The sequence below is a fragment of the Lithobates pipiens genome, unplaced genomic scaffold, assembly GCF_037356315.1.
Source record: "Lithobates pipiens isolate NorthernLeopardFrog02 unplaced genomic scaffold, aLitPip1_a1.2 Scaffold_16, whole genome shotgun sequence".
In the NCBI taxonomy this organism is placed as follows: domain Eukaryota; kingdom Metazoa; phylum Chordata; class Amphibia; order Anura; family Ranidae; genus Lithobates; species Lithobates pipiens.
The window spans coordinates 377,286,088-377,358,176 of record NW_027507748.1 but is presented as its reverse complement, the minus strand read 5'-3'; the positions used below and the strand labels follow the sequence as shown (position 1 = coordinate 377,358,176).

At 41.9% G+C, this 72,089-nt stretch overlaps 1 protein-coding gene across 1 annotated transcript; it reads right to left on the bottom strand.

The window, feature by feature from the left end:
• Positions 1 to 13,660: 13,660 nt before the first annotated feature.
• LOC143982993 (N-acyl-aromatic-L-amino acid amidohydrolase (carboxylate-forming)-like) lies at positions 13,661 to 50,568 on the bottom strand. Its single transcript, XM_077482191.1, has 7 exons — positions 50,361 to 50,568; positions 41,439 to 41,678; positions 36,824 to 37,013; positions 34,669 to 34,768; positions 33,425 to 33,532; positions 24,091 to 24,200; positions 13,661 to 16,666 (listed from the first exon to the last, which is right to left on the bottom strand). The coding sequence occupies exons 2-7, from the start codon at positions 41,669 to 41,671 to the stop codon at positions 16,472 to 16,474; spliced, it is 936 nt and encodes a 311-aa protein (XP_077338317.1). The 5' UTR covers positions 41,672 to 41,678; positions 50,361 to 50,568; the 3' UTR covers positions 13,661 to 16,471.
• Between the last annotated feature and the right edge of the window lie 21,521 nt (positions 50,569 to 72,089).

Here is a 72,089-nt window from a genome sequence, read left to right as displayed (position 1 = left end):
GACTGCATGGTAACTTGAAAATACAGATAGAATGGTAAAAGACCATGTAATCAGTTTTGAATGGAGGATAACCGTCAATAAAGCTATTACAATAACCGGAATGCTATGGGTTAGTTACCACACTTGACTACCAGGTGGCAGTACAGTGTATCAGATGGCTAGAAAAATTCACTTCCAAAATAAATGGTGTAACACAATCAAGTACAAATGCATTTACATTGTATTTGCGGTCTCCTGAGAAGGAGCGGGGTATAATACCTCTCCCACTAGGAGGCAGGCTGGGGCTGATAGCTTAGGTAGCTGACCACAGTGTTCTTCAGGCAGGCTCCACAAGGGTTTCGTTGGAGGAGCTTTTGGTCTGGAGTTTCATGTGGCTGAAGGTAATGCCACCCCAATGGAAGGGCAGTACTCTGCAGGCTGTCGTCATAGTTCCCACCCCAATGACTGAGGTTCAGGCAGAAGCTGCTTGCACTTATGCTCTCTGCTGCCGAACTGCATGCCAGGCACAGCAATGGAAGGCCCAGCACCTGGTGACAGCTCATGTGCCCAATCATTGCTGTCCCATCAGGAAGGCTTTATATGAGCTTCAAAAGGTGTGAGAAGCTGGAATTTATATACCTTGGGCATGTCCCGAAGTTCAGTGTTTGATGGGAGTCCAGGGAATTGTGGGAAGTAAATTTAAAGGAGTTTATACCGACCACTGAGGAAGGATTTAGGAGGCACTCTGCTACAATAGTGTTCTTTTCAGAGATTATTAAAAAATAAGTATGGCTAAAGCTTTTTTTGGACATACTTCTCTTGTGGGTCATAGTTGTGCACTTGATTTTGCCCTGCTGTGACCGAGTCAGCTGAATGTGGGCTATTGCTCACTGAGTCACAGAGCTGCTCCATACTCCAGAAGGAAACCTGATCATATTGTTGGGAACCAGCCTGCTGCCTGATTGACAGCTTGCTCTGCATCTCAGTGTGTAGCTGGGAGCCAAAGTCAGCTGTGCCTTCTCCTTCTCCTGCCCGGCGCTCCAGTGAGCACTGTAGGGCAGACTGGAGAGCGGTGACTGACAGTCACTGCTCTAAGCTCTAAGAATACTAAAAGTTGAGTGATCAGCAGTCATATGATCACTCAGTTCTCAGATTTAGACCCGGTGGGGAACAGCTGCAGCATTAGACCGATACTGCAGCATAGAGGTGAGTTTGAGAGTGTGTTTTTTTTTTTCATGTACCCCAAACCTTTCCTTTAATTCTTCACAAAACACAATTTACTGTTATTTGTTGTTTTTTAGAAATTGTCCAGTAAAGACTCCAGAAATCTTTATTGCAATCATCTAACACAATAAATGTGTATCAGCCAGCAAACCCATTAAATTAAGAATCTCTTATTAATACACAAATGTAAATACCCAAGCTAAATCACACAGCATTTTGTTACGGAACACAGAGTCTGCTTCAGAATAATACTGTGAAGGACAAAATCTAATGGGCCCACAGCAAATGCAATTTACAATATCTGCACTGAGTTTAAATCATTTTTTCATGTGGTGCACGCTAATAATTACATTGGTGGTAATATTTCAATTGAGCTATGGAGTGCTAATGCTTTTAAATTAAGGTTTGTAGTTGTTTTTTTTATAGGCAGCTTATATCATACTGCGTTATGTTATGGAGTCCAGAGCCTGCTTTAGATTTAAATTGCAATGGACAAAGTGTACATCCTTTAGTGTTTTTTTTTTTTTTTTTAAAGCGAATGTTTATGATATCCAGAGTGAGTTCCATCAGTTGTTTAGTGTGATGCATGCTGGTAAATTATATTTTGATGATAATAACTTCGCTGAGCTATATACCGTTTAATGCTTTTAAATAAAAGCTTGCAGTTTTTGTAATAGACCAAGTATAAATACGGAATTCATTTTTGATAAACTGTGGCAAATTAAAATGAATATTGAATATATTATTATATTAATTTTAATAGCCACATGTGAGCAGTCTGTAAAGGTCTCTTGAGACATTACAAGAAAGGGTAAAACAGAGTGCACAAGGTAGTGCAGGTATAACACCATTTAATTAATAAAAGGATAAAAATGCACTTAAATTAAAGTGACTTGATCAGGACATATTCTCATGTTCAGCTAAGTGGACCTCAGATGTACACAGAGCTTGCAGGCATGGGCAGCCTTGCCTAGCTGCCACTGAACAGTAGTGCATTTGGGGACTTTATCTTGTGACATGTCTGCAGGCTCCAACAGTCTATTATAACAGACTTGGGAATATTAGAGCATTTCCTAGCAGTGTGTGAAACGTCAAGGTCAAATATCCCATTACTAGAAAACAAGGGGAAAATAAACTATGGGGATTACAAAATGCACAGTCTGTATTTATCATACTCAATGAAAATAAGCCACACCATTATTATATGCCTATTTAACAAAGACCAATTCTGATAAGCCACACCCACTTTTTACTGCACTTTTATCTTTTTTGGTCAACTGAACATGGATTCTTACCTTTATTTTTTCTAGTGGGCCCCAGGTACTGCCACAAACACAGCATGAATCTCTAAACGAGCGATCTGCTACATGTGTAGGATTTTAGAGAACCTACAAATGAAGCAGCTTTGCAGTCATCATGCAACTAAAAATAGTTTGTGGGTTCTTTCATGAGCTGCAATTTTTAATGCTATACATATAGTTGTCACTTACAGTATCAGAGTGCATAGTTGCAAACATTATCCAAAAATTTCTAGGGACACTTTTTTGTCTGTAGGTGGAGACTTATTATAATTAGGGGGTGGGGCATTAGTTGTAGGCGTGACATAGTGGGGTAGGAAAAATGGGCGTAGTTTAAACGATATATTGGACATGGCTTAAAGGGGTGTGGTTAGAGTCTGAAATGAAAGAGGAATGGAGGGAGAAAGAGAGGGAGGGAGAAAGAAAGATGCAGCTTGCTACTTGTCACCAGAGATTTAGCACTCACTTGCCACCAGAGATTCAGCACACACTTGTCACCAGAGATGCAGCGCTCACTTGTCACCAGAGATTCAGCACTCACTTGTCACCAGAGATGCAGCGCTCACTTGCCAGCAGATGCAGCTTGCTACTTGTCCCCAGAGATGCAGCTTACTTGTCTCCAGATATGCAGCTTACTTGTCATCAGAGATGCAGCTTACCTACCACCAGACATGCAGCTTACTTGTCACCAAGATGCAGCTTACCACTAGATTCTGAGACCTCCATGCTGCTGTATTGCCAGAGCCACCGCTATAGGTCCGGGGTCAGCACTGGTGATATTGTCTCCACTGGCATTTTTGCAAAGAGCAGCTCTCGTGGAGCCCGGGTGGCAATAAAAGCAGCTGCTAATAGAAATTGAACTGCCACAAACCCTCCGTTCCACGGCCTGGCCCACAACTTAGGCTCCGCCTCTTGTTTCTACCACACCTCCGGCCTCAAAGAGAACTGCTCTTCACAAAAATGGTGGCGACCCCGTATCTCTAGCGGCAGTGACAAGTTATTCATCATGGACACCAGGACAAAGGCAATTTCCCATGAATTTTCCCGGGACATGGTAAGACCGGGATTTAGGTCTGAATACCGTGAATGTCCTGGGAAAATTGGGACTGTTGGCAAGTGTTCCCAACTTAATGTATCTTTAAGCGGAGCTTCCGTTATTTCTTTAAAAAAGATACAAAAACTGTAGCTGCTAACTTTTAACAAACAGACACTCACCTGTCCAGGGATCCAACGATGTCCTTACCCGAACCAGGTTTCGCTACCGGTCTTTGGGTCCAAGCACCGGTATGTTAACTGTGGGAAGTCACAGCTGGCTGCCCCATGCACATGAGTGAGCCGCGCTGCACTTTGTAAATGGTCCTGCAGCCTTCTGGGACCTGTGACTTCCAAATTTTCATAAGGAATATCCAAAAAAGAAAGATCAGTGAAAAGTATATAAAGTATGAGTATTAGAAATTTTGAATGAGGATATTACAGTGAATAAAGGCAATCTTTATCATTTGGTTGTAGCCTCTATTTACGGAATTCGTTTAGCCTGGCCTGTGTGGCAGTGTACATAAAATAGGTTTTTCATATACAGACATCCCAAATCTCCCAGACACACGCAAGTCCAGGGTGATATCCCAGCTGCAGGGCCGATCCTGGGCGGCAGTGGCGTATCATTCATGTGTGCAGGGTGTTCACTGAGATCCACAATGCACATATGGCTGGTCCCCATTCACAGCTGAGAATGATCGCTGCTGCGGGAAGGACAGCTGTGGGCGCTGATCTCCCTGTATAGCTTTTCAGCTAACAGATGTATCACCTCCTCTCTCTCACATGGCTGTCGGCTAAAAAGCTATACTGGGAGGTCGGTGCTCACAGCTGTCCCTCCCACTGCACTGATCATTCCAGGCTGTTTCCTGTGGGAGGAAACAGCTACTCCAGCCCCGTGTGCTCCTCCGGCCCCCTTTCCTCCTTCTTCAGCCCCCTGTGTGCTCCTCCAGCCACCCTCCGTGTCCTCCTCCTCTGCCCCCCCTCGTCCCCTTCAGCTGGCTTCCCTCCTCTCCCGCTGGCTGCTGGGGGGTTGTGTCAGGATGGAGAGCGGAGGAAGGGACTGGTAAAAATTTCATTTACCAGACCCTTCCTTTTCTAAATTGGACAAGTAAGCTAATGCTCGCTCCTTTGTCCTGTGAAAACTGAGCAGAGTAAACTAGGTTTACTCTGCTTCAGTTTATTATTGGACAGGAGCCTCTGTCTCCTGTCCATTCATCTTCAATGGCAATCAATGTCCTCAGTCCCTTTCTCTGTCTCAAGGGCATATATCAGGGGCATGGGTGTCTGCAGAATTTTTTTTTTGGGGGGGGGGGGTTGCATCATTTTAAGGTCACCCATGCTCTACCCCTTTTTGACAATGTCATGAAGGGGAGGGATTAGTCATCATATAAAGCACAGTGTAAGTCATCTCAAACTCTATTAAACCACACCCATTATGTAGCTCAATTTAGGCCACATCCATATTTCACAGCTAGGGGAGCCACCCTCCTGAAATTAGTTTTTGCATGTTGGGATGTCTGCATATACCCTACTTTAATCGATCATGCTACTGGCCTAGAGGTCATTTTCTTTATTCATTAGAACAGTGATGATTGAAGCTGCCTATATATATATATATATATATATATATATATATATATATATATATATATATATACACCGTATATTAATGCTGAATATAGACAAAATGTAAAACAAAATTGTGAGTTTTTTTTGGTAAGAGGCTTTCCTTTACTCAGATGTTTTAGGCAGGACTATCTGAAGAAACCCATAGACATGTAATTTACCCCCAGTGTGGCTGAAATACAGAAATTATCTATTTATGGATACAGTAATTTCTGGCTGTGATGTGAGAATAAGGTTTGTTGTTCTGTGTCAAATGTTGCTTAATGCAAAAGAGAACCCTTCTAAAACCCAGTCTGTAGGTACAGTATGTCAACTTGCTTGATTTGACAAGCTTCATAGACAGTCAACTCACAGTAAGAACAAATGTAGTTTTTCTAGGCTAGTAGATTACAGATGTGGGTTTATTTAGATAGCACTCAAAATTTATACAGCAGTGTACATATTGTACATTCACATAAATCCCTGCCCTCAAGCAGCTTAAAATAAGGTCCCTACTTCTCATGCATACATACTAGGGCTTTCTTTTTTTTTTTTTTTACACAGAAGCCACTTAACCTACCAGCATGTCTTTTGAGTGTAGAAGAAAACGGGAGTACCCGGAGGAAACCCACGCAAGCACAGGGAGATTATAGAAACTCCATGAGGGTAATGTTTTGGTGGGGATTCCTAGTCCTGCAAGGCAGGAGTGTTACCCGCTAAGTCTCTTTACTGTCCTCTCTTGTCTTTCTAGAGGTGATAAAGTATTTCAGGATAAAGGTTTCTGACTCTCTAAAGCAAGCCCCCAACTTTTTTGGCACCAGGGAAAACTTTGGTGTGTGGTGGCCCGCATACGAGCAGGACACAGACCGGTACTGGTCCATGGCCCAGGGGTTTGCACTAAAGATCCTCATAACCAGAGAAAAAACAAAACAAAATATAAGCATTAAAAGACTGGGAGTGTCTAACTAGGAAGTGTACTAACAGCAAACAAAAGGAGCCTACCATGTAAAATAGACAGCAAATAATGAAAAAGACTGCTGTGGCAGCACACTTGTCTTGGCTTTATTATTTAGAAATTCATTGGCTTGAAACAAATGTGTATATCAGAAGTGACGGGACACCTTCAGACACAGGAGAGTAGTTGCAGCTCCTGATGTGTTATTTTTAAAGGTAAAAAGTAAAACAGTAGAAAATCAAGTATTTTAAATTCTTACTTGCATAATTTTTTTTTCAACTTGTAATGTGCTTCTCAACTCACTAACAAATTTGAATATTGCAGTAAGACTCAATTCTCTAGCATAATCCCTTCCTTCTTCCACATCATAGCCCTGTCTTTATCTGTGTCTCTAATAAGAGCCCTTTCACACTGGGGCATGGGGTTGTCAGCAGTTTACTGTAATTTTAGCAGCGGTTTTCGGTTGCTAGTGCGGAGCTTTTAACCCCGCTAGTGGGCAAAAAAGGGTTAAGAGTGCCCCTGTAGTGTTTTGCCAGCACTACCCATTGCTTTCAATGGGCAGGGGCACTTTAGGATTGGTGTACACACTGCTCCTAAAGTGCCTCAAAGATGCGGCTTGCGGGACTTTTTTTGACGTCCAGTGTAAAAGTCCTCAGGCTTTCACATTGGAGGAGCTATAGCACCTGTAAAGTGCCTCAGTGTGAAAGGGATCTAAATGTGTTGGCCAAATATTTTTGTATTATGTATTATATGTACCAGCCCAGGCTGAAGTAACAGTAAATTCTATAGATGGTCACTTGAGTGACAGCTCTGAATCTGCTGCGGATACTGACCTCACATTGAAGATGGTGGCGCCGACCAGTAATCGCAAGACTTTTGGCAAGTATGTTATGGCAAGAGCCCAACATGCACGCAGCAGTATACCTGCACAATAGAATGATTTCAGATTAAATATTCAGACTGCAGGCCGTAGATGGTGCAGAGATTTGCAAGATTCCCCCATCAACGCAGACAATACTGACAGGGCAATCCCTCCTACTGAGCAATGGTCTGCTGCTGATGGGGGGAGGGGTTGGGGGAAGTCGTCCCCGCTGGGAGAAGACAGCAATTATTGCTAGCAGCTATAGGAGCTGTTAATGATAATCGCAAGTGAATCTAGCAGGCTGGTTGTACCCAAGTTGCTCATTCGATCAACTTGGTACATTCCGCCTGCCCGCACACAGTTCGAATCTCAGCCGGTTTCTGCTGAACCATCTATGGCTGGCCTAACTTTACCTAAGGGTAAAGCAAGAGTGACAACTAGGTGACTAGCATTTTCCAAAAATGCAAGCTTTCTCATTTCTCTAATGGTAGGTTTACTTCCAATTTTATATAAACCCAAAATATATATTTTAGTTTGTTCATCATTATACATCACTGTGCACATATTCATTTTTTATAAATCTGTTGAAAAGTTTATTTCCCGGAGACCCTGCTAATAACAGCACTCCCTTTTTCAGGTTGATAATATCACTGCCTCTCAATTAGCAGCAGTGTTGTCAGCCTGCCATGTAAGATCTTTCAGTTGGCAGTTGGGCTTCCTAACTGACGCTGCTGCAGGGAATGATGAAATTCATATGTGAGCATTGACACAGTTTTGGGTTGGCTGCAGTCCAGTGAGAGTCTCCTGTGAGTTGCTCTGTTTCATTCTCAGACATTTCTCCTTTTCTATGTTGATTATTTTGTTCTAATGTACCAATTTCTTCCTGTAGGTGAATACTGGACTTGCTGGGACTCCAGCTGGACCCGAGGCTTTTGGAAATCAAAGGAGTTAATTTGAGTCAACCCTAAATAAGGATGGACCCCAAAATTGGTATGTTGGGCTGATGTGAACAAAATTTCAGGATAATATAATGGCTTACATTTTTCAAAAATACCTGCAATAATAAATATCCATATTTACCCCACAGCAGCCAGATTTACACAGTTAAAGAAGAATTCCAGGCATTGTATATTTGTATACAATTACATTGGTCCAGCTTGGACCAATGTAACTACTGTAGGTATATACCATACCTGGCCATTGTCCCTGGCAGCTGGAAGTCACTGAAGTAGACAACGCTGCATCAGTGATCTCCACTTGTTTCTGGTCCCATGCTGAGTGGCTTCTCTTCTGCTTACTGAATACAGGTCAGCCACTCTACGTGGGTGCCATTGACAGAATGCTTTGCATCTTCTGAAAGAATGCAAAGCATTCTCTGATTGGACAAGGTGGAGAAGCAGGGCAGTGACATCAGATAATTGAGTCATGTAGTGGTCCACATTTCTCCTATTTTGATGCCATTGTGCAGACTCATGAGTTGGGAGACAGTCTATATTATCTGGCAGTTGACAGCACTTCAACGGTCATGTTTAAGGGGATCCCAGATTCCTAAAGTATGAAGTTTAAATACCTAAGGGCTTGTGTAGACAAATGCTGTTTTATTGCATCTCCTGTGAATCCGAATCACACATCAAATGCAGGCCATAACTTTCTATTCATTTTAATGATGTAGTGTGGAGGACAATTCTCAGGCTATATTGATCGTGCTTCTTTGTTTAGACACATGAGGTCCTATTGAGGTGTATTTGCTTTGCAGGCAAAGCAGGTCAAATACAGCTTTTTGCTGGGTTTCATGTTTGCGTGCATGCTTTTCAGTAGTGCTGTTTGAATGCATAGGCAGCATTTGAAAATACCTGTCTACACAAGCCCTAAAGCAAGTAAATTTATATAAAGAGGGAAAATTAATCAGTAGTTCTAAGGCTATACAATTATTATAGTTTAAAATTGAATATTCAGATTCCAGCATTAGGAAAATTATTACTATACAATCAAAGGCAGACCTGATTTTTTTGAAATTTTGGATAGAGTAAAGAGGGATTGGAACACCTTTCTGTTTTTATTGCAGTCTGTGCCCCCGTTAGGGAAATTCACCCTCTCTATTTGTCCTGTTTACCATTATTATTGAAAGTAAAAGTAAAATAAAATCCCACATTCTGGGTTGTCCCCAAAAAAGTAATGGAGGGGGAATCTTCCAATAGGGACACTAGCTCTGCTGAGCTGGGGGTCCCCAAGGGATACCCTTATTTTCAGGGATGTCCTTTCACTTTCTGTTGGCTAGGTTTTCCTATAGATTTACATTAAATTGCAGCTCCACCCAGGGGAAGTTCCACTTTAAGGCCTCCTCACCTGCTCCTGTTTGTTAAATTGAGCTTTTGAGGAGGAAGGGGGAACGGGAACCTGATTTTGACAGGTACCCGCTCCCACTTCTGCACTGACTGCCTAGGTGATCGGAATTGGAAGTTCTCCCTCCCCCTCTCTCCCAAAGTTTTCTGGGACATGACAGGTTCCAGAAGACTGTGGGACCATTCACAATGCGCAGTTCCACACAGGCAAGAAAGGTGGGCACCTGGCTGTGAGGCCGCAAGCTGTCACAGCTAGGTGCCCATAGAAAAGATGCCAGGGAGAGAGGACACAGAGAGAAAACAGCTGGTGGTTAGCACATCGTGGGACAAGTGAGTGGTTGTTTATTAAAAGTCAGCCGTTGCAGTTTCTGTAGCTTCTGACTTAGAATTTTTACTTAAAAGACTGGAGCTACTCTTTAAGCCCTTGTAGCTGGCCATGCGAAAATATCCAGCTTCTCAGTGTCTGATCCTTACATTGAGGGGCTGCATATTTGCGTGAATTGCTACCAGTACACCTGTGCCGAGAGTGCATGTGCTCCTGGCACAGTTACCGTCGCCTAACCGAAAGCTCCCAATCACTGCTTGCGATCGGGAATTTTTGGATCAAGTGGTCGCCGTGACAGCCAATCATGGCAGTTACGTAATATTAAGCCCTGCCCTGCCATCCGGTGTCATAAACCTCTTAAAGGGCTGGGAGGTTACGGCGCTAAGAGGTTAAGTAAACTTGTTGGCACATATATAAATAGCTATATTGGCAAATATTTAAAAAAATGTAATGCAGGATCTTCAGTTCACTTCACTTCAAACAGTTTTGCAACTCTGGGCATAATATGCAAGTCTCAGACATTTAGAGCTAACTGACCCTGCCCAACTTCTGCAATTCCATATCGGCCATTGGGGCTGCCTCTTTCTAACCAGAAGCAGGAAGCCCCAGGTAGTGACCAGTCAGATGTAAGCTTTCTTAGGAGGCAGAAAAGCTATGTGAGAATATGTGAAGCTAACTGTGGAACCTACATTTCACTTATAATGCCAATTAGCTATCTTATGTACCACATTCACGTACTGAATGATTTACATTTTACTAATGTATTGTTAATCATATTGTCTTAAGTTAATTGAAGAGCATACTTTAGAAACCAAAAAGTATTCATATTCATTTTTTTTTAATCCTGACATTATTATACATAGTAATTACTGCTTTTCTGAAACAGCATGTTGCATTCTTAGGAATTATTTTAAAGTGTTGGCTATAAGACAAGAAATAGTAATACCGCAGGGGGTCAATTCAATAAAGTGAAATGCATGCAGTGTTTTCATTACCATGTTTATTTACTAATTTTCACTATTAAAATCATTATATTTTCAATAAATTAAAAATGTTATCTTCAGTGAAAGTTTAATCTACCAGATGAATTTCTTTTTTTATCATTATTTCATAGATTTTTTTCAAATAAATGTTTTATTTCATAGATGAGCAGAGGAATAAACAACTGTGTTGTGAACATATTTCTCTATATTATTGATTTTTATATGTAAGCCAATTCACTGCTAAAAATACTATTTCCCTCTGGCTGGCATTACCTGAAGTTATGTACAATGTACTAATGAGAAAAGCATAAAATCGAGACATTTAAGTTAGAAATAAAATCCTAACCCATTAGAAGAAAAAGGCCTTTAATGTTTAAATAGCTGTTATTTCATGTGGAATTGATAATTCCACACCATGCAATAATTATAATTTTAACAGAGAGAATTATATTAACACAACATGAAGAAAACAGTTAAAATAACTCATGCTGCTTATTGAATCGACCCTAATGCAGGAAGTTTAACAATTTGTTTTGTATTTATTTTATACTATTAATAGAATGCCTTTAATTTAATCTTTTACATTGCCTTATATTTAGTTTTTTTCACAAGCAGATCAGTTATTGTTCCTTTAATTTTGTTCCATAACAGGGGATCCTTTAGGGATCAGTTACTTCAGCATCTACGAATATCCTTACTATGCATCTCCCTACTGCCTAGATAAAAACTCTGTATGTAGAAATGGGCACGTTCACATAACATATTGGACAACTCAACAGAATTTATGCCAGTGTTATTATATGCCACTGCAAGTTTCTCCTTGCCCGTACGAAACATCACAAGGTCAAGTGAACCCCAATGAGCTTTGCCATTTCACTAGTGTGCAACAAACACAAGCAACAATGTCACCATGCAACACCAAGCAATCTTCTGTTTTTCAAGATTCCCATGCTGTCATTGATACAAAAAGCTTTTTTAATTGGGTTATCAGTGGTGAGAAAAGCAGTTCTTATGGAATTAATTCTGAAGATATCATCAGGACGCAATGTTCTACTTTCAATGGTAACTTACTGGAGCACCTGGTGGATCCCAAAAGACTTGAGTCTTCAGAAAATGCATTAACACAACAGAAAGTGGCACAGTACAAAAGTATTTGTGACTTTTCCCCTGGTAAAACTGAAGAAAATTTGGCAAAGTGTCATGAACAGGACTTAAGTTTTTCACTACAGTCTCTTCCATCAGATCTAATCTCATGTGACTATGAGAGCGCCGAAGTGGCTTCATTGGTTTCTAGCATGGACCATTTCTATAATACAAGCACATATGGAGAACACACCCAAAAGATTCCATCCACTCAGGAAACTGACAAATCTTCCCCTGTCATGATAGCAAGCACAGATGGACACATACATTTCTAAACCATAATCCATACATCAAACATTTTTGTGCATAAAGAGTCAATTTTTAATTATTTTTAAATAAATTACTTATACATTTTTCCGTATCTTGTTTTAGCTATCAAAACATGTTTCTAATTTGTTTAATGTGACACTATACTTAATATATTTTTAACCTCCAGACATATAAAAACATTGATTACAGTTATATGATCTTTAAAAGTTTATTTTTATATGCAGCTAATGAAAGTACCAACATTTGTCTTGACATTAGCTTCTATTTATGTATGTCTTTTTCTGTACAGAAAGACTGTACAAAAGACTGGAAGGGGTAGGCACCTTTAAGAGCCAATCACGCTTGCTGCATGCACATGTGTTGGCAGGAGGGGAGATCAAAGCGGATGAGCGCATTAGTCTGCTGCCGCTCCTCCACTGTTCAAACACAAGCTGTGGGTAAGGAAGGGACCAGGCTATCCTGCATAACTGCAGCAGAGAAAAGACAGCTATTAGAATATGTATTTTAATGGTATATTTTAACGGTATGTATTTGCCTGATGCTCATCTTTAAATAACTATGAAAAGACAAAGAGTAGAAAAACTGCTGGAAATTCATTACCAACTTAGTGGCATAATTCTTCCCACCAGAACCTCTTGTCATCTGCATAACCACTTGCTGACTAAAATACGTTGTATTTTGCAAGTGGTTTAATGGGGTAATGGCTGATGCTATTGGCCATAACTCCGGTATTTTTCAGCCGGCTACTGGTTTTCTCATGAAAGCAGTGTGAGTGGCTCATTGGTTGCTGGATGGCTTTCAGAAGCAACGGGAGGAGACGTTCCTCCCCTCTCCATTACCATTTTTACCAGCGCGCCCGAGAAATTATCTAACGGCGCAGACGGCTGGTCACAGAGGCGAACAGAGAGCTAGATCATCTCCAATCGCCTCTATGGCCTTGTAGGTCCAGAGTGACATTGTGACATTACTTCTGGTCTAGGGCTGAAGTACATTTTTTTTATCTTTTGCTTTTAACAGATAAAGGAGGGATATGGGGCCTTTTTGAGCCCAGATCTCTCCACAAAGAGGACCTGTGATCCTTATTTTAATACAATGGATGTTTACATTCCTTGAAAATAGAAATAAAAGTGATGATAAAAACTTTTTTTTTTTAATTAAAGGACCAGTGTAAAACATTTTTTTTTTAAATGTAAAGCTCCCCCATCTATCCGTGATGGTGTGCAGAAGCAAACACATACGTAAGTCAGACATGCATATGTAAACATACCACACATGTGAGGTATCGCCACAAACATCAGAGTGAGGGCAATAATTCTAGTGCTAGACTTGCTCTATTACTCTAAACAAGTAATCTGTAAAAAAAATTGAAAGCATCGCCTTTGGAGATTTTTAAGTACCGTAGTTTGTCGCCATTCCATCACTGTGTGCAATTTTAAAGTGTGACACGTTAGGTATCTATTTACTTGGCATAACATCATTTATAAACATATTATGTTATTATGTTTTTTTTTTTTTAATTCATTAAAAAAAGTTTTTATTGCGGTTAAAGAACCGCTGCGCAAATACTGAGTGACAAAAAATTGCAATGATTGCCATTTTATTCCATAGGTATATATATTTATATAGTGAGTGAGCCCCCTCACATTTTTGTAAATCTTTTATTATATATTTTCATGTGACAACACTGAAGAAATGACACTTTGATACAATGTAAAGTGTACAGCTTGTATAACAATTTAAATTTGATGTCCCCTCAAAATAACTCAACACACAGCCATTAAGGTCTAAACCACTGGCAACAAATGTGAGTACATCCCTAAGTGAAAATGTCCAAATTGGGCCCAATTACCCATTTTCCCCCTCTGGTGCCACGTGACTCATTATTGTTACAAGGTTTCAGGTGTGACTGGGGAGTAGACATGTTAAATTTGGGGTTATCACTCTCACTCTCTCATACTGGTCACTGGAAGTTCAACGTGGCACCTCATGGCAAAGAACTCTCTGAGGATCTGAAAAAAAGAATTGTTGCTCTACATAAAGATGGCCTAGGCTATAAGAAGATTGGTTGCAAAGACCCTGAAACTGAGCTGCAGCATGGTAGCCAAGACCATACAACGGTTTAACAGGACAGGTTACACTCAGAACAGGACTCGCCATAATCGACCAAAGAAGTTGAGTGCACGTGCTCAGTGTCATATCCAGAGGTTATCTTTGTGAAATAGACACATGGGTGCTGTTAGAATTGCTGCAGAGGTTTAAGGGGTCAGCCTGTCAATGCTCAGACCATACGCCGCACACTGCATCAAATTAGTCTTCATGGCTGTCGTCACAGAAAGAAGTCTCTTCTAAAGGTGATGCACAAGAAATCCTGCAAACATTTTGCTGAAGACAAGCAGACTAAGGACATGGATTACTGGAACCATGTCCTGTGGTCTAATGAGACCAAGATAAACTTATTTGGTTCAGATGGTGTCAAGCGTGTGTGGCAGCAACCAGGTTAGAAGTACAAAGAGTGTCTTGTCTACAGTCAAGCATGGGGGTGGGAGTGTCATGGTCTGGGGCTGCATGAGTGCTGCCGGTACTGGAAAGCTACAGTTCATTGAGGGAACCATGAATGCCAACATGTACTGTGACATACTGAAGCAGAGCATGATCCCCTACTTTTGGAGACTGGGCCACAGGGCAGTATTCCAACCTGATAAGGACCTCAAACACACCTCCAAGACGAACACTGCCTTGCTAAAGAAGCTGAGGGTAAAGGTGATGGACTGGCCAAGCATGTATCCAGACCTTAACCCTATTGAGCATCTGTGGGGCATCCTTAAATGGAAGGTGGAGGAGCGCAAGGTCCTCTAACATCCACCAGCTCCGTGATATCATTATGGAGGAGTGGAAGAGGACTCTAGTGGTAAAGCTCTGGTGAACTCCATGCCCAAGAGGGTTAAGGCAGTGCTGGAGAATAACTGTGGCCATATAAAATATTGACATTTTGGGCCCAATTTGGACATTTTCACTAAGGCCGCGTACACACGGGCGGACTGTTCGCCCAACTTTGTCCGCTGAACAGTGTTTCAGCGGACAGTCCGCTCGTGTGTGGGCTTCAGCGGACAGTTTCAGCGGACAGTCTGACGAACAAAGTTTTTCGGAAATCCCGTAAAACTGTCCGCTGAAACTTGGTTTGAGCGGACAGTCCGCTCGTGTGTAGGCTTGTTCATCAAACTAAGTCTCGCGCATGCTCAGAAAGAATTTACACGCCGAAGGTTGCATTGCAGTGTATAGGACGTCGTTTTTCTAGTCCCGTCGTACGTGCCGTTCACGTCATCGCGCACGGTTTCAGCGGACTGTTCGTTCATCGTGTGTAGTCAAGTCCGTTCATGCTAATTTTGAGCGGACTGTTTGTCAAACTGTTTGACGAACAAGGTTGGGCGAACAGTCCGCGCGTGTGTACGCAGCCTTAGGGGTGTACTCACTTTTGTTGCCAGCGGTTTAGACATTAATTGCTGTGTGTTGAGTAATTTTGAGGGGACAGAAAATTTACACTGTGGTGCAATTACACTTTGTAAAGAGTACCCAATCATGTGCATGGAAATTTAAAAAAAAAAAGTATCTTGCTTGTACCTCTTTGGATAATGGCCATTAGCAGGTCCTCACTAAGCTCTGGAGATAATTGCCTTGCAATAGTAACTTTCCTAGTGAATAGTCCATTTGCTTTTAGTAAATCAACCCCCCACAGTGCCTAGAAGAGAGAAATCTTCCAGCACCAATTACTGTAGTGGTTCTAAGATGTCATGTTACTAAGTGCACCAATTACTGTAGTGGTTCTAAGATGTCATGTTACTAAGTACCAAGGACTGCAAAGAAAGATGATGTTGGATGATGTGAATCTGTAACCATTATGCAAAGGCTATTTGTCCACTTGTTTGTATTTGCCCTCCAGTACCAAAGGCTCCCAGTGTTCCCTTGGCTAGAGTATACTACCCAGTTTTTGATCACAATAAAATGTATCCCAGTAGCTAGAAATAGCTGTACTGTGCTGCATTAAAAATTCCATCAAAAATAGGATGGGCAACAGGGTTTGAAAATTGACTGCCATCTGAATCAAATTATTCTCTGGATAGATTAAGTAAGGTTCTGTATACTACCTGGCTCTTAATAGTCTCCAGGAAATGGCTATGAAATCTGCCCAAAAAACAGCAAAACTATGACATATCCTACTGTAATTAGTGTTACCAAAAGGGAATCCATTGTCTTATATGGAATCCATTACAGTAATACAAATATTTGTTTACTCTGAGAACTGTACCCTGGTTGATGCACATATTTTCTTACAGTTTTAGATCTTTTCTTTTAAGAAAAAAAATTTAATTAGATTTATTTAAACAACTTTGGCGCAGAAGCTCAGGCACAAAAGGAATACTGGCAGTTGACATCGAGTCCAAAGACATGCAGGTTACTGTTCTACTTTCAAAGCAGGGACTTTCCAGTTAACTTTTTCAGCTAATATGAAGGCCACTTTTTTCTCATAATATGCTGCCTCGTTGATAAATGTAGGGTACAAGATTTTCTCATCCTCATAATACACATCTCTTCCACTCAAAGTCTTAAAGATCGGATCTCCAGACTTCAAAGGAACATAGTCTTTGTCCTAAAAAACAAATAGCATCAAGTTACTAACAAACACATTGGATTATATTAATAAACTTCAGACAGTCCAAGACATATTTAGCATCATTAGTTGGCCCTTTGCCTGCATCTACACTGAAGAGTCATGCTAGTTCCAGTAAGAAACTGATAGATGGAGAGACCGAGCGCCAAATATTGTAAATACAGGTTTTAGACTGAAATCTTAATTTGAAGGATGTCGAATAAACAATGAATGTTTATAGCTGTAAACAATCATGGCAAGTTCTCTGCATTAGTTAAATGCTAATCATCTAAAAGATCAATTATTTGCTACCTTCAAATGACAAATGTGGCTGTTACAGTCATCAAATTATCAATACAAAAAAGAATAGCTAAACTCCACTGAATGCAACTCAACTATGCTGTCTAACTACAGTTATCATTAACTGTCATTAATGTCCCTAGATTCTAACTTAAATTAGAATTTACCTTTAAAAATAAAGGTTTGTGAGCTGATAGTTTATTTTACATTGCAGAAGATACACATTAAGCCTCTTTTTATAACATTTGTACCTGCTTGTTTGAAAGCTTCTGTGTAATGTACACTGGGCATGTGCAACTCAACGTACAATCTAAGCGTGCCTTGGTGGCAGTATTAGCAGAACTTCACTCTCTCAATTAACATTGACTATTTTTAATCCTTATGCTGCTAGCATTAGTAAATAGATAGAAAAGTACCGTATATACTCGAGTATAGGCCGACCCGAATATAAGCCGAGGCCCCCAATTTACCCCCAAAAAAACTGGCAAACTTATTGACTCGTGTATAAGCCGAGGGTGAGACATGCCTGTCCATCCCTGTGTGTGTGTCCGTCCATCCCTGTGTGTCCGTCCATCCCTGTGTGTCCGTCCATCCCTGTGTGTCCGTCCATCCCTGTGTGTCCGTCCATCCATCCCTGTGTGTGTGTGTGTCCATCCATCCATCCATCCCTGTGTGTGTGTGTCTCCATCCATCCATCCCTGTGTGTGTGTGTCTCCATCCATCCATCCATCCATCCATCCCTGTGTGTGTGTGTCTCCATCCATCCATCCATCCATCCCTGTGTGTGTCTCCATCCGTGTGTGTGTGTGTGTGTGTGTGTGTGTGTGTGTGTGTGTGTGTGTGTGTGTGTGTCCAGCCTACCTTTGTCCCGAGCCTCCGTCCCGTGCCTTGCCTCCTTGCCTCCGTCCCGTGCCGGGCCTTGCCTCCTTGCATCCGTCCCGTGTCGTGCCTTGCCTTGCCCCCGTCCCGTCCCGTCCCGTGCCGTGCCGTCCCGTGCCCTCTTCGTCGGCGGCCATTGTAAGTTCAAAAGCTGCGCCGCCGCCTTCGCCTGTGATAGGCGGAACACTGAATTTCCCAGCAGCCTGTGTTCCGCCTATCACAGACGTCGTATCATCCTCGTCCGTAGTACGAGGATGATACGACGTCCGTGATAGGCGGAACACAGGCTGCTGGGAAATTCAGTGTTCCGCCTATCACAGGCGAAGGCGGAGCCGGAGGCGCGGCTTTTGAATAGAATGGCCGCTGTCTGTCTGCTCGACACGCTGATCGAGCGGGCAGACAGCGATGACTCGAGTATAAGCCGAGGGGGGCACTTTCAGCCTCAAAAAAGAGGCTGAAAATCTCGGCTTATACTCGAGTATATACGGTATTATTATATTATTATTATATTTACTTGTTTAAAACTTTTTAAAAAATTTTTTTGTTACTTCCTGGTTTCCAATAGACAAATTATGTCATACATACCAGGAGTCTTCAGAAGGGGAAGAGGGGTTTTCTTAGCTAAGCACGCCTGGGTTTCCAGATGTAAATAAAGCCGTGATCGCGGCTGTCGGCATGAGATCGGTGCTTTCCAGCCTGGAGGAGAGATGTGGGGTCTTATTGACCCTACATCTATCCATAAAGAGGACCCGTCACAGATTCCTATTACAAGGGATGTTTACATTCCTTGTAATAGCAACAAAAGTGATCAAAGACATAAACAGGTAAAAAAAAAGTTTAAAGATATAAAAAATTAAGTAAAATAAAATAATAATTAAAAAAAAATTCTAAAACCCCCGTCCCCGGTAGCTCGCGCTCAGAAACAAACACACACGCAAGTCCTGCCCACATATGTAAACGCCGTTCATGTACCATGTGTGGTATTGCTGCATGCATTGGAGCATGTGCAACAATTCTAGCACTAGACCGCCTCTGTAACTCTAAACTGGTAACCTGTAACAATTTTCAAAGCGTCGAATGAGATTTTTTTTTTCAAACAACGAATTTATTGACAATTTAAACATCAGAACATACAGTCTCATTGTACAATATAGAGAATAATGTACAATCACTAAGCATACATGTTCCTGTTCTGAGTCTCTAAAAGAAAAAGAGAAAAAAAAAAAAAGAGAGGCAAGATGAAAAACAAAAAAAACTAAAATTGGGACTGCACATGGCCATATTTGTTATCTGCTGTGTTGTACTCCAGCCCATATACCATCTCTCGTCTACATGAGCTTCTTTAACAATCTGTCTATATACATTATCAAGGGACACTGGCGTGTCCTTCCAAATACCACCAGACTCCATATTTACTTGCACTTGTATGTGTCTAGGCCGTACAGGTGTCAAGAGTATTGAGCCACCTATCCCAGACCTTGTTGTATTTGTTAGGACACTCCCTGTGCTTATATACAACTTTCTTAAAGGGCAGCATTAAGTTTACTTCCCCTATCCAAGCCTGAACCATAAGGGGGGGGCACTACGCATCCAGTGTATGGCTATCAACTTCCTAGCACTGAACAGAGTCTCGTGCAGGAATATGGTCATAAATTTGTCAGTTGCGATGTCTCCGGGAAAAGGCCCAGTAAACAGGTTTTGGGGTCCAGTTGTAAGGGTGAGCCCATGTGGTCATGTAGAAATTGTATGACTTGTGACCAGTACACTTGGATGTCTGGGCAAGTCCATATTAGGTTGTAAAATGTACAGGGGTGATCTGCACACCTCGGCAGTATGGATTTTGTTTGGCTTGGTATTTAGCAATTCTTGCTGGTGTAAGGTAGGATTTATGAATGATGTACAGTTGGGTCAACTGTTCTGACAGTCTAGGAGAAACTTTTTTGGTGTTTTTGAGGATCTCCTCCCAGTCCGCTTCCTCCAATGGGCCCACATCCTCCTCCCACCTATTCTTAGCTATGTCTGTGATCTGAGTTGTTGAGCGAGTTCTACGTATGTTGTACAAGGTAGAAATCAGTTTGGAAGGGTCTTCTCCCATTATGACATCTACCAGGGACAGTGTTTGTGGATTGGGGAATCCATCTGCGAATTGAGCCTGCAGGGCGTGAGACATCTGTGCATACCTAAATGCCATGTGTGGAGGTATCCCAAATTCGTCCTGCAGTGTTTGAAAACGACGCACTCCAAGTGGGGTGATCACTTGATGCAAATACACTATTCCCTTAGATGCCCAGAGGCTGGTACCCAGTATTGACTTCAGCTCCCTTAGTTGAGGATTGTATGCGAGTGCACAAAGTCGGCACCAGTCATTTTCAGTGCAATCTCCCATATACGTTTGTGGTGTATAAGTAGAAGATTTCGACCCTCCGCTCCCACCCTACCCCCCCCCACCTCTAAACAGTACTTGTACGGGAGAGTGTACGCGGCTGTTCAGTCTCATGTCAGGGCTTGGTACCTAGGTCCATCCATCTTATGTAAGTGGTAAAAATGGAACAGTTGGGCAGCTATGTAGTAAGAGTGTAAGTCTGTAAGAGCCGCTCCCCCCCAGATCGGTCAGATTTTTTTAGTGTTCCATGCCAGCTTATGCCTACTGGAGCGCCATATAAAGGTATTAAGGATATTATCCAGTGTTTTGAAGACTTTTAAGGGGATAAGTATTGGTGAGTGCCAAAATTTAAAGAGGAATTTTGGCAACAGGATCAAAACAGCGCCTCTATGTTGTTGGAGATATACTCTAGGGGCTCTCTGGTGATCTGTATACCTAAATACTGTATGGATGAAACCCTATGCAGTCGGAGAGACACGGTGGCCCGTGTAGGCGGGAACACATCCAGAGGCAGGATCTGCGACTGCCCAATTTATGCATAGTCCTGAGTATTTTCCAAAGTCTTCAATGGTCTAGAGGGCAGCCTGTAAGGATGGGCCCGTGCCCTCCAAGTTCAAGAGCATGTCATCCGCATACATGCTCATCGTCTCCACCAGGGAACCAATCCGAAGACCATAAATATTTGCATTCTTCCTAAGGGATATGGCAAGAGGTTCTGCAGCTAGGGTGTATAGTATCGGGGACAATGGGCAGCCCTGTCGAGTCCCCCACCCCAGTGGAAGGGAATCAACACTGACAACTGCCCATTCAGCGCTACTCGGGCCTCTGGGAAAAAGTATAACAGCCTACTCCATTTAATGAAATTTGAGCCAAAGCCGTATCCCCTGAGGCATTCCCACAGATACTCCCATTCCACAGAATCAAATGCCTTAGTGGCATCTAATGTTATCACTGCCCTATTACCCACTGTCTCATGGCACGCTAGAATATTCTTGTGAAACCTGCGGGTATTCATAGCTGTATTCTTTCCAGGGAATAAACCCTGTTTGATCCGGGTGAATTAGGGATAATATAATTGGATTAAGACGGGTAACTAATATTTTGGCCAATATTTTAATGTCCACCTGTAGTAGAGAAATTGGACGATATGAGTTGGGTTGGTGGGGATTCTTGCCTGTTTTTGGGAGTACAATGATTGTTGCTCGTCAGAGTGTCAGGGAGGGTCTAAGACTCAAATATGTAGTTGTAGAGATTCAGAAGCTCAGGAACTAACACCTCTGAATAGGTTGCATAGAAGTCTAGCGGTAGACCGTCCTGGCCAGGAGCTTTAGCCGCTGCCAAGGATGATATTGACAAAGCAACCTCGTCACTGGTGATGGGTGCCTCTAACTCTACCATCTGGGTTTCAGACAGTTGGGGAAATGATATATGTTGCAGGAAAGACCGAGTCTCCTGTGCTGTGACCTCCATTTGGGAGGTGTAAAGGTCCACGTAATAGGAACGAAACATCTCAGCAACTGATGTCGGATCTGAAATGAGGGTGTTCTGTGAGTCGGCCTAGCGTAGTGGTGAGCCAGGTAGGCAAGAAGCCTGCCCGCCCGCTCACCCTGTTCAAACACGTGCTGTTTTGAAAAATTGTAATTGGTCAATTGTAATTGTAAATGTAATTGGTCAACTATACGTGTTTGAAGCTTGAGTGACAAGACATTAGCTGGTGTAGGGTTTGATATAAATTAATTTGTTGCGGATTCTAGTTTCTCTGATGCCTGTTGGAGCAGCAATCTAGAGCACTCTTTCAACCTGTTAATTCACCTAGACAGAGCAGATCGAGCATGTATTTTGAATGCCTCCCATATCATACCCATGGATGCCGTACCTCTATTTGTGTTAAAATAGTACCGCCATCGCCCAGCTATATCGTCCTGCTCCCCCACTGCTGTCAATCAAAAGTGATGAAGGCGCCACATGCGTGGCCCCGCCTGAGGAGTAAGGCGAATAGTGGCCCAGCACGGAGCATGATCCAACAGTGACCTAGCATGGTAGCCTGCATCTTCCAACAGGGGGAGGAGCACATCCGAGACAATAATATAATCTATTCGGGACATAGTGGAGTGTGTTACTGAGAAACATGAGAAGGTCCGGTTGTCAGGGTGTTTATAGCGCCATGTGTCAGTCAGGGAGAATTCAGCGAGGGTGCGGCCCAGTCAAGAGGTATTGGGGAGTGATGTAGTCAGATTTGGGTGCAGTCTGTCCTTGGTTGGGTTCAGAACCATATTAAAATCCCCAAGCCAAATGGCTGGGGTAGTAGGATGCTGTGCCATTTATGACAAACCCTCGGTCACCAAGCTAACAGTATATGGTGGTGTTTATGGAGATTTTTAAGTACCGAAGTTTGGCGCCATTCCATGAGGGTGCGCAATTTTGAAGTGTGACATGTTAGGCACTCGGCGTAACATCTTTCACATTATAGAAAAAAATTGGGCTAACTTTACAGTTTTGTTATTTTTTAATTCATGAAACCGTTTTTTTTCCCAAAAAAAAGGTGTTTGAAAAATAATTGCGCAAATACCGTGCGAGATAAAAAGTTGCAATGACCACCATTTTATTCCCCAGGGTGTCTGCTAAAAAAAATATATATATATAATGTTTGGGGATTCTGAGTAATTTTTTAGCAAAAAAAATAATGATTTTTACATGCAGGAGAGAAGTGCCAGAATAGGCCCGGTATGGAAGTGGTTAAGACAGGGTGCTACATAAAGAAGACACATAATGTGAAACCTGTTCTCCAAAAAAGACAAGTGAACTTCTCAGGAGGAATTAGGCCAAAGGCTTGGCTTTCATATGTGTATTATTGTGAATAAACTCTGACGGTTTTTCCGAAGGAGTTCCGCTGAAACGGACCTGCCTACACATGATCACACCAAAGTCCAATCGTTTAGAACGCGGTGACGTACGACGGGACTAGAAAAAGGAAGTTGAATAGACAGTAGCCCTTGCGTTGTTTTTGGTCCTTCGGAACAGCATACAGACGAACGGTTTTCCCGATAGGAATTGATTCCGTCGAAAAGATTTAAAACATGTTCTATTTCTAGGTCTGTCAGAAAAAAGTCAGCTGAAGCCCACACACGATCGGAATATCCGATTAAATTATTTCGTCTGACTTTTTCTGCTGGAAAGTCTGACCATGTGTACACGGCATTACTCTTGTACCACCTTGTACCACCTTGTACCACCCTCACCCAAACTATATCCAGAATTTTTTTTTTTTTTTAAACTGAGCAGGGGGACTTTTGCAAACCAACACATAACGTAATCAAAGAAAGAGCTTCCCAACCCAATTCCCAACCCAGCGGAAGCTCAAGAGAAGGAATTTCTATAGACTCAACAGAAGGATCACATACCGTTTATTAGGTACAATATTTGGCTACATTGGGGTTTATTTACTAAAGGCAAATCCACTGTGCACTATAAGTGCCCTGCAAGTGCACTTGGAAGTGCAGTCGCTGCAGATCTGAGGGGGACATGCAAAGAAAATAAAAAACAGCATTTTTGCTTGCACATGATTAGATGATAGAAATTGGAAGAGCTTCCTCTCATTTCAGATCTTCCCCTCAGATCTACAGCGGTGCAATTGTAGTGTACAATAGATTTTCCTTTAGTAAATCAACCCCATTGGTTCCATCATCAGACACATACACTAAACAGGGAAAGATTATCTTCAAAACTTTTTCAGCTGTTATTTTTTGAAATTTGATGATTATTATGAATATTGCTATTCTAGGAAAATATGGTGGTTCAACCATTGGAGGAAAGATGAATATGGAAGAAAAATCTACTAAACTACTAAAATGTGTAAATTTACCTGCAGCTCAGGATGGACGACAGCTGTGATTTCTCCTGTAGAGTCTCGAGGAAAATCCACCCTGGATACAAACTTGTATATATCAGTTTCAAAACTTGCAAACTCCTTCCCTGCAAAAGAGACAGATACAGGATTATGATTTGCAAGAAAACACTGGGTAATTTTTGCTATAGTGTTAGACACAAAAATATTTTATAATGCAAAAAGACACAAATCAGACATCTCAAGTCTCCCGCGAGGAGTGGGAGTTTCCTGCATTTCTGCAGCAGCTCCCGCACACCTGCAAGTGCCTCCCGATCTCTCGGGAATGAGCAGTGCAGTGGGAAATAGCTGCGATCACCGATCTCCTTTGTATCGACTTTTAGCTGACAGCCGTTTCTCCTTCTCCCTCTCCCGCGGCTGTCAGCTAAAAAGCTATACAGGGAGATCGGTGATCACAGCTGTACTTCCAGCTGCACCAATCATCCCCAGCAGCTCTATGTGCTCCTCCCGGGCCCCCTCCATGTCCTTCTCCACCCCTGTTCTCCTCCGGCCCCCTCCATGTCCTTCTCCTCCCCCTTCTCCTCCAGTCCCCTCCATGTCCTTCTCCACCCCTGCTCTCCTCCGGTCCCCTCCATGTCCTTCTCTACCCCCGCTCTCCTCCGGTCCCCTCATTGTCCTTCTCCACCCCCGTTCTCCTCCGGCCCCCTCCATGTCCTTCTCTGACCCCCCTTCTCCTACAGCCTCCTTCATCCCCCGCAGCTGGCTCCCTTCCTCTCCCGCTGGCTACAGGGGGAACTAGTTAATGGATACAGTGAGTGAGATTGCTCTTGTGTCCTGTGATAAATGAGCAGAGTAAACTGTGTTTACTTTGCTTAGTTTAGGAATGGACAGGAGCCTCTGTCTCCTGTTCATTCATCTTTAGTGCCGAGAAAGGGACTGGGGAATGTATGTCCTCAGTCCCTTTGTCTGTCTCAAAGGGGAGACCCCTGACATCTCACTAAAGCCCTACAAAAAATATTTAAAAATAATTGTAAAAAAAATGCTAAAAAAATTTCTAAAAAAATTCTAAAAAAATAAAATAAAATAAAACTACTGACACCACTCCACCCTGGCCTACCAACACTGTCTACTGCCCCAACCCCCTCCCCCCAAAAAGCATTATGAGAAAAAAAAAATTCAATACAAATTAAATTGTAAAAAAAAAAAAAATCAATTATATATAAAAAAAAAAAAAAACTGCTGACACCATCCACATACCACCAACCCCTGCCCCCGAAGCACTGGGAAAAAATATTGAAAAAGTGATTTAAATAATATTTTGCCGTGGGGGTGTGGGGCATTTGTGGGGTGGTTGCGAGTGTGAACCGCCACCTTCCTGAAATGAGTTTGCCACCTCCCTGAAATGAGTTTCTCCAGGTTGGGATGTCTGACATACTTGTTTCTCTATATTGCAGTGGTTAGATGAAGCTAAATTGTGGCTTTTTATTAGTTATAATTTTGTGGGTACTCTTACCTATGCCAGTTCAGTACACATTGAAAAGCTATGTGGATATTTAACATCCCTATCCTTCACCAATCTTTACTTCAAAAGGCAGGTAGTTGTAAACCTCACTGCAAATACATTTATTATAGAAATTATTTAAAAAAAACACTCGTACTAGGCCTCCATAGAGCTGGGGGCTGCTGCACCAAATTGTACCTAAATACAGGACCTCAAAAAAATGATGGTGCGTATGCCACTTTAAGTAAAGAACCAAGTGATTTAATACAAATAATAATAGAAAATATAAAAATAAAAACAATTTTTTTATCCAGTGATTTTTCCAGCGTTTTTGTAACTAAAAAAAAAGAAAAACCCTAGTGTGCATGGAGCCTAAAAAATACAGCTAATATGACATTTGTTTACGTGACCCTTTTTATCCATGTGACCCAATGCTATCCACATAGCAGCCATGATATCTTAAACTAAATCAATACTCATGATAGTGCATATACATATAAAATAAAAAAGATTTCATACACAAAAAATAAATACATAAAATAAGCAAAAATACTGGTGGATGCATATGGAACTTTTTGTACTGTAAGCATCATATGAACCATGGACTGGTATACATTTGTGTCACTATCAATTATTTTTTTATTCACAATCATGAGTATTGATTTAGAAGCTGTTGAGTTGCATGTTTCATGTGATGACATAAGATGTACCAAAGATGGTCACTCCAAATGCTACAGAATACTTTTTCAAAGTTAAAGCGGAAATAAAGTCTGTTTTAGTTTTAAAAAGTGCTGATAGTTTAAGTCTCTCCTGTATAGATGCTCCTACCTGCCTGTCGGGACTCTCTACAGTCTTGGGATGAAGTTATTCTTGTGCACAGGTGTTGTAGATATGTGTATGCCAAGAGTGATGATCAGGTCGGACATTAGAAGTGCACCCACCCACAGCGATTTTTCTGGCTTGATTAATTTGTGCACATGCTGAGTGCATTCCCTCCTCTTTAGCAGCAGTGGCTGAGGCACTGATGCTAGAAGGAGAGACAACACACTGTGCATGCACACAGTCTAAATGACCTGGAGCAGCCGCTGGAGGCGCACTGCAAACATTTGTCCTGTTCTGACGTTTAGGCCGGATGGAGGGGATTGCAGACAATCCATACACGGCCTACACAAATGGATGACAATCCACCATTTTTACCAGCTGGGTAGAGGTATGCAATGTGCTGAAGATCCTGAATGCAATCAATAATAATAATACTATCAGTAATCAAACTACCACCTTATAAGCTCTTAAAGGAATGTTACAGAACTTGCAACTGCAAAGAGAGATGAAGGAGAGGTCTTTACAACCTAAAGCCCTACACTCTATGGGAACCACCTCTCATTTTTCTTAGATGAGAGGAATTATGTTTCATCTCTATTAAAATACAAAATTTTAGGAGCTTGGGAAATGAAAATTCTTATAGTGTGCATTAGGAGGTACAAAAAGATGTAAAACCCAACCATCAGAAGCAACTGCTCCATATAAATGACGGCCACTTCAGGAGGCAAGAACTCACAGCAGGTGAGATAACACTTCAAGAGATGACTGGCCAAGGCCTTGAGTACATCCATATACATCAATACCTATATTTATTGAGTAGCATGAAAAATTAACAAGGTATTTGTTTGTGTATTAAAAATATGACATAAACAGCATTTACGAAATTTCCAGCATTCTCCCACCAACAGGATAAACCAATACTACCTGAACTGGGAAACTCCAAAATATGTAGGAAATGCCTGGCTACTTTACAACCCAGAGAGCGCATCAGTTTGTATGTTCAGCTACCTAGATTTGGGTGAGTGGCCCTCTGGTGGTGGCCATTGGTATTGCAGGCTGTAATTGTTTCACAACCTTGGTACCTCCCCAAAGGATGCTCTCTCCTCATTTCTCCTCCACCAAACAAGGATCTTGCTTTGGTCAGTAAGTCACTATGGGCGACTTCCCTGACACCGGGACTTTCAGTTTTACATAGCAAGAATGGCATTCAGCTTGACTAAAAACATGGTTGTAAGAAACTGTTATTTTACTAATAAAATGTGATGTGTAAATTTGCACAAAAAAAATAAGTTCGGAAATTAAGTTATGTGTAAAAAAATGGAATGACACAGGGAGAAAGTATTGAACACATGAAGAAATTGAGGTGCAAAAAGGCATAGAAAGTCAAGACACCAGTTGAAATCTATCAGTAATTAGAAAGCAGTCCTGAGTGAAAAGAATTATCAGAAGAGTTGTCCAAGAGCCAAGGACCACTTTGCTTTAGAAAGACCTAGAATTAGAAGGTATAATTGTTTCAAAGAAAACAATAGGTAGTGCACTCAACTGCCAAGGCCTGTCTGCACGCTCACCACGCAAGACATTGCTGAAAAAAAAGCATGTTAAAGTTTGCTGGCTGTTTTTCAGCATACAGTACTAGAAAACTTCCTATCGTTGAAGGAAGGATGAATGGAAAAATGTACCAAGACATTGTTGATAAAAATCTGCTGCCATCTACCAGGATGAGGAAGATGAGGAAACAAGGGTGGACATTTCAGCAAGACAGCGATCCCAAACACAAAGCCAAGGAAACTCTCAATTTGTGTCAAAGAAAGAAAATAAGGCTGCTAGAATGGCCCAGCCAATCACCTGACTTGAATCCAATAGAAAATCTATGGAAAGAACTAAAGATCAGAGTTCATAGAAGAGGACCAACGGAACGTTGTACGGAGTATTAAATAGATTTCAGCTAGCGTGTTCAATACTTTTTCAATACTTTTTCCCTGTGTCATTCCATTTTATTACACATAAATTCATTTCTGAACTTATTTGTTTTGGTTTCTTTGTATGTATGGATTTCATGGGTTGTTACTGACATGTGGTGAAAAATTCATGTCAATAGCACTATATTTACCTAGAAAAATGGGCACGTGCTCAATACTTATTTTACCTGCTGTATATACTGTGTATATAACAAATCAAAGGATGTGTTGTTCATAAATCCATCAAAATGCTTGTTTACTTGTAAATCTAAGTGCAAATTTACAAATCACATTTTATTTATTACGGTTTCTTACAATCAGGTTTTTTGTCAAGCGGAATGTCATTCTTGCCATATGAAAATGAAAGGCCCTGTGTCAGGGAAGCCACCCATGGTGAGCTGCTGACCAAAGCAAGATCCTTGTTTGTTGGAGGAGAAATGAGGAGAGAGCATCCTTTGGGGAGGTAAAAAGGTTGTGAAACAGTTATTACAGCCTGCAATACCAATGGCTACCACTGGAGGTCGACTCACCCAAATCTAGATAGCTGAACATACAAACTGGTACACTCTAGGGCAGGGATATGCAATTAGCAGACCTCCAGCTGTTGCAGAACTACAAGTCTCATGAGGCATAGCAAGACTCTAACAGCCACAAGCATGACACCCAGAGGCAGAGGCATGATGGGACTTGTAGTTTTGCAACAGCTGGAGGTCCGCTAATTGCATATCCCTGGTCTAGGGGCTGTGAAGTAGCTAGGCAATTCGATACTTTGGAGTTTCCCTGTTCAGTCAGTATTGGTTTATCCTGTTGGTGGGAGAATGCTGGAAATTTTGTAAATGCTGTTTATGCCGTACTTTTAATACACAAATACCCTGTTTATATATACATATATGCACATATACACAATATAGCCAAAAGTAATGGGATGCCTACCTTTAAAGGCACATGATCTTTGATTGCATCCCAGTCTTAGTAAGTAGGGGATAATATTGAGTTGGCCCATCCTTTGCAGCTATAACAGCTTCAACTCTTCTGGGAAGGCTGTCCACAAGGTTTAAGAGTGTGTCTATGGGAATGTTTGACCATTCTTCCAGAAGTGCATTTGTGAGGTCAGGCACTGATGTTGGACGAGAAGGGAACTCTTAAGGCGTCAGCTACACCTACAAATATTAAACGCCAGATAGTGGACTCTTTATCTCACCTCTATCCACAATAAGTCCAATAGCGAGAATTCAGGTATAGTCTTAGATGTAGTTAAATACCTATAATACATTTATACAGTATGTAAGACTGACCTCCGTGCCACTATACTGAATACATCTACGGAAGGTTGAATATTGCAAAACTGTAAAAGCTTACTGGTGGTCTATCATTTAGTAAGTTTTTAACTGAATGTCATATCTCTTCTTATGTTCAATGTTTATTTGAGCACCCTTTGCTCATTCAAATAATGTTATGGTTGCACACACTATGTTTTAAGGTTTTATTTCCCCTGAGTGAAGTTGCTCTCACAACCAACCAACTTGAGGTGTGATCTAAACCCTCCCCTCACATTGACATTGTTGTTCACAACCCACCTCACTTAGCCACTCCCACAAGGCTCTCGCCGTTTCATAGTTGTTGGCAGAACTGTCTGAGTGGGGGAGTTGCACCCTGGTAACAGAGAACACCCAATTATCCTCAAATAAGTATTTTATTGTATGTCAGTTATGTGCCATCTGTCGCACCAGGTAAGCTGAAGCAAACTAGCGGGCATACCTGCTACACAAACAAAACTTGCCCTTAAAAAAAAACAAAAAACGAGGGCCTACTAGATTGCTTTATCTACTCCCTGTGCCAGGTCATTGTTTCCTAGGCCATCTCAAGCTTACCTGATGAGATATTGGACTCTTATAGGCAACTCTGTTCGAGCAGTGCAACCAACTCTGCCTACCCACCATAAGATGAACACCGGGGCAATGTCTTGCCATACCTACGAGAATGGTAATTCTAAGACATAAAAGCTTACCATGATGGTAACGTCGCCTCTTTCTTTTCTTCTTAGGGAAAATATTTACATACTCGCCTGTGCAATGGCTTAGACATGTATGACTCTTGTAACTTAATCAAGAATCACATTCTCATGGATCCCATGAGTTCTATTTAGGTCCTCTGCCACCACTGTACTCCATCAGATACTTCTGACCACACTAGTGTCAAGGCTCCCCACAACCCTTACTTCACCCCTACATCATCTAGTTCAGAGGCACTCTATGCTACCACTAGGTGGACTCTATCGAATCACGCCGAGCCTTCCCGGAATTTAAATTTTACCCAGAGTAGGTAGCTGGTCTATCTCACTGCCGGGAATACTACGATTCTACACTATCTCCTAGAGCTCAAACTCACCCCCCCCCCCATTTCTTCCACACTAACACAGATAGAGCTTGCTTTTAAAAAATGTCTTACAACATAATAAAAAGTGCTGACGCCAAACTTATAATTGTCTTCAATGTGAAAGGATTAAATCTCCCAGAGAAACGCTTGCAGCTACTAGCACATGCACAAAACCTAGGAGCTGATATACTGTTTATGCAAGAGATGCATGTTTGTTCAGACTGCATCCCGAAACTATCCAACCTGAACTACCCAAATGCCCTACATGCAACTAACAAACACACTAAGACTAAAGGAGTATCCATTTTCATTTGCAGGCGCCTGCCTTTGCAAATAGATGACTCGCTCATAGATGAGGATGGCCGATATTTGTTTGTCAAAGGCCCCCTGTGGAGGAGACCCATCACCTTTGCCAATACCTATAGCTCTAATACAGCGCAGGTAGGATTCCTTCGGGAAACCACACAAGCACTGGCTGCCTTCCAGTTGGGCATATTGATTTTGGGAGGTGACTTAAATGTCGCGCTCAAGCCTTAAGAAGTATACCTGAACAGGTACTTTTTCGATACCTTTCGAAGCACTCAAACAAATTAAGCTACAATTACATGACCTTTTTTCAGAATTTTTCAGTTTGTTTGCGCCCCCCCCCCCCCCCCAAAAAAAATTTAAGCACCAGCCGCCACTGCTAGAAACGATTTACTCATTCTACAGACCATTACAGAGGATCTTTGGAATTGAGATAAACCCCTATTTTCCTGGTTTGAATGTAATGAATGTACTCCTACGATTGGTTTATATTTTGCAGGCAGTGCCGATAGAATTACCTTCGATCAGAAAATATGCACAACCTTTCTATGGGGCATAAAATTTCCACGCATCAGCTATGCCCAACTAATCCTACCTAAACCAAAAGAGGGGATAGGTCTCCCAGACCTAGGTAAATACCAATGGGCATGCCATCTAGCCAGAATAATTGACTGGCATGCACACAATAAAGCAAAAGACTGGGTACAGCTGGAAGCCTAATTTTTGAATATTCCTCTGAAAGCCACTCACTGGTTGGCAATCCATAAGCTCCCCACTCCTCTGCAGGACCATCCACATATTAAACTGAGCATTGCCAGTTTCCACAAAGTGTGCACTAAAACCAAAATATCATCAATGGCGGGCCCCCTAACACTGTTGTGAATGAATCCAGACTTTCAGCCTGGGACATCCCCTGGGTTTACAGAAGGGGCAGATCCAACCGATGTGCTATGGGCACACCACTTCTTTAATGCAGGGACGCTACTGAATGGCGACCGCTTGGCCACTGAATGGCGACCGCTTGGCCTCCCAATGGCCAGATGCTTGTATAACCCCATGGACATATATCCAACTCCACCACTTCTTTCAAACTCAAGGCCATATTACAAAAATGTCTCGGCCATTTACCCCATTTGAAAATATATGCTTAAATGCTGACCCTCAACAACATGTAATTTCTATAGTCTATGGTCTCCTTGGAGAACATACACCACCAAATACAGTCAAAGCGTGTTGTGCTTGGGAGGGAGATTTGGCTGTCGACATCCCCTTGGAAGGGTGGGAAGGTATTTTCCATATTACCCACAAGGGTTCAGTAAACGTATTAACTCAGGAGACTAACTACAAACTTCTGTCTAGATGGTACATGACCCCAGCATTGCTAAATAAATTTGACCCCACACGTCCCAACCGATGTTGGAGATTTTAATGGGAGGTAGACAAACTTTTGCATGTATGGTGTGAATGCCCACTACTGCAATCCTTCTGGACTGCAGTACATTCAACCACCGACATACTAGAGTACTCACCAGCACAGTACCTGCTGCATTACACCTCACTCCCTATTAAGAGTTATCATGAATCACTAGCAATGCATATGATAAACGCAGCCAAGTCATGCATAATAGTACATTTTTTTTCAGCAGAAAGTGCATGGTTGATTAAAGAAATCATGAACTTTACTCTTTTACGAGAGGGAAAGGAGCATATATTTACCTTCATCTGTCTTCCAATTCACTTGTAGAATCAAAGTGTATCCTTCCCCCATCCCCACAATATAAATTGTAGGCTTAGTAATTGACTGCTCAGGCATCCAATTCTGCATTGTTTGGGCCAGGGAAAGCCACATGTGCCTCCATACTTGGAAGTGCTGTGTTTTTATATAGCTCTGCCAGGCAAACAGTGAATACTTACCTGCTCTGTGCAATGGTTTTACACAGAGCAGCCCTGATCCTCCTCTTTTTAGGTCCGCTGTGAGCATTTCTGGCTCCTCCCCCCTACTGGGTGCCCCCATAGCAAGCCGCTTCCTATAGTGGCACTCCTACGGGTTTGCTCCCGAGCGGTGTTCTGTGTGTCCACTGACACAAAGAGTGCGGCTCGGCCCCAGCCCCACTGGCTGTGAATGACCATTGGCCCCTGCTGCTGCTTCTGAACCAGTAAGGAGAGAGTGGGAGAAGCAATGCTGACCTTGTGCACAGAGCTGGATCGACATCGGGCTCAGGTAAGTATAGGGGCGTCTGGGGGCTGCATGCAGAAGGTTTTTTTTATGTTAACGCAAAGAATACATTAGGGTGATAAGCCTTCTGCCTATAGAACCACTTTAAGTAGGCATTGTGTTAAACAGAAATTGGGGAATATGCATTCAATGTCAAAATGGGGGTTGACTTACCCTTATTGAAAAGATCAATGAAGTCCAAAGCTTGGTTTACAAGCTCTCTCATTCTGAAAAGCATGTCTGATCTGATCACTCCTTGAGGCTGTGGCCCAAGTTCTAAACCTAAAAGAAATTGCATTTAAACATCTCTATGACTTATATTACTTTAGAGAACAGATAAATTTAAATAAAGGATCTCCAGCTTACAAAAAATAATTACTGCTTCTGACCTCCACTTAGTAGCACAGATGGGTCCCCTTGCCATACTTCTTTTATTTTCAGGACTTTAAGCAACCCAATCTGCAGGTTACATTTGGTGTTGCAACTTCTCAGATATTATCCAAAAGTAAAATACATCAGCTTCTGCCCAGAAGAACAAAAGTACATACATACATTATATATATATATATATATATATATATATATATATATATATATATATATATATATACACACACACAAATCTTCTGTCTATGTTTTTACTCAGTGAGGTCAGAAACTGGTATTACATATTACATTTTTACTAGCTAGTAAATCATCTCTAAAAGGAAAGTCTAAAAGAAAACCATACTGGAAGTTTAAGTTTAGCAAAATGCTACAAAAAGGACAATATTTAAGGGATTAAATAAAAAAAAAAAACACAACTCTAAAAATCATTACCTACTTCTAATAAGTTTTAGCAAAATTAGCAAATATCCGGCCAATGAGGAATGCTTGCTGTGTGTTAAACAGCTTCAGCTATCGGTTGTAAAGCAAGACACACTGAAAGCAACAGGAACCTGCAATGCGCAAACCCACCCTATCCCTGTCTTTTACCACCAATCATACTTTATAAATATTTATGGAAGATAGCTGCATTTACAGCAGCCAATCGGAACCCGGGTTCCGTGCAACTCTAGGGTTTCTCCAGAGGTTGCTAAGGGTTCCTTGAGCTGTGACTAATTGACTTCATGTTCAATAGTGCCTGCTTCATTCCAGGGCCAAACTAGTGCCATGACAACAATATTTTTTTCCCTTAAAGTGTAGAATTCTGATCACTGTAATGGGTCAAGGGGCATATTTTTCACTTACTTCTAATAAAATGATTTTAGCAGGAGTTTCCCCAAAGCGTAAAAATTATTTTAAGGGTTCCTCTGGGGTAAAAAAAAGTTTTAGAAAGGCTGGTTTAGCAAATAGACCATCCATCATTAGCCTAATGTCAATAACCTAATAAGCACAGATTTCTGACTGGATGTAAGGTGTAGTTGAAGAAGGCTTACACAGTGCATGCTTTGTTATATGTTGCAGGTATGCATTATCCTTCTCTGGTATGTCGATGAGGAAGTTGTAGCATGGCATGACCTGATCCTCACTGCTGCTCTAAAACAGACAATTGAACACACTTTGTATGCATTTTGCACAGAAGCACAGCATTTATTGTACAAGTTCAGTATTACATTAGTATTTCATTCATATTACTAGCTGTGCGAAGAAGTGGCTGTGCCATAATGTAGCCAGCTTCATAATTCCCTTAAGTCCTGCATTTTTTTAAACTGTTCTAAATGTTGTTATTCAAAGGGGTTGAAGTTTAACCACTTCCAAGCCAATTCTGGCACTCCTCTCCTACATCTAAAAATCATTATTTTTTTGCTAGAAATTTACTCAGAACCCCCCCTCCAATCATTATATATGTTTTTTTTAGCAGAGACCCTAGGGAATAAAATGGCGGTTGCTGAAACTTTTGTCACACGCCATTTCTTCAAATGTGTTTTTTTTTGAAAAAACAAAACAGTAAAGTTAGCCCAATTTTTTGTACAATGCGAAAGATGATGTAAATAGATACTCAACATGTCATGCTTTAAAATTGCTCACAGTTGTGAAATAGCGCTAAACGTCGGTACTTAAAAATCTCCGAAGGTGACTCTTTAAAATGTTTTACAGGTCACCTGTTTAGAGTTAAAGAAGAGGTCTTGTGCGAGAATTATTGCTCTAGCTCTAACGTTCGCGGCGATACCTCACTTGTGTGGTTTGAACGCCGTTTACATATGCGGGCGCAATGTAAGTATGTGTTCGCTTCTGCATGTGAGTACAGGGCCGCTTTAAATTATAATTATTTTTTATTGTTTATTTTATTTTGATTTTTACACTTTGCCTTTAGTTTATTTTTTTTTATCACTTTTATTCCTATTACAAAAAATGTAAACATCCCTTATAATAGGAATAGGGCATGACAGGTCCTCTTTACAGGGAGATCTGGGGTCTATAAGTCCCCAGATCTCCCCTCTGGGCTTGAAATCCTGAGATCAAAAAAACAAAAAAAAAAAAACGATTTCAGCTTTTCCAGCTAAAAACACTGCAGTGTTTACATCTCCCAGAACTGGAAGCGACATCATAACGTCGCGCCCAGCCTCTGAAGGTCATAGAGATGGCCATGGACTAACTGCTCCTCAGTCAGCTCTATGGTAAACCGCCACTATGATAGTTTTTACACTGCAGGGAATAGCCGGCAGAAAAGAATGATATTTGGATGATGTCTGTAGCTGCAGGCATTATTCAGATATCACCACTTAAAGCTACAGTTATACTTTAAAAAATATTTTTGCCAGAAGTTGTGTGAATTCAGTCCTATATATTCATTGTTGTAACAGTTGGTATTATTTATAGTAATGCCCCAGATAAAAATTGATTAATTTACCCTTTAGCAACATAAATTGTTCAATAACAGCTTCAGAACACATTTGAATGAGATTGTCACCTTATGGGCAACAATGGATTGACCAAAAAACAAAAAATGGCAACCATTCAATTTAAAATTGACAGGAGGATGGACACTCATTCCAGCTCATTAAAGGCACACACAGCACACAATCCCCCAACACTTAGCTGTACCTTTACCAAAGAAAACCTGTCTATTTGGTTTAAGTTGCATATATTTGCAAATATCTATGGGAACTGCACACCCTGTATAGGTACCGTTAAAAAAAACTGAGATATACAGTATATTACAAAAATACATACTGTAGATTGTGATCATGTTTACATGGGAAAAAAACTCAAAATCAACTGTAAGTTCATAGACAAAGAAAACCCAAAATGTGTAAAATGCAGCTGGAAGCTTCTAATGTGTGTGCACTACAAAATACAGTAATAGGAAATGGCCAAATGTGACAGCTGAATAATTTGTACAAATAATCAGTTATTATCGAATAATAATAATATATGTATGTGCAGCTCTAAAGCTGTACCTGTTTCTTAAATGACTCTTATTTTCAGACACTATGCATGCTCGTATAAATGTATGTTTTCTTTTTATGGTAACACCTAGTGATCAGGTACTGGTATTTCAGTCTACTTATACAAAAAAAAAAAACATTAGCATGGTCCTTCCTGTCTTTATTTATATTTTGATCAAACTTTACCATGCGTTGTATTTACCTGCAAATAGTTTGCCAAGTGCAGTGAGAAGAGATCATCCTTTGAGCAGCGAAGAAATGTGGCTCCCATGTTTGAAGTGGTGTTGTGTAGATCAAAAGCAAAATCAAAAGCGGACACTCCAGATCCATATTGCTGATTAATTTCTCTTGCTCGTTTGACTTCATATGGATCACCTTCAGATCCCGGAGAGCTGAAACAAGAATAAACACATTGTTGACCGGGTAATGTCAGACAAGTGTACGATGATTTGGACTTCAGACGAAACGCGTTAACATTTCACAATGTTGTAACTGCTGTAGTGCTTTAATAAAATTGAATAACGAGAAGCATTTGTGTTGCTGGCTCATTGACTTTATGAATGCCAGACAAGTTGCCTTTGTTTAAGGTTACAGCCACCCCCTAGAGCAGTCACAACTTTTTTGGGGGGAAAACAGATTTCCAACTTATACACAATTTATTTTTGCAGTTCACTTATTTTGTGACCATTCATTTTTGTCCATACATCTACTACATTATGGAACATTCAGGAACAAAGGCAGATAGACAAGAAGTGTCCTTTACTTTATCTCTGCACAAGAAAAATCTGAGTTCCCAGGGTCAACACAGCGGGAAATAAAAGCTGGCATTTCACATTGTTGTACATTTTGACAATATTTTCAATTTGATATTAGGCTGGGGATAGCTGTGTAACAAACAGCTAGAAGAAGCTATGTAACACTCGTTATTTCCCCCCGTGTGGGAATATTATTGACAAAGTGTGTTGTCTAAAAATAGGAATTTGAGTCACACTGGTCGGCTGGAATTTTACCTATTGTATGTCTTAGGAGATTAATAGGTATTTTTCTGTTTTTACAATCTTTTAAAAGAAATAAAACTGCATGTTTTTTTTGTCCTACCATACACTTTAACTACCGTATATACTCGAGTATAGGCCGACCCGAATATAAGCCGAGGCCCCCAATTTACCCCCAAAAAAACTGGCAAACTTATTGACTCGTGTATAAGCCGAGGGTGAGACATGCCTGTCCATCCCTGTGTGTGTGTCCGTCCATCCCTGTGTGTCCGTCCATCCCTGTGTGTCCGTCCATCCCTGTGTGTCCGTCCATCCATCCCTGTGTGTGTGTGTGTCCATCCATCCATCCATCCCTGTGTGTGTGTGTCTCCATCCATCCATCCATCCATCCCTGTGTGTGTGTGTCTCCATCCATCCATCCATCCATCCCTGTGTGTGTGTGTCTCCATCCATCCATCCATCCATCCATCCCTGTGTGTGTGTGTCTCCATCCATCCATCCATCCATCCCTGTGTGTGTGTGTCTCCATCCGTGTGTGTGTGTGTGTGTGTGTGTGTGTGTGTGTGTGTGTGTGTGTGTGTCCAGCCTACCTGTGTCCCGAGCCTTTGTCCCGAGCCTCCGTCCCGTGTCGTGCCTTGCCTTCGTCCCGTCCCGTCCCGTCCCGTGCCGTGCCTTGCCTTGCCTCCGTCCCGTGCCCTCTTCGTCGGCGGCCATTGTAAAATTCAAAAGCCGCGCCTCCTCCTTCGCCTGTGATAGGCGGAACACTGAATTTCCCAGCAGCCTGTGTTCCGCCTATCACGGACGTCGTATCATCCTCGTCCGTAGTACGAGGATGAGAAGATGCCCGTGATAGGCGGAACACAGGCTGCTGGGAAATTCAGTGTTCCGCCTATCACAGGCGAAGGCGGAGCCGGAGGCGCGGCTTTTGAATCATAGAATGGCCGCTGTCTGTCTGCTCGACACGCTGATCGAGCGGGCAGACAGCGATGACTCGAGTATAAGCCGAGGGGGGCACTTTCAGCCTCAAAGAAGAGGCTGAAAATCTCGGCTTATACTCGAGTATATACGGTACTTCAATACCAGGCACTTACACCCCCTTCCTGCCCAGGCCAATTTTCAGCTTTCAGCGCTGTAGCTGTTTAAATGACAATTGCGAAGTCATGCTACACTGTACCCAAACAGAATTTTTATCATTTTGTTTCCACAAATAGAGATTTCTTTCTGTGGTATTTGATCACCTCTGCATTTTTTTTTTTTTTTGGCTAAACAAATTAAAACAGACCTAAAATTTAAAAAAATAAATAAATAAAAAAGGTTTTCGTTTGTTTCTGTTATAAAATTTTGTAAATAAGTACGTTTTCTCCTTCACTAATGGGCACTGATAAGGCGGCAACGATGATGGGCACTGGTAGGCGGCACTGATAGGTGGCACTGAAAGGCTGCACTGATGGGTACTTATGGGTGGCACTGATATGCAGCACTAATAGATGGCATTGATAAGCATCACTGATGGCACTGGCAGGCATTGAGGATGGGCACTGATTGGCAGCTGTCTGGTGGTCTAGGGTGGCATCCCTGGTGGTCTAGGGTGGCATCCCTGGTGGTCCTGGCAGCATCTTGGTGGTCATCCAAGGGGAGCTGCACTGATAAAGAATCAGCACAGACCCCCCCCTGTCAGGAGAGCAGCTAATTGGTACTCCTTTACTCATGTCTGTTAGACGCCAGTGAGGAAAAGCCGATCAACGGCTCTTCCTGTTTACATCGTGATCAGCCGTGATTGGAAATGGGATTGGAGCCTCCGTCAGAGACTCTTTACCGAGATAGGTGTAGCCGTGTGTCAGTCTGACACACCACACATCGTCATGATGCGTGCCTCCTGGTCGTTCATTTGGCGGCTGGCGGGCAGGAAGCAGTTAAGCATAATCATGAAAGTTAATGTTTAATGGTTCATGAATGTTTGCTATGCAGTTTATATTTCCCTGTTAAACATTGTTTGATTAGTTATGTCTGTGATGAACTTTAAGCTATTTTTTTTTAATTGCAGCCTTCATTGGCAAAATGAACATACACTATATTGTCAAAAGTATTGGCATCCCTGCCTTTTCACGCACATGACATTTAATGGCATCCCAGTCTTATTCCCTAGGGTTCAATATTGTGTTTGCCCACCCTTTGCAGCTATAAAAGCTTCAACTCTTCTGGGAAGGCTGTCCACAGGGTTTAGGAGTGTGTCTATGGGAATGTTTGACCATTCTTCCAGAAGTGAATTTATGAGGTCAGGCACTGATGTTGGACGAGAAGGCCTGGCTTGCAGTCTCTGTTCTAATTTATCCCAAAGGTGTTCTATCGGGTTGGGGTCAGGTCAGTCAAGTTCCTCCACCCCAAACTCGCTCATCCATGTCTTTATGGACCTTGCTTTGTGGGGTTGTTTTTCAGTGGTTGGGCTTGGCCCCTTCGTTTCAGTGAAGAGAACGCTTAAGGCGTCAGCATACCAAGACATTTTGGACAATTTGATGCCCCCAACTTTGTAGGAACAGTTTGGGGATGGCCCCTTCCTGTTCCAACATGACTCTGCACCAGTCCACAAAGCAAGGTCCATAAAGACATGGATGAGCGAGTTTTGGGTGGAGGTACTTGACTGGCCTGCACAGAATCCTGGCCTTCTCATCCACATCAGTGCCTGACCTCACAAATGCACTTCTGGAAGAATGGTCAAACATTCCCATAGACACACTCCTAAACCTTGTGGACAGCCTTCCCAGAAGAGTTGAAGCTGTTATTGCTGCAAAGGGTTGGCCAACTCATTATTGAACCCTACGGACTAAGACTGGGATGCCATTAAAGTTCACGTGCGTGTAAAAGCGGGTGTCCCAATACTTTTGGCAATAAAGTGTATCTCAATGTAAGTTAGTGTCATAAAATTACTCAAGTGCACAGTACCATATGATAGTAGAGCAGCAGCTCATTAGTCTGCCCCAATTAAATACATGACCACTCAGAAAAGCTGCTGTTTTTCAAGTATAAAACACGTGGATTTTCAGGTTTTATTTAAACCAACTTCAGCTCAAACTTTTTGGTTTTGGATAGAGCAGGGACCAATTACAGCCTCCGACAGGTTTTTTTTTGTTTGTTTTTTCTGTCTACTGCCTGTGAAATGTCTGTATTTGAAGATTTCCTCCAATCTTTTGTTAGGGTAGGAAGTGATGAGTAATCTGCTTAATAGGGACAAGAACAAAAATGTTTTAGTAGATCAGGAACAAATTAGAGCATCATGACTACAAAAATGTCAGATCATTTACAAACTAATAACCAGAGAAAAGCAGAGTGAATTGGCCTAAATTGTCAATTTTGATCTGGAAATTTAAAACTTTGCTAAACTGTTTAGGTGAAATTTGCTTTAAAAATAATATTCTATTCTTTTTTTCTTTATTAGAGGGTGTGTTTTTATGGTGTATATAGGGTAGTTTATTTTTTTTCTTTCTGAAAAAAAAAAAAAAAATATGGGTAATCAAGGCCATTTTATGAACAGGTCCAGAATATTTCAATGGAACTTCCGCAATGTTCAGAAGCCTTATAAAGCACATTTCACCCTTAAAAATACCAAAAAGCATCTTGATTTCACCTTACACATAGACTCAAGTTCAAGCATTCAAAATTGTGAAAGTTAACAGAAACCTTACGATTTAAGTAATTTATTTCACTCATAGAACTCAGGAACTGATTACAGCTATTATATTACCCAGCAGGAGTACAGCTGAAATGTTCAGTAAATAGTACCCTATTCATGTAAAAAAAAAAAGGTAATGAAATACATAACATTACCTTAGTATTTCATTAGAAAAACAGCGATTGAGGTCTTGGTCTAAGTATCGGACGCATTTCTCCACCGCTAGTGGATTGGCTATGCAGGACTGCGCTGTAAATGTCTGCCTTTGTATCTCTGAAGGGTCTTTTAGCCAGTGTTTAGCAAGTGTGACTCCAGACATCTCATTTCCATGAGTACCTCCAAAAACCACCACTCTTGAAATAGGTGCATTGTGGACAAATGAGCTCATGATTTCACTGAAATTCACAAACATGAAAATGCGCGTTATAATGCAGCATGCACAATAATTCCTTTCCTTATACACAGAACATTGTAAAAGTAAATTCATTTAATGGAATTATAACATGTGGTCAGCTTTAGAATGGATCTAGTGAACTAAGATTTCCTAAATTATTTAGGATATTACATAATATTTTCACCTATATTTATCCACTACAGCCATAAGTAGCCATCTGGTCCCCCCCCCTTTTTTTTCTTGGTGGACCTCTCGTGTCCCCCCAAAGAGGTAATTTTTTACTTACATTGTTTTCGCTTATGGCAGTAGCCTCCTACATGAGGAAGAGTGATATAAGGTGACTTGAGTTATACCATCTAACTGATATAATTGGGGGTTGAGGTCTTGTGCTTGTGTATGATTTAATTATTACATAATAAGCCTATTATTGAGTGCGCTAAAAATAAAAAAATAAAAAAATCCTATATGTAATAGCTATAGATAATTGAATTTAAGAACGTTACACTGATTCACATCAGAACTTGAAAAGATTCACAGATAACCTGAAAATAAGTTGTAGACTACAGTAGATATTCTGGAAAAGCAAGAGACCTGTCATATTTATGAAAACAGGCACAACTTTTCTGGTCGACCCAGATACTATAAATGATGAATCGGTTCCAGCGACAATTTATGAAGGTTCATGGTCCATTCAAACTGTTGTATTGTGTGGACATGCAAAGTCATATTGTACAACAGAGCTTATGCTAACTGTCCCTTTAACAAGAGGTCATCTAAGCATTACTCAATGGGAATGGCAGATGATTGCAGTAGGGGTAATACTAGGGCTTGGAGAACATGGAGGCGCAAATGAGAGGCCAAAGGGTAGGAGCCACATATGGCAATGTAGAGGAAGTACAGGAAATGCTGATGCACTGGAAAAATGAGGACATGTAGGTATGTGTCCTTGATGTCGACAAAAACATAAAGTCTCCCTGGCGCCGGGAGACGAAGACAGGCCTGGTGGATTCTCTTTAGTCTTTTCTGAACTCTAAAGAGGACATTTGCTCTTGAGATTTAAGATGGGGTGGTTTTCCCTTTTTAATATTGGAATGATAAATAGATTAGAAAAGAGATTGCCCAATTAAGAGCAGCACAGTGGTTAGCACTTTCACCTAGCAGCAATAGGGTCGCTGGTTCAAATCCCAACCACGACACCATCTGCCTGGAGTTTGCATGTTCTCCCTGTGCCTGCGTGGGTTTCCTCCGGGTACTCCGGTTTCCTCCCACACCCCAAAGACATGCTGGTAGGTTAATTAGACCTTTTCTAAAAACAAAATTGGCCTAAATATGTGTATGTGTATGTCAATGTTGTATGTGTTTATAAGCGTGTCAGGACCTTACGGGGTAAAGGACCACGCAAAGCCGCAGATGGACTCTGGTGGCAAGAAAGCGCCCTGAAGCGATTCAGTTCGCATAGGTAGCGCTATACAAGTCACTCACTCACTAAAATGTATGCTAACAAAGACAGGGTGGAAGAACTGAGAAGGCAGGAGCATAACACCTCCAGTCAATAGCCCTTGGAACCCATTTCCTGAACATAAGCTGCAATATGTGTATGGAACCATAAAAAGGTTAATAAACTCCCTCCACCCTGGAAAGTGGGGGCACACCTTCATGCAGAGGAAAGCTGGTTTGAGATTTTTTCCAGAGTAAGCACCAAGGCTTGCGGGTGGACAGGGAACCAGGCAAGGAGGATCACAATGAGAATGTCAAGGGAGTGAACAAAAGGGACATTTTTCTTAACAATCAGAAAATGAGATGAGTGATCTGAACAATGTTTGTCAAACCCAGCGGGAAATCTGAAAACCCTGAACATAGCAGTGAACCTTACGGAAGTTCATAAAAGCCGAAAGTTATTTTTTCCTAGCCTTTTTTTAAGGCCAATTTTTAAGCTTTTGTTAAAAAGAAAACACATGGGTAACTGGGCACTTTCATAAAGGTACATGTATGAATGCAAAAGTAAAAAAAAAAAAAAAATACTTTTACACAGCATCTCTCAGCATTAGAAAGCATGGGGTGGGGATGTGATGTCACAAACACTGCAGAGATTAAGTTCCCTGATATCAGATAGCTGAGTGGAGTGAATGGGCACACACACACACACACACACACACACACACACACACACACACACAGAGCTAGGGCTATGAATCACCTGCTGTGTGCTGGAGGAGGGCGGACATCTCCTAGGAGGCTGTTGTGTCTGCTTTTCCGTGACTCATGCAGATAGCAGAGAGGTCAGGGAGGTATCACACTTTGGATTCAGGCTAGTAAACACTATAGAAGGATGTGCTTAGTTTATTTTTCATCTCTGAGGTTTACAACCACTTTAAACATGCACATGAAGTTGTGCGCCAATAGGATGTACTCCTGCAAAAGGGACATTTAGCAAAAAGATAAAAAATAAAACTGCTAAATGCTAGTTCTCAACCTGCTTCAACCTGTTTGCAAAGTGACCGTCGGGATCCTGGGTGACATTGGCTAAATATGCTTACGGACACATTTGGCCAATGGCCTCACCCAAGATGCTCCGTGTACATTACCTCAGATGCTGGCAAGCTGTTATTTAGCAATGAGACTCAGTGTTTTAATGAACGTGTCTTTTTGTTTACCATTTCCATTTTTTTGGTAAATGAGTAAAAAAGGGTACTCGGGTCTCCTTTATACACTTTCCAACCAGCGACATACCCATACGTCTCTGTAATTTTGGTGATTAGATCAAGATGATGCCAGCAGCTGCAGACATCACCCCGGTACTGTTTTTTAGAACCAACGGTCATCTCTCTTGTAAAAGCAATCCCTCCCGCTGCCTTTTGCAGCTTGATCAGTCTCTCCCATCCCACCAGGACAGCCAAACAAAGCCGGGATCCGCTCTCATCAGCTGTTTGCTATAGTAACCCAAAAGCAACATGGCATCACGTCTGGTTTACCTGGAGGTCAACTGCATCATTTAAAAAAATATCAAAAGCATTGAAATTGATTTTGAATGCTTTTAAGGGCAGGGGAGGGATTTGGGGTGTTATAGACTCCAGATCTTTCTATAAAGAGTACCTGTCACATGTCTATTGCTGTCACAAGGATGTTTGTATTCCTTGTGACAGCAATAAAAGTGACCAAGAAATATATATATATAAAGCAACAGCATAAAAAAAAAAAAAAAAAAAAAAACAACCTAAATGAATAACAATTTAAAAAAGAATTTAAGTGCCCCTCGTCCCTGCACACAAAGGAGAACACAAACACCAGTCCCACATGCACACAAACAGCGATCGTCCCATACATGTGAGGTATCAACGCAAATGTCAGATTATGGACTGTAATTCTGCCCATGGATAGTAAAATGTACGTTGTTTGTCGCCGTTGCACAGGCAAAAATATATATATATATATAAAGTTTGAGGGTTCCAAGTTATTTTCTACCAAAAAATACTTGTTGAATGTTATAGGTAAACAAAAGGTGCCAAAATAAAGACCCGATCTAGAAGTGGTTATTTATTCATGTTGGGGGGCAAATAGCTGGGGGGCCCTGTATTTTAATAGGGACCATATTTGGTCAATAATGTCACCATGGATCTCTGCCGGCTTTGTTAAAATTTGAAGCAAGCCAATGAGAATCTGTTAATTAGTGGCTGTAGTAATACCACTGCTTAATTAAAGAGTTTGTTAACCCCAACGTTTCATATTCCCAATATGTGCCTTCTGTACCATTTACTTTGTAGGAGAATGTATCCTGTTCTCTTGGTATTGCTTCTTTATGTAAAATCCCTGGTGTTCCTGCCAGTCCCCCTGATTTCCTATTAAAACCTGACCATGTTAAGCAGGAGAGCACACTATGTTATCTAGCTGTGCTGGGAACTCCTCCAGTGATCAGACGTGTCCTGACAGGCCCCCGCTGCACAGCCATTCACTGGGAAGTTTGGTGTGCTATTGCTTTCCTCCCTCCCCCCAGCTCTTATGCAGCTGAGAACAGAGGGGAAGTGATCACTTATAAAAGCAGGAGGGAGAGGTATTTATCATTTATTTTTATATCTATACAAAAATGTTTTGCCTTTCATTTCTATGTTAAACTGGACGGGTTGTTTTACAAGTTGATTGTTCAATCACTTTAATGACTTCCAGCTGCATCAGCCAGAGTTTCGGACAGGCAAACTGGCCAAGTTGTTTGTCTGTTTACAGAAATACAGGCTAGATTTGGCTGGAAGTCATGGCCGACCTAAACCCGAAGCATATCCCTACCTAAATTGAGTGACTGTTAGTCTACATTATAAGCAACTTCCCCTGGGGAAAAAAAAAATTGCTTTTATCACTGGTAGCATCCTAGTTAAATATCTAGAAACAATCCAAAGAGACATTGTCCCTCAAGGATCATGCAGAATAACATACAAAAATTTCACAGCCAAGCACCTTAACCACGTGCCTACTGGGCACTTAAACACCTTTCTTGCCCAGACCAATTTTCAGCTTTCGGTGCTCTCACACTTTGAATGACAATTACTTAATTTTTTGTCCTTTTTTTCCCACAAATAGAGCTTTCTTTTGGTGGTATTTGATCACCTCTGGGTTTTTTATTTTTTGTGCTATAAATGAAAAAAGACCGAAAATTTTGAAAAAAAAAGAATTTTTCTTTGTTTCTGCCACCTCCCATGTCAGATGCTGTCAGCTGTCTCTAGTATTTGACGTACACTCTGTCTAGTTCATCTTAAGTGTTCTGGTCTGGCATGGCCGTTTCTGCAGGGTTCAATGTCCTTGCTCGACATTATTCTTCGTGTGAATTTCCTTCCCCTGCATGCAGAGAGCCTGAGCTACACCTACAAGCTCTCATCGGAATACTTCTCTCCAGTGTTGTCCTCTCGCAGGTCTAGCACTGGTCCTCTTATAGGCCGAATGATGCTCACCTTTAAACCACTTAGGGCTCATTCATGTGCAGTGACATGAGTTTTTCTGCACTGGATCAACACAGGTCACTGAGAAGGCATATAAAAAAACAATGGTTTTCTTTGTGCCTCATTCCCACCACAATGTTCTGTACATATGCAGTGCAGTGCTTTGCAGGGACCCTTCACTTCACAATGGTTGACAAGAAAATGCAGTGTATACAAATGTAATGCAATGCAATGCAATGGGCATGATAATGCAGCTTAAATGGCATTCCGTTTATGTGTTTCAATGAGTTTATATGTGCACTATGTTGTGGTATGGTGCCCAGTTCATCCTTATACCTTTAAGGAGGGGTGGGCTTCCTCCAGGCATCCCTGCCATTAATCTATCCAATATTATATATATGCTCCAACTTTGGAGCCTCTCAAAATGATAGATTTAGAACTGCAATACACTGGGGTGATGTGGCTGCTGGAGCTTACATATATATCCCACAGTGTGCAAACTAAACCCCTTGTTTTTAATGTGAACTGTTAGCCCTTGTACACACGATCGGAGATTCCGACGGAATGTGTGCGATCGAGCGTTTTGTCGGATATTCCGACTGTGTGTGGTCTGCATCGGACTGTTTCCGTCAGAATATCCGTCGGACCAAATTTTCCAACTTGCCGGAAATATTTTCCGACAAAATGCTCCGATCGGACATACTCCGATCATGTGTAGAGAATTCCGATCGGTAAAAGTGCCACGCATGCTCAGATCAAATTCCTACATCAAAGCTATTGGCTACTAGCCTGAACATAGTCCCGTCGTAACGAAATAACGTCATCACGTTCTGAGCGATCGGACATTCCGACAACTTCGTCCGACCGTGTGTATACAACAGTTTCGGACAAGATCTGTCGGACAAAATCCGACAGACAAAATCCGACGGATTTGGTTGTCAGAATCTCCGACCGTGTGTACAAGGGCTTAGACAGGGACAATTCAGTTGGTTGCAGGCTGGCTGGTAATTGAGCTGGGAATTCGTTTTTTGACATGCGTCACCCTTCAATGTGCTCCGTGCTGCAGAGGAAAATTATAGGTCAGGGTGGTTGCCATTTGTTTGTACGGTTATGGTGTGAAAGGATCCCCAATGTGAGTCCAGGACATTATGGACCGTCCTAACTGCCCTGCTTCATGTGCATAACACTTTGCATTAATCTTAGCTGTAAATGCAGGTTGCACGCACTGGAAAACTGCCTTGATATAAATAGAAGCTCCTGTAGTGCTGAGCAGGGATGAGTACAGTGCATTGCAAAAGTATTCACCCCCTTGGCCTTTTTTTGTGTTTTGTTCACTCACATCCTGGAATTAACATGGATTGTTTGAGGATTTAAATTTAAATTACAGAACATGCCCACAACTTTGAAGATGTTTTTTTTTATTGTGAAGCAAACTACAAATAGGACAAAATAACAGAAAAAGTAAACGTGGATAAATATTCACCCCCCTAAAGTCAATACTTTGTAGAGCCACCATTTGCAGCTAACAGCTCCAAGTTGCTTTGGATAAGTCTCTATGAGCTTGCCACACCTTACCACTGGAATGTTTGCCCATCCTTGCAAAACTGCTCCAGCTCCTCCAAGTTGGATGGTTTGCACTTGTGAACAGCAATCTTTAAGTCTGACCACAGTTTTTCTATTGGATTGAGGTCTGGGCTTTGACTAGGCCATTCCAACACTTTACATGTTTCCCCTTAAACCACTCAAGTGTTGCTTTAGCAGTGTGTTTGGGGTCATTGTCCTGCTGTGGGGATGGTGTTCTTTGGGTGATGTGATGTGTTGGGTTTGCGCCAGACATAGCGTTTTCTTTGATGGCCAAAAAGTTACATTTTAGTCTCATCAGACCAAAGCACCGTTCTCCATACATTTTGGGAGTCTCCCACATGCCTTTTCGCAAACTCAAAACGTGCCATTTTGTTTTTTGCTGAAAGTAATGGCTTTCTTCTGGCCATAAAGCCCAACTCTATGGAGCGCACAGCTTATTGTCGTCCTATGTAAAGATGCTCCAGTCTTTGCGGTGGATCTCTGCAGCTCCTCCAGGGTTACCTTAGGTCTCCGGACTGCCCTTCTTGCCCGGTCCGTGAGTTTTGGTGTGTGGCCGTCTCTTGGCAGGTTTGCTGTTGTGCCATGTTCTTTCCATTCGGTTATGATAGATTTGATGGTGCTCCTAGGGATCATCAAAGATTTGGATTTTTTTTTTTTTTATAACCTAACCCTGACTTCTTAAAAACACTGGGGGTTATTTACTAAAGGTAAATAAATCCACTTTCCACTACAAGTGCAAAGTGCACCTGAAATTGCAGTCACTGTAGATCTGAGTGGGGCATGCAAGGAATATAAAAAACAGCATTTTAGCTTGCATATGATTGGATTATAAAATCAGCAGAGCTTCCCCTCATTTCAGACCTACCCCTCAGATTTACAGCGACTGCACTTCAAAGTGCAATTTCAAGTGTAGTTTGCACTTTTAGTGCAAAGTGGATTTGCCTTTCGTAAATAACCCGCATTGTCCCTTACTTGGTCTTCATGGCAGGGTCTGGTTAGTGGTGCCTCTTGCTTAGGTGTTGCAGCCTCTGGAGCCTTTCAAAAAGGTGTGTATATGTAATGACAGATCATGTGACACTTAGGCCGCGTACACACGGGCGGATTGTCTGCCCAACTAAGTTCGTCAGACAATCCGACAGACAGTCCGTTCAACTTTTGAATGAACGGACTTGACCACACACGATGAACAGACAGTCCGCTGAAAACGTGCGCGATGACGTGTACAGCACGTACGACGGGACTAGAAAAACGACGTCCAATACACTGCAATGCAACCTTCGGCCGTGTAAATCCTTTCTGAGCATGCGCCATACTTAGTCCGTCAAACTTGCCTACACACGAGCGGACTGTCCGCTGAAACCAAGTTTGGACGGACAAAACCAAGTTTGGACGGACAAAATTACGGAAATTCCGAAAGACAAAGTCCGTCAGACTGTCCGCTGAAAAAGTCCGCTGAAGCCCACACACGAGCGGATTGTCCGCTGAAACACGGTTCAGCGGACTAAGTTGGGCAGACAATCCGCCCGTGTGTACGCGGCCTTAGATTGCACACAGGTGGACATCATTTCACTATGTGACTTCTGAAGGTAATTGGTTGCACCAGAGCTTTTTATGGGCTTCAGAAAAAAGTGGGTGAATACATACACACATGCCAATTATCAACTTTTTATTTCTGAAAAATAATTTTATGTATATATTTTTCTAAATTTACTTTACCAAGTTATGTTCTGATACATCACATATAATTCAGATTAAAAAAAAAAACATTGAACTAAAGGCTGTAATGTAAAAAATAGGTAAAAAGCCAAGGGGGGTGAATACTTTTGCAAGGTACTGTACGTTGAAGCTGCTACGCATACTAAAACACACCTGCATTTACCTCTATAAAAAGCCTGTGTGTAAACTACTTAAATGTTATTCTCTAAAAGTTACATTTGCTTATTGTAATCATTGCAAAATTGTCAAACCTCCAAAAAAAATCAACTGTATACTTATGCCAGGGTACAAACGTACATTATTTGTGGTTTACACAGATCCTTAGAAATATAACCTTTGACCCAATGTGCTTTAGGTTCTAAACCTCACAGGCAGTTACATTTGCAACCAGAAATTATTTTGCAATGTTGCATTGACAAAGTATTTTAGTGTGATCATATAGTATGTATTTCACTTACCTAATACTTTACAGGTCCTCACAAAGATTAAATTTCAGCCGGCATTTTCTTTGCTTTTTTTTTTTTAGAGCTACTGTAGTAAGTCTTTCCGTCTGTATGAAGCAACACAGCTCATTAGCTCAAGAACACAGCTTCCTGCTTTAGCCGTCCTCATCCCACCCCTTTAAACCTTGGCCACATTTCATATAAGCTGAAACATGCTGAATCAGTGCTGCAGTTTATGTAATGCATATACACTTACTGCAAGAAGAGTAATGAGTGCAGCCTGCTGCCAGCAGGTTAGTATGTGAATGCAAAAAATCATCAATGATCAGCTATGGCCTTACACCAGCAACATTTATTCTAAAGTGTCTAAAAATCAAGGGCTTTATTTTAAAAGAAGGAATTGTTTAAACCACTAAATGTAAAGATGAAACATTTTAACGCAGCCTTCCCGATATACAATGTATGTATACTAGTGTTTTGTCTCTGAAAATGCTATTTCAATGCAGGCGCCAGATGAGTAGAAAAAATGGTTCTTCCAGTGGAAACTGCTCACAAAACATTGTAAAAAGCAATGCATGCTAGTACCTTTCCAACCCAAGCCAGACTAAATGACCGATATGTACAGTTGATCCCACTTTAACTTTATAGCGCTAAAAGAATGAGTAACAAGGCAACTTCATCCAACCAGTTCACCTGTCAGATTTTACTGCAGGCTGTTCCAGGGAAGGGGCTCACTTTGTCTGGTCTAGTCTTTTCTTCTCTTTAAACAAACTGTAAAACACACTGTATAAAGCTGGTTGTTACGGAGAGGGGCGGCAAGCGGTTGATAAGTCATCAGCTGTCAAGCAGGGTTCCCCGCTGAAAGCAAAAAAATATAAATATTTGTGAAAAAGAAAACTACCCTACCAGGCCCTTCAGGTCTAGTGTGGATTCAGAGGGGACCCCCCCCCCCACGCCCCCAAAAAAATTGGCAGGTCAGGAAAGGGAGGGCCCCCCCACCTGAACCATACCAGGCCTTGCCCCCATGTTGATGATGGGAAGAGAAGGCGGGTTGTAGAAGACAGTGGGAAAAGACAGCTAGAGAAAAACAGAGCTATTAACCGCTACCTGACCAGCTGCTGCAGTTATACTGCAGCAGGTTGGCACGGCTGCGCAAATCGCCGTAGCTGTATGTCGCTCTTTTAGGATGTTACAGCAGGCGCACATGCCCGCCGCGTGTCCCCGGAACCAACGCGCACGCCCGGCAGCCGTGATTGCTCATGACAGAGGGAGAACCCGGGATCTGTGTGTGTAAACACACAAATCCTGGTTCTCTCAGGGGAGAGGAGACCGATCATGTGTTCATACAAAGTATGCAAAGTTCATACAAAGTATGAACACCAATCGGTCTCTTCTAGTCAGTCCTATCCCCCCTACAATCAGAACACACCTAGGGAACACAGTCAACCCCCCGATCGCCCCTATAGTTAACCCCTTCCCTGCAAGTGACATTTATACAGTAATCAGTAGCAATTTTTAGCTGCAGATCACTGCCATTTTTAGAATAAAAAAAAAAAAAGACAAATATATCCCGTTTTGTAGACGTTATAACGTTTGCGCAAACCAATATATGCTTATTGCGATTTTGTTTTGCCAAAAATATGTAGACGAATATATATCGGCCTAAATTGATGAAGAAATTTGTTTTGTTTTTTCTATTTTTTTTTTTTATTTACTATAGCAAAAAGTACAAAATATTGTGGTTTTTTTCGAAATTTTCGTTCTATTTTTGTTTTTTTTCACAAGAAAAAAAAACTGCAGAGGTAATCAAATACCACCAAAAGAAAGCTCTATTTGTGGGGAAAAAAGGACATCAATTTTGTTTGGGTGCAACGTCGCATGACTGTGTAATTGTCAGTGAAAACGTTGCAGTGCCGTATCGCAGAAAATGGCCTGGTCAGGAAGGGAGCAAATCCTTCTAGGGCTGAAGTGGTTAATAAAGGAATTGTCAAAAACCGGCTTTTGTGTTTTTATTACATTTCACTGCTTTTTTGGTAAATGGGTAGGGGTACCATGTACCCAATACCCATTCACATAGGGGGGCTTCCAGATTCCGATCAGCCCCCTGCCCGCAGACCCTGACAACCACCGGCTAGGGTTGTCGGGAAGAGGCTCTTGTCCTCATCAACATGGGGGCAAGCTGCTTTGATGTGGGGGGGATGCAGAGCCCCCCCCTGCCCCAAAACACCCCCCCCATGTTGAGGATATGCAGCCTGGTATGGATCAGGAGGCGGGCGGGGCAGGGGCTTTTCGCTCGTCCTCTCCCTTTTTCTGGCCTGTCGGGCATCATGCTTGAATAAGAATCTGGTATGGATTTTGGGGGGGGGGACCCCATGCCATTTTTTTACATTTTGGTGTGGGGTTTCCCTCCAAATCCATACTGGACCTGAAAGATCTGGTATGGACGTGCCGTATTTTTGCATATTATTTTGCCAGCTTTTTTTTACATTTAGCAGGGAACCCTGCTTAGCAACCAGCTATATACAGTGGTAAAATAACCACAAAACGCATCAAAAATGCATCACTTGCGTTACTGGTGCAGCTCCATTGAAGTCTATTGGCTGCAAATCGCAGGAAAAAAGTCACAGACCCTTTACAAATACACACCGGCCACAAAACGCATAGATGTGAACTAGTACCATAGGAAACCGTGTTAATCGGACTGTAGTGCGTTTCTGCAAACTGCAAAATGCACTAAAAAGCGCATAGGTGTGAACGTAGGCTTAAGCTGGCCACATATCAGTAGATTTTTGAACGAACATTCGCTTTTAACACTCGGTTTTATATTTAGTGAGAAAACCTTTCCAAATGAAAGGTTACGAGTCAGCAAAAATCCTCTCAAAGACAATTCAAGCAACCCCCAAAACATTCCCCCTCTTCCAGTACAAATACCCCCTCCCAGCTCAAATCCTCTCCCTCCCCAACTCCCTCCTTCATGCACAACTTCCTCTACCCCTCAGATTTCCCCTGTGAGCATAAAACCCCCCCCCCCCATCCTAGTACTAATGCTCCCCACCATATTTCCCTTCCTAGCATCATCCCTACTATCGCAAAGCTCCCCCCCCCCCTTTCCAAACCCCTTTTCTTAACAGAAGTCAAATTTCCTAGTACAAATTCCACCCTCCAAATCACCCATTCAAGAACATATGGTTTTCTAATGGCTAATGGGATCAAATCGACATTCATTTTTTGACTGCAGTGATGAGAAAATGTGAAGAAGTAGGATGGAAGACTTTTCTTGAATTAAATTGAATGTGGTTTTTGTTCAGATAAGTCTATACACTCCAAAGTTGCTAAAAAGGAAACATTTACTGAAGTACGTTCAAATGAAACTTACCTTGTCATCAATTGTACTGAACTTTCACTCAAAAATCCACCAGTGAATGGTCAAACATGGCTATAAATCATTGAGTGCAGTCTGCTGTGACGTAGTGTTATTAGTGGCATAGCCACCCAGAGCTGACGAACGCTGATCTGCTCAGATCCTGACATTCGGGTGTGGTGCGTCAATGCTTTCTTTTTGCTCCCCAACATGTGATGCATTAAGACTATTCAAATAAAAAAGTCCCAAAAAATATGCATTGTGTTTGCAACACAGTGCTATGGTGCACTACAACGTATGCACTTTGGAGTTGTCTTGCCTTAGTTTGCTGGGGTGCCAATCAAAATAACCTTTAAGTGAATAGCAACACCAAATTCACTATATGGATAGCTTTCGTATACATGTTCATCATAACGCCCCAAAGACCCCTTTCACAAGGGGCAGACTCTGTAAAGTGCATCCGCCTGCTCAGCAGGGGATCTCTCTGCCGATCAGACAGATGACAGGTCTGTGTCGGCTCCGTTATGCAGAAAGGGCAGGGACACAGCACCGCTTTTCTCTATGGGGTGGTCAGATGAAACCGGACCGCATGTCTGCTTCCATCCGCCTTTCATCCAATCTGATTGGCCAGACAGATGGGGAATGGATCCCACATCCATCTGTTTTTAGCGGACAGAATCTGATCAGATGCCGGCTGGTGTCAGCAGTAAAGATGGGCTGAACACCCCCTGGTTCTGTTCATGCCAAAACTGTCGAACATCACAAAAGTTTAAAGCTGAATAACGAACCCCATTTAAGTCTATGGGATCCAAACTGGAAAAATCAAAAGAGCCCATTTTGAGGGCTTAGATGCAAGTTATTGGGCATACAAAGGGTATGGGGGTCCAGGTACTGCCCTGGGGGACATGTATCAATAAAAGAAAAAAGTTTGTAAATGAGCAGTGATTTACTGATACGTAAAGTGAAACAATAAAAATGAAAATTTCCTTTAGATATGGTGCCTGGGGGTGGGGGTCCTCTTAGTCTGCCTGTAAAGCGGCGCACCTTTACCGTGTATAGATTCTGCTGCAGCAAAAATGCCACGTATAAAAAGGCAAAAAAAAAAAAACACATTTTCCCTGTAAGCTTTCTTTATTTTATAAACAACGGCTTGGGAAGCCAGTCTGTATGATGAGGACGAATGGAAGAGGAACGGCGCCTTCTAAGTGCAGTAAAACGGTAAATTTTAATAAAATTTTAAAAATCAATACACTCACAAAAGTGGTTCATAGATGGTCATTGTAATAATTTTAGCATCCGCTAGTCGCCATCAGTGAGGAGAGGCCATCAGCTGTAAATCCGGCAGAGGGATAGATGATGTGGATGGTCCCAGGCCCGGAAACACCGCTGGATATGATGTTTCCGGTGGTCGTGGAGCGCAAACACTAGGCACCAGCACTGGCGGGGATCGGCATCACTTCCGGGTTTGTGGGGAGGCGCTCGCGTTCGGGACATGCGCGTCCCTTCTTCAGGCTTTATGGTGGCCATCTTAGATAAGGTCCTTTTATACCCCCTAGGTCACGTGATTGCTACCATAGGAGCATACAAAACAGGAAGTAGCAGCATAAGAAACAGGAAGTATATAAGGCCCTTTTGTACCCCCCCAGCTCACATGATTGTTACCATAGCAGCATAAGAAACAGGAGTTAACAAGAAGGGCTCTATATAAAAAACGACAACGCTAATGATGATGATGAGTATAGAGTGATGGGGGAAAAAATATACATACATAAGAATAAACATAGCTAAGATATGGATTTTTGGAATGGTAAAACAGAGGGGAATAGCGAGTGAGATAAAAATAATAATAATAAAAAATAAATGTAAAAATGAGAATAAATGAGAAAACCATAAGAGAAATACGGATGTGATGGACTACAGATATTACTTATGTTTAATGTGAATGATGACTAGGACATGTCTAGTTTAATTTTTGATTAATTTGGAAATTTTAGCCATTTTTGAAATATAATTATGAGGGATAAATTATATAAATAATAAATGGTAGTATTTATCTATCCCTCTGCCGGATTTACAGCTGATGGCCTCTCCTCTCTGACGGCGACTAGTGGATGCTGAAATTATTACAATGCCCATCTATGAACCACTTTTGTGAGTGTATTGATTTATAACATTTTATTAAAATTTACCATTTTACTGCACTTAGAAGGCGCCGTTCCTCTTCCATTTCTCGTTTTCAGAGCACTTTTTAATTTCTACTCAGAACTGGCAGCCCCCTATGGACGGTTTCTTTTAAATAATTTTACCTTAAACTTCATGGACATTACTGACTGTAACAGCCCATTGTGGTCATTAATACTATTTATACTCTATGTTCATTCCCATTCAACACTATATGAGTTTGTTTACTAGTCATATTCAGAGTGCGCCGTATTATCTTTTGTTTTTTATATATGATGAGGCCACAATTTAGAACAAGATTAGAGATTTTTTTTTATATATAAATTCTGGTGTCTGTTTCGCAGACTTTGGATAGAAGTAACAGGTGTGAAAATTTGGGCTTTGGGTGTTGGCGGTGCCTTCACATGATAAGCCTATAGAGTTAGTCTCGATGTAAGCAAGAATTGGCCTTGCTGTCAAAAATTTAAATGATATGCCCTGGTCAAACCAACAGTGGTGGAAAAAAATGGGCTTTGAGTGTTGGTGGTGCCTTCACACTGTAACCCCTTAGAGGTACTCTTAATAAAAGCAAGAATTGGTCTTGCTGGGAAAGATTGAAATGATATGCACCTGTCAAACAGATGCGTGAAAAATTGGTCATTGGGTGTTATTGGAACCCATGAAACCTATACCAAAAAAAACTCATCCAGATAAAATCAACACCCACAAAGCTAGGAAGCATAGACAGTCTTAAGCCTCATACACACGGTCGGACTTTGTACAAACTTTCCTGTGGACTTTTGTACAAAGGGCGTGGTCCACAAGTTTGTATTGCATACACACGATCTGACTTTTTGACAACAAACACGAACGTAGTGACGTCACAACGTACTGACGACGCTTCAAAAGAGGACGTTCAATTCTCTGGCGTCACCCTTCGGGTTCCGTCTGCTATTTTCGAGTTAGTAGACATTTGGTCGGTGCTGATTCGCGGTTTTTCGTTCCGTGCGTTTCTTGTTAGTTTCCGACCGATTTGACCAACTAGTTATGTTGCGCGATCCTAGGAGAGAGCGTGCTATTTATGGGCTTGGAGTTGTTGCTGTGACTTTAGCCCGGTCTAGGAATAATCATAGTAGTAGGGTGAGGAGTATTTGGGCCAAAACTTGGCTACTTAATCGAGACCAATTTAGCCATATGCCCTTATTGCGTGAGCTGCAGGAGAATAATCCAAATGATTTTCGTAATTATCTCCGGATGACGGACTCCTGCTTTCAGCAACTATTGTCCTTGCTGTCCCCCTATATCATGAAGCAGGACACCTGCATGAGAGCTTCTATTCCAGCAGAACAAAGACTCATAGCCACCTTGCGTTATTTGGCGACAGGGAGGAGTCTCCAGGATATTAAGTTTACCACTGGTATATCTCCGCAGGCTCTGGGAGTCATTATTCCTGAAACATGTTGTGCCATCATCCAAGTCCTGCAGAAGGACTATATGCATGTAAGTTTTTTGCTTTAATATCACCTTCCTGTTTTCCAACTCAATTTATATTTTTTGTATTCCATCCTTCCCATTTTTTTGATATGCTGTGAATGTATGTCCTCTTTGTCCTCATGCATACTGTAACCTCTTTTGTGGCCTACGTGCATATTTCCCCTCACTAACCTCCCCAGCATGTCACCCTGGGCCCGTACACACCTAGCCTAGTGCTAGGGATGCACCGAATGGGTTTTTTGGTTGCTGAAGCCGATACTGAAACAGCACCGATACCGAAATTGACTATTTTTTTTAAATATTTTTATACAGGAGATGGTCAGAGACTGGGTACATGCTACAGGAGATGGTCAGAGACTGGGTACATGCTACAGGAGAAGGTCAGAGACTGGGTACATGCTACAGGAGATCAATGCAGCCTCACTGTCCCCAGCAGCCTACCAGTGGCCATCATATAGCCTGCCTGTGCCTCACCAATGCATATAAACATACATATATAAAAACACAAACACATAAATAAACATACACACACATATACACAGAGAAGCATACAAATATATATATATATATATATATATATATATATATATATATATATATATATATATATGTGTGTGTATATAGATATAGATATAGATAGATATATATATATATATATATATATATATATATATATAGAGAGAGAGAGATATATAGATATAGACAGTCCTTTTAAAATTGGGAGCTGCAGCTCTGTACTTTAATCTCCATGCTGGGTACTGCACTGTAGGGGGAGGCAGAGAGCACAGCACACACTGCTAGATGCCTCTCCTTTGCTTTCGCTTTCATAGTAAACGGCGTGTTCGAGCTCCTGCACACCTGATTTCCACATCGGCTGAGGAGCCACCGCTGTGGAGGAGACTTTACACTGAGACCCCACAGGCTGCCTGACCAAGGCCAGAAGCCCCCGCCCCATGTTCGCACCAGGATTGGCGAAAATTCTCTTTCGGCTTCTTGCCGAAAGGGCCATTTTCAGCCAATATATTTCTTTGGCCGAAATTTCGGTGCATCCCTACCTAGTACTTCACACTTTATTTATAATGCTTCATTCCTTACCCTAAACACCACCTAAAATGTGTGTCAATCTTATTCCTGCCCTTAAATTTATGCAGAGTGCAAGAGTCCCTTTTTTGTGTTTCACACACTTATTGTAACACCCCAAAAAAATCCAGAAAAAAAACAAAAACTAAAGAAAACAATAATAAAAAATGCAGAGTAAACCAATACAACTACTCTATCTGCAGATTTAGCTAAACACATACACTGTGTACCTTATTTTTGGAGTTAAGATTGCTGCCTAAATACTTAAAATAATGTAGTGCAAGGGCCTGCCTGATTACCTTCAAAATGTACAAATTATACTTTGGTTAGGATTAACTTATCATTATGAATGGCTCCCACCATCCCTATGCTGTCCCAGCTTCCTGGCTTTTTAACTTCGTCATATCGATTACTCATAATTAACATTTTTTTGGGTTTATGATGTATGTCAAAATGTGTGTAGATTTGGACAATGTGCATTCTTCTTTTTGTTTTATACCACTTCTTACCTATCCACTGGCCTGACAATCTTGGAAAGATGGATGTGTTGGCCAAATTAAACTTACATTTTAATGCATTTAGTTCTCATTGAAGTGTTGACTTGTCCAAACCATCATACACAACTCCCCCCCCAAGTTTTTTTGAATGTGCCACCAGAGAGGGTGAGGGAACATATAATTGTAACTTATCATTTTATTGGAAAAAACATTTAAATGTTCTAATATTATGTTGCCCCACAATGTTTGTGTCAACTATGTTTGCAATTTTATGTACTCGGGTATTAATATTTTTTTATTTGTTTGATTCCACAGTTTCCTTCAACCACCCAGCAATGGCAGGATGTGGCGGCACAGTTTGCCAATTTATGGAATTTTCCCAACTGTGGAGGTGCCATTGATGGCAAGCATGTGAGGATAGTTCCACCGCCAAACTCGGGATCGTATTATTTTAATTATAAAGGATTTTGCAGCATAGTTCTGCTGGCTGTGGTGTCAGCCAAATATGATTTTTTGTATGTTGATGTTGGGATGAATGGCCGTCACTCTGATGGAGGTGTGCTGATGCATACTGAATTTTATGACCGGCTGCAGAAAGGGACCTTACATTTGCCACCTGCTCAGGAAAATATTGAGGGACTAAATTTCGTGTTTGTGGCAGATGATGCCTTTTCTTTGGGGGAACATATTCTCAAACCCTTTCCAATGAGGAACCTAACCCCAGAACAAAGGGTTTTCAATTATCGTCTGTCTCGTGCCCGAAGGGTAGTTGAAAATGCCTTTGGCATTCTTTCAAGCAGATTTCGTCTCTTTTTAACTGCCATAAACTTGGCAGAATATAAATTAAATCATGTAGTGTTATGCTGCTGCATCCTCCATAATTTTTTAAGGAGGAATGCTTCCAGCTATATTGCCTCAGGGCAAACAGATGATGCTTTTTCCGGACCAGCTGAAGAGGCTGTGATGCCAGCTCTGGAAGGTGCACGTGCTGGTTTGGGCTCCCAGAATGGCCGTCTTGTCCGTGAACAATATATGGACTACTTTGTTGGTAGAGGGGCAGTGCCTTGGCAGCAAAATGTGTTTACTAACTTGTAAATATATTACTTATTCATAAAATAATATTTCTGTTCAACTACTGTTGTCTGTGTTTCTTATGTTTGCAAATAGCCATGATCTTTGTCCTTTTTGCCACTAGTTTAAAACAACATGAGGTGACAATCTCTCTTTGAGCTAACTTTTATATTGTGCTGTATCTCAGCTACACACGTTTTAGAGTACATGGTCAATGTAACTACAACAACTGAACAAATATACTGGTATTGAGCATTGAAATAAGAAGCCACACATCGTTTTTAGTTTAACTTTTTTAATCTGTGCCACATTTTTGATTAAAATCAAAATTTGTTGTTTTTTTTTGTGATCATTTTTTTTTTTAACTCCAAATATATATATTTTTTTGATCATTTTTTGTTTAAAATCAACATATCTTTATTTATTTATTTATTTATTTTTGATCATTTTTTTTTTTTAAATCAAAATATATTTTTGGTTTTTGATCATTTTTTTTTGAAAATCACATTTTTTTGGGGGGTTTTTTTGGATCATTTTTTTTATTAAAATCAAAATATAGATTTTTTTTTTTTTCTTAAAACATTTTTCAAATAACAATAACATTGGAATGGGGGCATCGCCTCAACACCATGCAGCAGGAAATGAAGAAAATGATTATTTTTTGAAAAAGGGATTAGATTCTTCCCAAAATATCTATCATATTCTTCATTTCCTGCTGCATGGCATTGAGGCGATTGCGCATGGCATCAATCTCCCCATTCCATGCCATGATCTGGCCGATGAGCCTCTGTGCACTGTCTGTACTGAACGCTTCAGGTTGTTGTTCCACAAACAGCACATCATCTAAAAATGGGATAAAAAACATGTATTTAGAAATATGCATATATACATAGACATAGATTACGTGAAGCTGGGGTGTCAGACACTCACCTGGTGTGTTCACTTCCTCCACCTCTCTTTCCTCCACCTCCTGATTTCTCTGCCATTCAGGCTGGTGGTGTTGGGGGTCCTGGTGGGGTTGGGGGTCCTGGCGGGGTTGGGCTTTCCGGTGAGGTTGGGGGTTCTGGCGGGGTTGGGCTTTCCGATGAGGTTGGGGGTCCCGGCGGGGTTGGGGGTCCTGGCGGGGTTGGTGTCAGTCTTTTCTGCCCTATGAGAATCAAACAAAAGGTATACTTTAGCACACAGATATGAAACATTGCTTTGAGGTGGTGTACAATTTTCTGTTAATGAAGAGATCCAAGTTGAAGACAATGAAATTTCCCTTTTAACCATACTGAAATACATTTCAAAGACAGCTAAACAATAACGTTACGAACTTTACTCATTACGTCAAATGATCCAGACCAAAACAGTCATAACCCTGGATCAGCTAATAACATCGTATGCGGTATACGAATTTAGTGTAAATATACGAACGGTATACGAATTTAGTGTAAATATACGAACGGTATACGAATTTAGTGTAAATATACGAACGGTATACGAATTCATACACGTCGCTATGTATAATGGGAACTTAGGACAGGTACTTACTTTTTCGGAGCGCCTTCTTGATTTTTGAGGTACTGATCCGGCTCCCTCAATTTTATGTCGGACCATCGTTTTCTCAATTGGTCTTTAGACCTTCGCACCCCAAATTTCTCCTCCAGAGTCTTCACCACTCGAGTAAGGATTTGATCCTTGACTAAATTGGGATGCAGATATGGCCCATGCTTCCCATCATAGTCCTCCCTTCTCATAATGGCCACCATCTCCACCATTTCTTCAAAGGCCATGTTGGTGGCCTTGAATCTCCTCCTAGATCGGGATTCCTCCTCACTGGATGTCTGTCTCTCCGCCATGTTTACTTTCCTCCCACTGCGCAACGAAGGGAGAAGGGGCGGGGAATCTTACAGAAAAAGAACGTCAGGGGCGGGCGACGCGAGCGTAGTTTCGCGCATGCGCACTGTATGTTGAGCGTACCGCGCGGACTATATCCGATCGGAATATACGATGACACCCTATATGCAATCGAAAAAGTAAAGGATTCATTTTTTGGGCTAAATATGTGTATGGAAAGTTTATCACATACACGTATGTGTATATAATTAAAATAGTCCGGACATGAATAAAGACGATTAAAGTCAATAGTACACGAACGTTAAATATTAACAAAGCATGGCAGAATCTGTAACGTCACGGCCCAACGTCATGACGTTCGGAGAGCGGAGGTTTGCCGTATACGCCGTGTATAAAGCACGAGCGTATGATGCAGCGTAACGTTCAGCATAGGCGGGAGACGAACGCAAGTTGACGTAAACTGAAAGACCATAAAGGAAGGTACGTTTCTAAAACTTTTCCTTATCGCTGGTACTGTTAAATGACTTAAACATTAAAGTACATGGGCACGATAAAAAAAAGCCGTTTTGTTAAAACGTTCTTTTGCGTTGATACATGTCCCCTGGGTCACAAAGTTTTTTTCGGACAATAGCTTGCATATTGTTGATTAAAATTCTGACTTTGAAATTCTCACATAGGCTTTTAATAGGGTGTTCTGTGGGTTTATTACTTGTCACAAACAACCTTAAATGGTTTGCCATTGGGTGATGTCAATGTTCCAGTCAAACTCATGTTCGGGTTGAACATACAGCCCGTCCCTACAGCTTAAATAAAGGATCATATTTTGAGCAGCTTATGAGCTATACGCCACCAATTATGGTTTGTTTTTTCTTATGTTTTGCAGAGCTCAAAATGGCAAAGTCAAGTTTAAATTCTCACGAATTCCTTAGCCAATTTATCGAAAAATACAGGGAGCTCACTTGTCTGTGGCAAGTCAAAAATAAAGACTATTGCAATAAAAACCTGAGGATAGCAGCAATTGAGCAACTGGTGCAATTAGCAAAAACAGTGTACCCCAGAGCAACCTACAGTTTAATAAAGACAAAAATTGGGGGCCTCAGAAGCATGTATAACAGGGAATGAAAGAAGATCGAGGAATCCAAAAAGAGTGGAGCAGCAGCTGAAGAGGTCTATGTTCCCAAGCTGTGGTATTTTAATAGCCTCCATTTTTTACGGGATCAAACAGTACCACGTAGATCGCTCTCTACACTGCCCTCCGCATCAGCTGAGGCCACCGATACTGAGCCTGATCCTACACAGGATGAAGAGGAGGAGGAGCTCAACTTGACTCAGGTATAGCATTGTTTAAAATCTTGGCTAAAAAAACTATATTTTTTCATAGATAGAGATATATATATATATATATATATATATATATATATATATATATATATAGTGTGTGTGTTGTTAATTAGATGCTAGTATGCCTAAAATAATTAGTTGTCTTAAAAAAGTGAGTTCCATATCAATAGACAAGTAGTGGCCAAAAAGGATTTGAACAGTGGCGTAACTAGAACCTTCAGGGCCCCGATGCAAGAAACCATAAAGGGCCCCCCTGAACCCCAGCCAGGGCCCTTCCCTCCGAGTCCGACGGTGGAACTCCAGGGCGTGGTACCAGGTATGACCTTTGTGAGCCCTGTAGTTCCACCACTGGTATCAGTAGTTTTTTGCCTATTTTTTAAATTTTTAGGTGCCCCATTGGGGGACAGTCCTTAGGCAGGATGGGGTCCCCATCCCCAGAAGAGATGAGGTCCTTTTCTCCAGGGCAGATGAAGTTACTGACCCCAGGTGAGAAGGGGTCCCTGTCCCCAGGTGAGGAGGGGGTCCCTGTCCCCACGTGAGAAGGGGTCCCTGTACCCAGGGGGAGATGGAGGGGGTATGTAATAGTGTGTGGGGGATGAGGTCTTCTTACTCACCATGACCAAGCTGTAGCTCGCACACTCATCCATGTTGGCATGGGCTCCATCCAGTGTGCTGGACGGGTGATCAGCATATCTCCCAGAAAGACCTTTCATCATCTGTGTATGACGGGGGAGGAGGGGGGCTGGCAGACAAGCCTGCAGTGTCCTCTGGGGGGCTCTCATAGGGCTGCACTGCATCTGTGTGCTTAAAGTTTGTTTACCCGGGAGAAGTATGCAGTGCAGTGTGGGCCGGACTCAGGGGGGGCGGGACTCTGGCTGGAGATAACAGACATCGGACTGAGCGGCAATGCATGGAGCAGGAGAGGGGTACTCTGAGGAGCCGGCCGAGGACACAGGTCATGCGGGGAATGCACAACTAAAGAGCAGCCAGTGCGATAGTCGAGCATGGAACTCTGCTAGTCACCCTCCACCTCCACCACCTGTGTGCATGGTACACTGGTACCCCTAGCTGCCTATGCTGCTGCTGGTCATATGTAGAGGGGGCTGCATCGGCCCCCTGCATCACAGGGCCCGGTTGCGGTCGCGACTGCTGCACCCCCTATAGTTACGCCCCTGGATTTGGACAAGAATGATAAATGCTGGAGTCAGATTGATAGTCTTTACTAATTGGACACATTCCAATTAAAAAAGTCATGATCTGAAAAGTGTTTGTGATGGATGACCAAACATTAAAATTATGTTTTTTCACACATAGGAACTTTTAAACCAAGAAGAGGCTGGGCCCAGTAGCCAGACAACAGAGTGCAGAATCCCTCCCCTGCGTCCTCCCAAAAAAAGGGCCAGGAAGAGCCACCACCTGGATGATGCCACAGCTGACTTCCTAAGTAGGGCTACTTCCGTTATCACCACAGCACCCGATAGTGCTGAAGGGTTTGGCTGTTTTACAGCTAATAAACTCCGAGAAATTGACCCAGATCAAAGGGAGCTATGTGAGGGGATCATAATCCAGCTCTTCAGCAAGGCTAGGAAGCTTGAGCTAAACAACAAATCACATGTGTGTAATTTGGACCACACACCTTTACCTCCTCCACAACAAGCCTACCCACCTCAGCAAGCCTACCCACCTCAGCAAACCTACCCACCTCAGCAAACCTACCCACCTCAGCAAACCTACCCACCCCAGCAAGCCCACCCACCTCAGCAGCATGGTGGTCAGTGGCAAAATCAGCCCCAGGAGGCCCAACAAGGCCAGTGGTCTGGGGAGTTTAGAGGCTTCTGATTTAATAAGCTATAGCTTTGGTTTTCAGTGTATTATTTGCTCTTTGGTTTCTAATTTTTCTTTTAGAATTGTGGTGACAGAAAATATGTCTAAAATTATTTTACAATTGGATTTATGTTGTGAATGCACAATAAAAAAAAATGGCCAAAAAAATAATTGTTTTTGGATATCATTAGCACACAAGTCCTATGTAAAAATATGTTTGTTAGTACTTGGTCAGTATCACCAGCAAATCATATTTATTATTACTAAGCCATTAAATTAAGACAATGTATGCTGCATTTCCAAAATTCAAAATTTGACACGTCACGAATGTGCTAACTAAATTACGAATGCTAGTTTTACAAGACCGACCTCTTCGTGCTGGTCCTTACTTCCGAGCATGCGTGTTTGTACTTTGGACTAAAGTCCGATGATTTTGTGTACACACGATCGGACTTTGCTCCATCGGACTTCTGTTGTCAAAAAGTTTGTCCGTTCGCACAGCCAACAAAAGTCCGATGAAAACAGAAAAAGTTTGTCCGATGGAGCGTACACACGGTCGGATGTTGCTCCAAAACAGCTAATTTGCATGTTTGTTGTCAAAAAGTCCGACCCTGTGTACGGGCCTTTACAGAGATTCCAGATCCAGAAAACACTTAATCGGCAACATTGACACCAAGGGCTTGATAGCTGCTGCTAATCCAGGACTGATTTGTTTCGATAAATGTCAGCCAGCCAACGGAGTCTGTGGATAGACGCTCTCTTTTATCCATCACAAAACCTCTGGCAGCACCGAATGCCTGTTTGGAAAGCACGCTGGATGCAAGGCAGCCGCTCAATTGCACACTGGGCAAGTTGTGCCCAGTGGTCTCTTCTCATGACCCAGTGGATCGTCAACTGGAAAGCTCTCTGTTGAAAAGCTCTCTCCCAACATATGATGCAGACGCTGGCAATGGGATGTGAGAAGCTGACAGCTCTGGGCGCTGAAGATAAAATAATTTTTTTAATGCATCACTGAGGTGGCCCCCTTCTCAACCACTTCTCTCTTAAACATAAGCCTCAAAACTAGCTTTTCCATGAGACTGTAACCTAGCAGAGTCTGGAAAGGTACTACATAAACTCCTCTTTGAGGTGTCCTCAAGATATTTCATCCTCTGCTCCCTCTGTGAGCATGGGATGAGTTCTGAGACTTTCCCCTTGGAACAATCGTCAAGGAGGGTTGCCATCCGATCTTTCTCCTTTATGCCAGAAATTCTGGGGTCCTTTCGCAGGCTTTGAAGAATGAGGGAGCCAATGCACCACAAGTTTGCGGAGGCATAAGATCCAGAGTCAGAGTCATCGGGGTCACTGAGGATTACAGTATCTGGAAATGCCTCCTCCCAGCCACGTACTACTCCCAAGGGTTATGGGGACAGAAAACTATCTCTTAAGGTTTGACGTAGGTTTTCCTCTGCTTCAATGCCTCCAAACCTGCCAGAATCCTCCTCCTTCTCTTGTGTGTCTGGTGGTGTGGCAAGAATAGTGTTTGCATAAAGCGGGCCTTGAAAGGAAACAAAGTCCTCTTCCTTCCGCTGCAAGTGCCCTGTCTGCTCCAGCAGGAACACAATAAGGAATGTGTCACTGATGCATGCATTTTCACAGCTCACCATCCTTGTTGCCTCCTCAAATGGTGACAGTACAGTTGATGCATCCTTTATTAGCAGCCATTGGCGTGGGGAAAAAAAGCCTGAGCCTGTCGTTGTGCTATAAAAACACAGGTATTGACGGCCCTGTCCCTTAGACAGACCAGCTGAAGCACTGCATGGCATCTTTAAGCCTGACTCATTAAATAGCCCCTTGAATGCTTAGGCAATACTGGCAGTTCATAGGACTATTCAGAAGAGGCGGGCATGGAGAAGGAGGGGGGGTGGTGAAACTAACAAATCTCGCATCATCACCACCAGCTGTATGGAGACGTGGCAGCAAAACAAGCTGCAGCACTAAGCCCTGTCCTGCATCCTTCCGACTTGCAGAGTTACCCAGTGTGCTGTGATCAAAATATATAGTCCCTGACCACACTTGCTGGACGTGTCAGCAGTAATGTGGATCTTGCGGCTGACTGCCTTGCCAAAATATGCCACAACATTGCATGCAAGGCCATTCCAGAAATAGCAACTGGGAACCTGCCATTGTGGTACAGCACATTCTACAAATTCACGGAAGAGGGCAGAATCCACTAGGAGTTGTAAAGCCAGCAGTTTTGAAAATCTTAAAATTTAGATGCTGGGCATGTGGGTGGCAATGACTTTTTTTTGCTACGGCAGCTGGGACAGAAATTTGCCTGCTATAGTCTACAGCTGATGGTGTACTGCAAGGACCTGTGACACCCTTCACTATACTATCATCTCTGTCAGTGGAGCCTGCTGAGAGGTCATGAGATAAAGCAAGAGTAGACCTGAAAGGTGAGGAGCAGAATTGCGTCTCATGTGGCTTTCAGGTGGTGCGAGGGTAAATGCCTAGTCAAGCATCTGGTACCCAAAAGGCTGACGTTTTTGCTATGGTTGATATCCTGGAGGCAGTTTGCAAATTCCAACAGTGCGATTGGATGCACCTGTGCTAAAATAAAAGGCCCAGACAGCTGAGCTGTGGGAAGTGGGTCGGGAGATAACTCCACAATCTGATGGAATAGGGTGACTGCTCTCTACTCTTAAATTATGGCTGCCTCGTTGGGGTTGTGCCTCGCCCTCACTTTCCTCCTATCTGCTCTGGCACCCAAGTCGCCTAAATCACCTCATCATCCTCCCTCCATCCCTAGAGCCAACTTGGCAATACGCTGAGGCTGGGGGAACATGACTGCCAATATGTTGTTTACCAGTATTCTCCCCTCGCTGTAGGCTCATGTTCCTACCTTCCTCAACCTCAGAACCAACATCAGAGTCAAGTAATGCCTGTGCATCAAGAAGCAAGTGGCTGATACTGTGTTCAAATAACTCAGCTGACTCCTCCATGCATGATGCTGGGGCTATGGCAGGAGTAGCTGTGGACAAGGAGGCTGAATAAGCCGCTCTGGCAGCTGCAGTGGAAGGCTCAGTAGTCTCTGCTTGGGTGAAAGGAGGATGGTTTAGTAAGCCAGTCCACCACCTCCTCTGCATGCTGTGGCTGGATAGCACAGGCAACAACATTAATCAGAGGAAATGGCACCCTGCTTGAGGACAGACCATGTCCACCTTTGCCCGTAGACACATGCGCTGCTGGGCTCCTCACAGTGCCATGGGAACGTCTGCATCTTCTTGTTGACCTCCCAGGCATGATAAATGGGGGGGCCCTATTACCAAAATGTAATAAAAACAGGGAAATTTGTAACTTGCAAGTACTTTAATCAATGGAAAGTGGTGTTTGGTACACTTTAACCTGAGTAATCACTACACAGACACACTCCAATATACTGCAGTAAAACTGTACTGACACATTCCAATATACTGAAGTAAAACTGCATTGACACTTCAATATACTGCCATAAAAGTGCACCAACGCACTTCAATATACTGCAGTAAACATGAACTAAAGCCCCGTACACACAGTTTGATTGTCGTATGACCGAGCATCTGATTTTTGTCAAAAACGCATGTGCAGGATTTTGTCTGGCATACTAACTATCCGCAAATTGTCGTTTGACAAACAGGAACATAGCAATGTACTATGAGAGTATAAAAAAGTTAAATTCTCAAGCACCACCCTTTGGGCCCCTTATGCTAATTGCATGTTAGTAGAATTTGTGAGAGTTGCACTCAACCTTCAAAAGCACACCAACTCGCTAGTAGCAATGAAGAGAGCCCTGTTCTATCTCCACTCCAATACCACACTGCAAATGGCTGCTCTGGGAAGGATCTTTTTATAGTGTGGGGTGGATCTATGAGCAAATGAGCTGATTGAGCACAGTCATCATTACTTTCTCCAATCATGGCTCTGACCCTGTTCTGTGCCCTGATTGGGCAAAGCTTTCATTGCTTCAGCCAATCAAGGCATCCAATGCACTGTTTGAGAGGCTGAACAAATGGTCGAACACCCTGACAATTCAGGTGTTTGCCAAACGGGCAAACAGCCAACGTTCAGCCTAAACTCATGCACGACCTGAACCGTTCGCCCAACACTAGTCAACAGACATTTCCATTGACATCCGCCACTCCACAGAGAACAATGGATGGTCCAAACAAGTCCTCCTGAAAAACTGACAGGCGGATCTGATCGGATCGCCCGTGTGAAACCAACCTTGATTGTCTCTTCAAGAGAGAAGAAATTCAGTTCATCTAATTGCTCTCCAGAGTATAGACTTATTTTATTACAAGAAGAGATTTTGCTTGCTTTAGAAACTGCAGCTTAACGTTGCATGCTCCTATTAGGTCTATGATCTGCCAGAACACCCAGATCCTTCTCTACCAATGACCTAACACATTTGCTGTGTGTGGGGAAGCGTGTCAAATGCTTTTTCAAAGTATACTTTATCCATTGCCACTCCTTTGTTTAAGTTTTTGCTTACTTCCTCATAAAAAGTAATGAAATTGTGACAACTTCTGGTGTTTCATAAATTCATGCTGACTTAATGCTTAAAATACTGTTTTCTAACAAAAACTCGTGTTCTTTTATTAAAATCTCCAGTATCTTCCCAACTATAGAAGTTAAACTAACCAGTCTGTAGTTACTTGGTAAAAACTTTTATGTTTTTTTTAATATAGGCCCCACATGCTCTTGCGCAAATCCAGTGGTACTATTCCAGTCCTTAAAGAGTCTCTAAAAATTAGAAACAATAGCTTCAAAACAGCAAAGCTCAGCTTTAAGGACTTGTGTGGAAAGGACATGGAGAAAGCAGTAGCTATTGCTTCATAACTGATCAAGATGGGAATGCGGAGCGGCATGTGATTCTTCAATATATGGATCGTTCGTTCCTGAATGACAAAGTGTTTGGTGAAGGCAAGGAGCTGTCAGCGGCTTGGGATTATAAACGCTCCTGTGCTTTTACCGTCTGGTAAGCGCACTTATTTGTCGGTGGCTGGGCACAATAGTGATAAGGAAGTGTGGAATCACTGTGGTGCGATCGCTTTCCTTTCCTGAATAACAAACTTTCCATGGACTTTTTCTTATAGTGTTGGTTTATTGATTTATTTTTTATTATTTGGCGCAGCTCCTTTTTCTAATTTTATCTATTTCTATGTGTGTGTATCCCACAGTGGAGCAGCCTCCTTACATTCTTTGAACATTCATTTGGAAAAAAAAAAGTTTTTTTCTCAATTATTTGTATTTATTTTTAAGATTAACTTCTTGGTTATTCATCTGAAAATATTTTTTCTTGCTTGATAAGTAGGGAAAAAAACTTTTTTTGGGGTCTCAGCACGGTTTTATTTCTTTTGTTGTGTGTAAGCCACCTGGTCCATGTGCTTTATTCAGTCGAAATATTTTTTGACCATATCAATTTTGAGCCATTGTGGTTCTTTTGGAGCCCTGTAAAAGCTGTCCCTGTTTTGGACTTAAGTGACCCCCATTTTCCTTTGATTAAATACCTTCATCAGCTCTGTGTATACAATTTGTTTTCTCTTTGTTCCCAGTAACCATCCAGTAACTCTAAATTATATAGCAAAGGTCCTACATGTTATGTAAGACCTGACTTTTTACATATATATATATATATATATATATATATACAGTTAGGGCCATAAATATTTGGACAGTGACACAATTTTCGCAAGTTGGGCTCTGCATGCCACCGCATTGGATTTGAAATGAAACCTCTACAACAGAATTCAAGTGCAGATTGTAACGTTTAATTTGAAGGGTTGAACAAAAATACCTGATAGAAAATGTAGGAATTGTACACATTTCTTTACAAACACTCCACATTTTAGGAGCTCAAAAGTAATTGGACAAATAAACATAACCCAAACAAAATATTTATTTATTCAATATTTTGTTGCAAATCCTTTGGAGGCAATCACTGCCTTAAGTCTGGTACCCATGGACATCACCAAACGCTGGGTTTCCTCCTTCTTAATGCTTTGCCAGGCCTTTCCAGTCGCAGCCTTCAGGACTTGCTTGTTTGTGGGTCTTTCCGTCTTAAGTCTGGATTTGAGCAAGTGAAATGCATGCTCAATTGGGTTAAGATCTGGTGATTGACTTGGCCATTGCAGAATGTTCCACTTTTTTGCACTCATGAACTCCTGGGTAGCTTTGGCTGTATGCTTGGGGTCATTGTCCATCTGTACTATGAAGCGCCGTCCGATTAACTTTGCACCATTTGCCTGAATCTGGGCTGAAAGTATATCCCGGTACACTTCAGAATTCATCCGGCTACTCTTGTCTGCTGTTATGTCATCAATAAACACAAGTGACCCAGTGCCATTGAAAGCCATGCATGCCCATGCCATCACGTTGCCTCCACCATGTTTTACAGAGGATGTGGTGTGCCTTGGATCATGTGCCGTTCCCTTTCTTCTCCAAACTTTTTTCTTCCCATCATTCTGGTACAGGTTGATCTTTGTCTCATCTGTCCATAGAATACTTTTCCAGAACTGAGCTGGCTTCTTGAGGTGTTTTTGGGCAAATTTAACTCTGGCCTGTCTATTTTTGGAATTGATGAATGGTTTGCATCTACATGTGAACCCTTTGTATTTACTTTCATGGAGTCTTCTCTTTACTGTTGACTTAGAGACAGATACACCTACTTCCCTGAGAGTGTTCTGGACTTCAGTTGATGTTGTGAACGGGTTCTTCTTCACCAAAGAAAGTATTCGGCGATCATCCACCGCTGTTGTCTTCCGTGGACGCCCAGCCCTTTTTGAGTTCCCAAGCTCACCAGTCAATTCCTTTTTTCTCAGAATGTACCCGACTGTTGATTTTGCTACTCCAAGCATGTCTGCTATCTCTCTGATGGATTTTTTCTTTTTTTTCAGCCTCAGGATGTTCTGCTTCACCTCAATTGAGAGTTCCTTTGACCGCATGTTGTCTGGTCACAGCAACAGCTTCCAAATGCAAAACCACACACCTGGAATCAACCCCAGACCTTTTAACTACTTCATTGATTACAGGTTAACGAGGGAGACGCCTTCAGAG

What these genes read in the sequence shown, in the direction of transcription:
- LOC143982993 (XM_077482191.1), bottom strand. Translation starts at nt 41,671, where the DNA reads ATGAGCTCATTTGTCCACAATGCACCTATTTCAAGAGTGGTGGTTTTT. An exon ending in ACTTGGCAAACTATTTGCAG is followed by an intron (nt 34,769 to 36,823) that starts GTAAATACAACG and finishes TGTCTGTTTTAG; the next exon opens with AGCAGCAGTGAGGATCAGGT. An exon ending in TATAACAAAGCATGCACTGT is followed by an intron (nt 33,533 to 34,668) that starts GTAAGCCTTCTT and finishes AATTTCTTTTAG; the next exon opens with GTTTAGAACTTGGGCCACAG.